The 60,948-nt window shown below is 31.7% G+C and overlaps 5 protein-coding genes, 1 long non-coding RNA gene and 1 other non-coding gene across 7 annotated transcripts; 4 read left to right on the top strand and 3 right to left on the bottom strand.

Annotated features, from left to right (window-relative positions):
- Positions 1-246: 246 nt before the first annotated feature.
- Positions 247-4,629, bottom strand: LOC123909407 (14-3-3-like protein GF14 iota). Its single transcript, XM_045960239.1, has 7 exons — positions 4,303-4,629; positions 3,042-3,348; positions 2,181-2,268; positions 1,976-2,085; positions 1,743-1,891; positions 953-999; positions 247-730 (listed from the first exon to the last, which is right to left on the bottom strand). The coding sequence occupies exons 1-7, from the start codon at positions 4,373-4,375 to the stop codon at positions 725-727; spliced, it is 780 nt and encodes a 259-aa protein (XP_045816195.1). The 5' UTR covers positions 4,376-4,629; the 3' UTR covers positions 247-724.
- A 2,727-nt stretch (positions 4,630-7,356) lies between these two features.
- On the bottom strand, positions 7,357-13,351 carry LOC123908532 (COBW domain-containing protein 1). The gene is made up of 9 exons (XM_045959199.1): positions 12,988-13,351; positions 12,692-12,909; positions 11,727-11,841; positions 11,089-11,178; positions 10,619-10,789; positions 10,411-10,530; positions 10,024-10,134; positions 8,572-8,653; positions 7,357-8,490 (listed from the first exon to the last, which is right to left on the bottom strand). The coding sequence occupies exons 1-9, from the start codon at positions 13,117-13,119 to the stop codon at positions 8,432-8,434; spliced, it is 1,098 nt and encodes a 365-aa protein (XP_045815155.1). The 5' UTR covers positions 13,120-13,351; the 3' UTR covers positions 7,357-8,431.
- A 2,356-nt stretch (positions 13,352-15,707) lies between these two features.
- LOC123909050 (beta-glucosidase 40) lies at positions 15,708-26,391 on the top strand. The gene is made up of 14 exons (XM_045959828.1): positions 15,708-15,842; positions 16,734-16,796; positions 17,648-17,714; positions 18,597-18,655; positions 19,027-19,102; positions 19,278-19,349; positions 21,620-21,707; positions 22,135-22,390; positions 23,069-23,184; positions 24,013-24,236; positions 24,384-24,415; positions 24,522-24,624; positions 25,336-25,444; positions 26,223-26,391. The coding sequence occupies exons 1-14, from the start codon at positions 15,708-15,710 to the stop codon at positions 26,389-26,391; spliced, it is 1,569 nt and encodes a 522-aa protein (XP_045815784.1).
- On the top strand, positions 16,724-16,797 carry TRNAN-GUU. Its single transcript has one exon. It is a non-coding gene; the product is annotated as a tRNA-Asn (tRNA).
- Positions 26,392-32,461: 6,070 nt separating the features above from the next.
- On the top strand, positions 32,462-35,115 carry LOC123908170 (UDP-glucose 6-dehydrogenase 4). The gene is made up of 2 exons (XM_045958718.1): positions 32,462-32,646; positions 33,362-35,115. The coding sequence occupies exon 2, from the start codon at positions 33,376-33,378 to the stop codon at positions 34,819-34,821; it is 1,446 nt and encodes a 481-aa protein (XP_045814674.1). The 5' UTR covers positions 32,462-32,646; positions 33,362-33,375; the 3' UTR covers positions 34,822-35,115.
- A 575-nt stretch (positions 35,116-35,690) lies between these two features.
- Positions 35,691-36,382, bottom strand: LOC123909902. The gene is made up of 2 exons (XR_006810033.1): positions 36,230-36,382; positions 35,691-36,142 (listed from the first exon to the last, which is right to left on the bottom strand). It is a non-coding gene; the product is annotated as an uncharacterized LOC123909902 (long non-coding RNA).
- Positions 36,383-46,555: 10,173 nt separating this feature from the next.
- Positions 46,556-48,706, top strand: LOC123908903 (dentin sialophosphoprotein-like). The gene has a single exon (XM_045959630.1). The coding sequence runs from the start codon at positions 46,963-46,965 to the stop codon at positions 48,535-48,537; it is 1,575 nt and encodes a 524-aa protein (XP_045815586.1). The 5' UTR covers positions 46,556-46,962; the 3' UTR covers positions 48,538-48,706.
- Positions 48,707-60,948: the final 12,242 nt, after the last annotated feature.

Genomic DNA, 60,948 nt, shown 5'->3' with positions numbered 1-60,948 from the left:
TTAAGTGTTACCTAACTACAAATGTAAATAAGATTTTATGTTTATAGTTAACATCCCTATATTCAATGGTCATCTCAAAATTTCCAAAATTAGTGTAATGAAAACATATCTATTACAATAATAGAGTAAATCCTATATGATAAATTTGACTTCGTAATTTAAACATTTATTTCTACTACTGAGTTAAAATAAAAATTTCTTTCTACATTTGAATTGCACTTCCCTTGTACAATTTGCACAACTTAATTACTCTTGAACTATTATATTGTTGTGTTTCCCATACACAACTATAGTATATTTAGATAAACATATGTGTTTTACTTAACCGATTCAGGGATCAAGTTCAAATTACACCATTCAGTAAAACGGCCATGAAAACAAAAACATTTTAAACAGAACCAATTCAGACTTAATGAACACAAAAAAAAAAAAAATGTGCTTATAAAGTAAATGTAAATTGTTGCTTCAATTTCAACTACTTTACTTAAAAACAGATAAGGCATTAGAAATAAAAATGTTTAAAGGAAAAAGAAAACAACACAAAGACAGGCGCAGATCTTCTGGCTTCGGTTGGATAATTAAGAGGGCACAAGAGTTATGAAGTGGCCAAAGCCCACCTTGTCTAGTCCAGATCCTTAGTAAGAAAAGCTTAAAAATGCCCTCATCGCTGAGTATCTTAGATACCTCACTACCGAATCCGGGCCAGAGATCCAAAGAAATCTTATCAATGCTGCAAAAATAAAAATAATAAAATGTCAAATTCTAGGGGTAAACATCAATGGATATTGTGACAGTGACTTCAGAAAATATGTATATAACCTTAAATTCCACTTGCAAGAATTCATTTTCCTACATCGATAAATTTTTACTACTATAGGTCTATAACTAAATTTTGCAGACACTTCCCTGAAACAACAAATGTAAATATAGCCATAACTTATCTTACACATACCTCAGGTTCAGCAGGTTTGGCTTCTTCAGCTTTTACGTTATCCTCACCTGTACAAGAGCATAAACGTTTAGAGCCTTTTTATTAGGTGGTAGTTCCGAGTGTATTATAAACCAAATAACAAGAGCAGTTAACTAGGAGTGATTCACTTTAAGACACCCACTCTAGAAACAATATGACTGTGGTCTTCTGGATACTTTTTTGAACAAGCTTCTGGATACTTTATCCAAGTGCAGGCAATTTCTTACTTTATATTCATCTCACTGTTGTAAGTCGCAGGTCACAGGAAATAGCAGTTTGTTTAAATTCCACTACACTACAGTACTATAGCATTGTTATAGTTTCTATTTGACAGTACTTTGTACAAAATCACATATTGCAAAACAATAGCAGTTTGTTAAAATTCCGCTACACTACAGCATTGTAGTGCCGCTACATCTACTATTTGACCAACATATATGCGGTGATTAGGGGCGAACCGACTTGGGGGACAATGGGTGCATTTGTCCCCACAAGGATTTGGAATGCCAAACTATGCAACAATATCTACCTTTACCAAAAATCTTGGGTAAATAAATGAGTATTGCCCTCACTCTCGCCTTTAACCTATTATATATATGAATATTGTCTCCACAACTTAACTTCTATATGCTAGGTGATATTGCACAAATTGTACATACCAACCACTCCAGTGTATTGAACATCATCATTCAACAACATATAGTTTAATATTCACTGATTTACTCGGGCAAAACGATACATCTTAAATCATGTGTTAGTCGTTATCCCTTACCTCCATCCTCTGGCAAATCAGAGGTCCAGAGAGTCAGGTTGTCTCTCAACAACTGCATGATCAAAGTGCTGTCCTTGTAGGACTCTTCACTCAAGGTATCCAACTCTGCAATCGCCTCATCAAAAGCTTGTTTGGCCAAATGGCAGGCCCTGTAAGTTTATTAATGACATTTAGACAAGAGATAGAAACTAAGCAACAGAACCATGCAGAGTATGAGGGAACTAGTAACTTACCTTTCAGGAGAGTTCATGATCTCATAATAAAAGACAGAGAAGTTGAGTGCGAGTCCAAGACGAATTGGATGTGTTGATGGAAGATCAGTGTTTGCAGTGGCTGAAGCAGCCTAAAAATCAAACGACAGCACAACATACAGATAACATCAGAATATTTTTTATTAATGAACCAATTTAATGCTGAATTACAAGAGATTAAACGCACCTCATATCCTTTCAGTGACTGCTCGGCAGCCTCTTTCCTCTCTTGGTCAGTCTTGAACTCAGCAAGATACCGGAAGTAATCACCTTTCCTGCATCAAAAGAAGCGTAAGGAAATCAGGGATATAGAGAGCAAAAGTATGCGTGAGCCAGTAAGTGATGTCGTATCACATAAGCTTGAGTGGATATGTTAAATATGAAATATTTTATACTATCTCGATATTATCTTCGAGTATCTTAAACTAACATTTAAGTCCATTTTCATATTTTTTAGTTTTTATTTTTATAATAGGCAAATGTTAATAATTAGTTTGTTAGGGAGACAGGGAAATGTTAATAGCAGGGACTGAACCATTTTTCTCATGTGTATAAGTCCTTCGGTGTCTCAACCCAAACCACTAGGCTACTCCTTCAAGGACTTAGTTCTTGTCATAATTATTTGATTATAATAAGGAGTTTAGTAAACAAGGGATAGTGTTTAGTATTTTTGTACGGTATTCATATCATATCGATAATTAATTACAACTCAAAGTCTATTTTTGACTTCCCTCTTTATCTGAAACTCTAAACTTCAACAGAATATAAACACACAACTTTAATGACTTGTTCATAGCAGGACTCTCTGTAGAGGCGAGAATTAATCAGGAATAGGGCACTCAGTAAAAAAATAATTAGTCATACAGATTCTATGTTAGATCTGTAATGGTATCAATTTAAATCCAAAAAGACTTATATTTATATCTACTAAAAGGAAGAAAGCATTCCATAAAAAAATACGGAGATAAAGCTAATGGCCAAAAGGAAAAAAAAATGATTTTAAACAATAAATCAAGTAGCACTGAAGCAGCGTGGCAACATGACTCACATCTTATGGTAGAAAACATTAGCTTCGGCTGAGGTGGAGGAAGGAACCAAATGCTGGTCTATAATAGTCAGAATGTCACCGCAGATTTTGGAGAGTTCCTCCTCAACCTTTTGGCAGTAACTCTTGATCAGTTTAACATTGTGCTCATTACCCTTGGACTCTTCCTTCTGCTCAATTGATGACATAATGCGCCATGAGGCTCTTCGTGCACCAATGACATTTTTATATCCAACCGAGAGGAGGTTCCTCTCTTCCACAGTTAGTTCAACATCAAGTTTTGCCACTTTCTTCATACATTCGACCATTTCTGCATAATGAATACAAATTTTCAGAATGGTTGGCAACATTGTTTGAAAATTATAAACAGTTTCCAACATGTAATTACTCGCAGGCACTGTGCATTACACAACAATTAAGTTCATACAAAATGTACATTCTGATTTGAGTGTAACTCAAACTTACATAACCCCGGTCCTTAATCAGAAAAAAACACTGAACAGAACAAAACTTTTAACAAATTAATCATCGCCAGATTAGGCACAAATTTGAGACTCAAAAGGTGAGTGAAAGAAATAAAAACACAAGTTTATTAATTTATGGTAGAGTGGCCAATTTGGGTCCATAACAGCACTTTGGTAAGTAATTTCTGTTTTCAAGCACAATCCCATTCATATTTTTCTGTTGAGTTTAGCTTCATAACATTTAACAATCCACTTTATAAGGTAAAGTAAATAATCCCAATGTCGAAGATAAATCAAAAGTAAATGTTCCAGTACATACATAAAATTAACTGTTAAATTTCTTATCAACATTTGAGATTACCTATTTTACCAAATTGCTCAATCTAGAAGATCCAATTTTGTTCTCTATCTAAGCATCAAATCGAACAAGTAACACCAAAATCCAACATAATGACACAACAATAAACAATTACATGTTTAATATAATTTAATTAAAAAAAATTCAAATCAATCTATAAGCAAAAAAAAAAAAAAAACCACCCAACTTAAGAAAAAGGGTAACTACAGGAAAATTTATCAAACCTAAAATATATCTGATCCATAAACAATGATAAATACCCAAATCTAAAAATCAAATCTTTTAAATCTCAACACACATTTCAAACTCAACCAAACAAAAATAACAATCCAAATTCCAAATCACAACAGAAAACAGATCTAGAACAATGTCAGCATAAAAAACACAAACCTAATTTAAAAACAACAAAAAAGATAAAAAATAATGAAATTAAAAGCATAACCTTCATATCTTTCAGCCTGTTCAGAAAGCTTGGCCAAGTAAACTTGGGTCTCTCTCTCTTTTTCAGCGGACATTGTTGGTGTTGATGTTGTTGTTTCAGAGAGAGATGAGAGAAAAACTGAAAGAAGAAATGGGATGTGATGATGATGCGAGAGAGATGGAAGAGAAGGGTGAAGTGGTTATATAGTGGTTGGAATATCGAGCTTGTTGCAGGGGTCAAAGGAAGACTGAAATCTCAACCGTTGGATCTAATTGTTTGAAAGAAGAAGCGCGCAAATCGTGATCGGTACCAACAGCGAGTGGGAGAGAGAGAGAAACAAACAACATTGCTTATCTGTAATAGTAATACTTACTTTTATACGACCTACGATGCTGTTTTTTTGTTTTTTTTTTTTAAGTAAATTAGACAAGTGCAAAATAATTTTACACTTTTATTTTTGGACAGAGTTTTTTTTTTAAAACAAATTTTTGAACGGAGTTATTAAATATAATAAAATATTTTATGAAATTAGTAATGAAGATGTATAGATGGATGGTGTTAAATAATTGTTTTTTATTTAGCTTCCTTGTAAAAAAATTAACGGAGATTTATTGACGACATAAAACAATTTTATACGATCATGTTAAGAAGTCTCATATCGATTGAGAGATGACCTGAATAAGTGTTTATATACTAGAGGCAATCCTCGCCTTAAAAGCCGGTTTTGTAGGGTTGAGTTAGGCTCGATACTCATTTCTAATATATGGACTGTATCGTGCAATGGTTTATGCAGAAGAATGTTTATCCAATATGTAAAAATACAACTATTGGGCAAACATTCTTCTGCATCAACCATTGCATGATATAGTCAATGTGATATGTGTGCATACAATTTATTCTTCTGATTCGCTCCCCATCCTTATAGACTTATGATGGAGAGTAATTTGAGCGGATAAATTGTATGCACGTGTATTATATGGACTGTACCATGCAATGACTTATGCAGAAGAATGTTGGTCAAATATGTAAAAATACAACTATTGGGCTAACATTCTTCTACATCAACCATTGCATGATATAGTCAATGTGATATGTGTGCATACAATTTATTCTTCCAATTCGTTTCCCATCCTTATTGATTTATGATGGAGAGTGAATTGAGAGGATAAATTGTATGCACATGTATTATATGGACTGTATCATGCAATGGTTTATGCAGAAGAATGTTTGTCCAATATGTAAGCATACAACTATTGGGCAAACATTCTTCTGCATCAACCATTGCATGATATAGTCAATGTGATATGTGTGCATACAATTTATTCTTCCAATTCGTTCCCCATCCTTACAAACTTATGATGGAGAGCGAATTGAGAGGATAAATTGTATGCACTTGTATTTTATGGACTGTACCATGCAATGGTTTATGCAGAATAATGTTGGTCCAATATGTAAGAATACAACTATTGGGCAAACATTCTTCTGCATCAACCATTGCATAATATAGTCAATGGCCACGATATGATCTGGAGGAAATCTTTCATTGTACCACGATATGATCCATCATGGCCACGTTGAGGCAAAATTACACGTTATCGTGGCTACGATGAATACGATGGGTGCGCAGAAAAATCCCAAATCCAGCTGAAAAACTATAAATAGAGTTCTCCTCCTCCACTATTATTCATTCCAAAATATTGAGAGTTACTCAATATTCAAGCAAGAGTTAGGAGAACTCTAAGGAGGAGGCAAAGAGGGTCAAGGAACTCCAAGGCAATAAGGTTCTTTTCTTTTATTGTCTTTGTAATTTATTTTTCCTAGGTTAGGTCGAGTAGATGATTTCCTTTATGAATGCTTGAGACCAGACCCGGTTTTGGGCCAAGGCAACCAGACCTCCAGCCCATGACCTCCAAAAATATGGGGCCTCAAAAATTTTTTCAAGCCCATAATTTTAATTGTTGCTTTAAGTACTTTTTCGGACATTGAAGATCATGAATTGCCTATTGGCCTAGTGGTCAGCAACTGTCCAAATGTTTGAGAGTTGGAGGAGTTGGTGGGTTCAAATCCCACCCGTGACATTTATTTTATTTTATTTCAGGTCAATTCATAATAAATATATTGACTATTTTTTTTAATGGGAAATCGTTAGTTGTTAATATATTACAATCAGTTGTTCTCTCTTGTAACCAAATAAAAATATTACAACCAGTTTAACTACTCATCCCATATTATAATGACTGTTTTTTAATGTTATTTACGATTTAAATATATAATGTTCTTTTTATAATTTTTTAAATTTTTATTTGGGGTCCATTTTTATTATTAGCTTGAGGCCTCCAAATTGTCGGAGACGGCCCTGCTTGAGACATGTAACCCTGATTCGATAAAGTTTATGCTTAATTGTTATTAAGTTATTTTCTATATTTGTCTTTGATTTAATTATTCATTCTTAATATTGATCACATTAATTGAATGAACCTAGAGGAAATTAGTTGATCCTGTGACAACAGAATTAATAGGCCATACCAAAAAGACATTTCATCCTACCAATATGAGACCGTTAAATTCAGTATCTGACGGTACGGGGGCAGGATTAAGAATCACACGTAGTTAAATTCTGCAATGATATTAGGAAATCGAGTGAGGGTAGAGAACTTGTTAAATTCTGAACTTCAAAAGGTTAGGACGCACTCTTTAGAGGCTGGACCCATTAAAGGTAATGATACGAAATAACGAAGGCTAAACCTATCAACGCTTAATTGGTTCGACCTAAGTCAGATTGCAATAGAAATAAGTATAGTAATACTAGACTTATTTTAATAGAAATTAATTCGGTAGCTTATAACTAGTAATGAGGTATAATATAACGCCACTTACCAAGTAGGAGTAAGGGAGGTATTCGAAACACTTAACCACACACACCCCGTGTGCACACACACACGCTATTTAATTTATTGCTCTTTACTTTTTGGTCCTTTACTTTATTGCTATCTACTTTTATTGAATGCAAAACTCTCTCAAACAAACAAAGTGAATGCAAAGCATATTTACTTTCTAAATGGACAAAAAAAATGGTTTAAAGATGATAAGCAGACAGTCTAAAGACAGTTTACATGGACAACCAATCAAAATTCACAATTTTGACACATCATACCACTATTTGAAAATTGGAAAATACTAATTAGTGCCCTGAGGCCACTGTTTAAAGAAGCAAAAATAGTAATGTAACATTAGAATTTGTGCAGTCAACTCCACAAAAATTTAAAAACTCTACTAAAAATGACATGGCAAAAACATGACTTTTGATTGGTTGAGTGTGTAAAGGTGACTTTACACCGTCTCCCCATTTCATTTGGCTTCACCACTTTTTCACCTTCCTTTCAATATTTGTATCTTGAGAAGCACTTTGTCCCCTCCTCCGATAAACCCTTTGCCATCAAACTGGTATACTTTGCCTCCCTTGCTGCCACAGTGAACGAGAGTTTCTCAACAAACTCTTCTTTGCCTTGAGGTTCCCCTCCAACCTCCTCCGACACAAAAGTCAACATTTCATTCTTGAGTAGGAAGGACCTCATGCACTAGAAAACACTATTTTTACATCCATCATCCTCGCAAGTTCCTGACATTTTCCCATACCTTTTTCACTTAGCCATTGGATTCATCAAGTGGCTGAGATTAGCAAAGAAAACAACACGGAGAGAAATCGCTGCAGAGGACCCCTCCATTTATACGCTGTCCATATGTTGTCAAATTTTTTGTGTCAATATATCATTACTCTTTTCCATACTCTACCTCATTGCATTTTCTCTTACTTTGAATGTAACGGAATAAGATATATTTTTGATTAAAAAAAGTTATCACATTGCCTTTGAGACAGTGTTGTCAACAGCTAAGTTTTTTTTTTACTAAAATAAATTTATTACATTTCAATCGCAATAATTTCACCTATATAAGTAGGTACCGACTTCAAAACGTAGGTACAAACTAGGATGTAGCCTCCCTAGCAAGCAAGAGTATGGGTCGCTACATTTGCTTGTCTCTTAAAAAAGGTTCGAGACTTAACACACTAATATGATTGATCTCAAAATCATCAACTAATCATTAACTACCTAACTATTTAGTCTTTACACAAGGAAACAAATACAACAGCCTAAGAGGTTGCAAGAGCTCTCAAGGAATTAATTAGAACTTCTTCTTTCAAATTATGACCTGTTAATAGAAAATAAACATATTAACAAGATGAAGAATATTTGAATTTATGCTTACAAAAGAGAAAGCTCAGCTAGTTACCTATGAATACTATCTTATTGATCTTGTATTCTTCCTTCTTCCACTTGCGAGCGGGAACAATCTCATATAGTTCCCTCACAGCCTACAAGGTTTTCACCAGAAAATGATTTTAAATTTAAACCCTTACTTTGTCGAATTTTTTTTTAAACCCTTACTACTTTTCAATAAAAAGAAATTATGCATCTATTTCACTATTTTAATGTACTAAAATTGAGTATACCAAATATCAAATGATTTAAAACTAAATAATATTTCATCAAACAACGTTATTTTAATGTACAACATGCATTTCAATCAAAATATATAGAAGTAACAATAAACCACAACATTAGCAAGAGGCAGGTGAATGAGAGAAGAGACTACTACACATAGATGGTCTCGGTTGATTTTACATGAGACTGTTATCCATCTCCCATAATATTTTTTTAGTGTAACGAGCTCTTGGAATTTTGGGTTCGTCAAACACAACCCTACAAAACTGGTTTTCAAATAAGGGATGTCTCCCGCTTATAAACATTTTTTCAAGTAATACTACATCTAGTATGAGACTATCAACACACTTATCTCACGCCAAACTCTGAACATTTGTATGTGACCCGAGAGACCAATTAACAGGTGGCTCAGTGAATATTAGTATATTCTAATACCATCTTAGAATTTAAGTTAAGCCTAATTCAACTATACAAAACCAACTTTTTTTAAATTGAGATATGCCTCCTACTTATAAACATTTTTTCAAACCATAACACATTCAATGTGGACTTTCAAGTTTCAACAGTCAACACAAGCTAATCTTGACCGTTTAGTCTTACATGGATAGTCATTCAATCTTGAACTTCACATGGTTAGATTAGCTTCACTTGCCAACTCATGATCTCACAGTCTCACTTGATATAAAGTAACACAAATGCTACCATGCCAAAAATTTTACGAACATCTCATGCTCAATCAATTAATAGGGATGATGAATTTAGTTCTTACATTGTTTTCTCTTATATAGCATACTGTTCATATTTCTTTAATTAGAGATGAATAGGGACCTTTTTTCCAGCTCAAATATGAATATCCAGAAACTAGCAATAGAGTTGAATTTTTTCTTATACAATGCCAAATTAAAATCAACATACATCAGTACCAGACCAAGAAATGAGTTAATTTCTCTAGAATCTACAATCTAGGGACTGCGTGTAGAAAGAACCATAACTTGTTAGTTGGCAATGTAACAAAGTTTACTTGTCAAGATTGTTAAACTATGAATGTGTTGTCTTATATGTAGTACATTAAATATCTTTTCAAACAGTTAAGAGTGGAGCCAATGCAAATGAACACGTTTTACATGCCTAATCACAGGTGAAGATGGATCATATACCTGCTTTGGTACAGAAGAACATTCTGGTAGCATGCAATTATTTTAGGAAAATTGTAATTATGTTAAGAAGAATTTACATTTACCTGCAAAGTATGCAATTGATCAGAGTTTTGAACACTTAAGACTCCTTTGCAACGGTATACATCCATATCATATTTCTTCTCCCAAAGAATCTCCTCTAGCCATAAACGAGTCTGCCATGGTATAAACATTATATAAATATAAGTCGAGAGCAAAAAGGGTGTATCCGAAAGATTTAATTTTGTAAAAATGAATTCAATAAAAGAACAAAACATTCACTGCTAGACGTTACAAAAACAAACGATAGAATGATAGACTGAGATATATAAGTGAAGAAAAAGCAGATACTTGATTAGAAGCTATACAAAAAAGAGAAACTTCAAGTGATTTATATATAATGTGAATCATGTGATTTATAGTAACATCATGAACCAAATTTGAAAACCTACCTTTTCAAGATCAACTGTTCCTGTCTCACTAATGCATATGGTTCTAACGCCACTATCATGAAGCGTTTTAGTAGACAAGGAACGACTTTCTTCTAACAATGCCTCTAAATGTGTGGCATGCTGAAAAGAGAGGCAGCAAAGGTAAATTGTGGTCATGAAGGTGGGAAGAAAAGACTATGGATGAAGAACAAAAATACATATAACTTACTGCAGTATCGTAAGCATGGCGGTTCAATATCTTAGATAAGTCAACTTGACATCTGACAGAATGAACTATCTCTACGAGTGAGTTAATAGTATGGATTTCCTCCTCAAGTTCTTCTAGAGCTCCAGAGCCTTCTGCAGATACTAAATCAACCTTGTTAAGTATTACAATGTCCTGAAACAAGTAGCAAAATAATTAGCTCTTCGGTATGCAATTCTACTATGTGAAACTCTCATTAAGAAATATTGTTAGTATTATGGTACCTTTAACAGTTGTACTATTCTAGTACTTGACCGAAATAATCAACATATAAGGTCATGTTGGTGAAATATAGTTTTTAGTGTTATATATATCGCAATTTTTTTTCTTATCTTCGATTATACAAAAATATGACAACTATTAAATGAGAAAGGAAAGCAACGCTATCCATAAGAATCAATAATTGAAATCCAGTTAATATACTAAACAATTACCGCAAATGCTATCTGAAAATATGCTTCAGGAAACGAAGATGAGCCACGGTGCTCCTTGAGCTGGAAGCGAAGATTTTTGGCATCTACTACCTACTTGGGCAGAAACGCAATTAGGAAAGATACATGATTCACAAGTCACAAGTCATGCTTTTATGTACTAGGGAAAGAAACTGTTTCTGTCAACATATAAGAAGAAACTAAGCAGCTGTCACAAAATTAACATGATAAGTTAGTTTCAAAACTAAAACAAGTACTATTAAATGTCTCCAACTCCCCTATTTCTTGGACAGGTAGAACGACAATTTTGCTGGTAATAGAAACTAAGTGCATGTTTGGATTGATGGTGAATTTAGCAAAATCGTAGTGGCACTGTGATTTTGTTGAAGCTCTAAAGTGTAGCTTTTACTAACAGCACAGTGGCATTTCGTGATTCAGCCAAACTCATTGCCAATCCAAAGATGCACTAAAAGAATTACATTTGTTTGACAAGGGTTAAAACAACAATAAGCAGAAGTGTTTATGATACAAAAATATTCCACGTAAGTACTTTAAATACTATATATTGAAAATTAAGTAAAACCCATGGCTTAAAAACAAAAACAAAATAGAATGAATTTCATCCATTAAAGATTACTTACAGTGACGATAGAATCAAGCTTCACGTCAGATTCCAACTGTTCATCTAACCAAAGAATAGATGCCAAAGGTGCTGGATTAGCCAAACCAGTAGTTTCCAGCAATATATGGTCTAGCCTACACACACAAAATATGCCTAAAAATGCTTAATTGAGCTAAAATATAACCCACCTTGTTGAACACTATATCAATTCATCACAGAATAAAAGAGGTTTGATGAAAGTGAACCACAACACTATGCAGCAATTGTCATTACGAGTAAGGTGGTTCACTTTTCCATGCCTCAAAATTTGAATACTTTGTTTGTTTTACGACTAAATGAGTATTTTGGTTATCGATATTGTAAAGGTCGAGCAACTTAATCCCCTAAATTTACAAAATAGCAAATTTGTCCCTTAAGTTAAAGAACATCAATCAATTTAGTTCTCCTCCACCAAAATATACCATTAGTAAACATTCATCAAAATCAATGAAAGACCTACAAATTGACTTAAACAGTCTCTTGCTACATCAAGACAAGCATATACGGTCTGTTTGATTGGCAAAAAGGTAAGTACTAGACAAAATACTATAAGACATAACAACACTTGACAAACTTTTTTAAGTTATTGAAAAACTTTTTGTTTGACAATGTTCTGTGGATAAAAAAGTTATTTTGGTATTTTAGACAGCTTGTGTCTGGGTTAAAAAGTTCTCATGAGGAGTGAGGGACAAAATTTTTTGTCCGATCTCCCTAGCCCCCCAGTTTGTCCGGTCTCAATAATAGTTTTAAAATCAAACACAGTACAACACAATTGCAGTTGCCTTGTCCGGTCTATTATTTTATAGTAGATCAAACGCACTAGGAACCTTTCAAATTGTGGTGCTAAACTTGGAAAAATTACTGAAGTGAATGTGAGTATGTGACATTGTTCAATTTCAGGGATTAAGTTTTGGGAGTAAAATGATAATTTAGTCTTAGTTTTACCTTTCTTTTCTCTGTACAAGCTGCTCAAGTGCTTGAACCAAACTATGCTTAACAGTGCAACAAATACAGCCATTAGCAAGCTCAACCCATTCTTCAACAACAGCACCACCTTCCCCTTCATTTATCAATGCTCTTTCTACTCCAATTTCCTCACCAAACTCATTCAATATCACAGCAATCCTCTTCCCATGTTGAGAGTTCAATATATGATTCACCAACTGAAATTCAATGACCCAATAAGAAAACGAAAATTAAAAAAAAGAGAGAGAACTTTAAGGGGAAAAGAAGATTGTTACCGTGGATTTTCCAGCACCAAGATAACCGGTGATGAGAGTGACACCAACAGAAGATTGTTGAGAAATGGATTCATCATCGTGTGATTGAATCTGAACAGCAAGAGGTGGCTCTTCCTCTTCCTCGTGCTCCATTAGAATTTCGATGTGCTGTGACTAATTTGAGGTAACAAAGCAAACGTTGATCGTTGATTTTCAAAGCAAAAATGATGAAGGAAATGGAAACTTTGAATAATACGCTTAATTATCTGTTTGTAGGAACAACAAAAACAACCCTAATCAGTTTTTGATTTTAAGTCATTAATTATTTTTGGTTGAGTAGCCTAATTATTTTTGGTTGACTAAAATGTGAAGTACTCCCTCTATTCATTTGTACAAGTTTATTGAATAATTAATATCAAGGTTATCAAAACCGGACCGGCCGGTCGGACCGTGAACCGGTCATGAAAACGGTTCGGTTTTGAGCAAAAAACGGACAGGAAACCGACCGGCAAAAAAACGCGTGAACCGGGGTCGAACCGACGAACCGGTCAGGCGGTTCAAGCGGTTTTGCAGATTTTTTTTTTTTTTTTAAAAAAAGGACAACACGACGTCGTTTTAACCTTTCTTTTTTAAAAAAAAAATCTGAAACAAAACAACGACGTCGTAGGAATAAGAAATGTTTTTGTTTTTCATCTGTTTTTCATTTGGTTTGAATTATAAATTTTATTTTATTTTGACTTGTGATATTTTATCTTTTTAATGTGTGAAATTATGAAATATTGAGCAGTTACTCATATATTTTTATTTATATATTAATTAAAATATATATATTTAACTAAAAACGGTTCGACCCCGATTAAACCCGGTCCGACCAATTGAACCTTGAACTGGTGAGCTCGCCGATTCGATGATCGGTCCGGTTCTGACAATCTTGATTAATATATTTTATTTATAATACATCTATTCAATGAATATAAAAATGTGAAGGGTCTCTTATAAAAAGAATCGGAGGAGTATGTAGAAGTGAAATTTTTTGAGTGTTCAAACGAGATGACCCGGGTTATGTGCAATCACAAATCAGTAATTGCACGCAGTCAACAACTTTATAGACGTGTGATAGAAAATGAATGATCCTGGTTGATGATAAAGAATTAATATTAAAAAAATACTATAAACTGTCTTTAAATAGGAACATCCGATCTTAATCGGACGGTCCTAATGAGATGATTACAGTCGACTGCATGAAGCACTGACTGCACTTAATCTGAATCGCGTTTAATAATATCTCTTGTAGTTATCGATTGAACTATGGGCTAAAAATTAATTTTTTAATAAAAAAATACATATATTTATTTTGTTTTAATTAAATGATAATAGTAATTTTATAGTTTAATTCATTATAAAAAAATATATAGTTTAATTTGTATTAATTTTATAGAGTACCATTTGATAAAAATCAAATATTTATTTGTGTCATAAAATTAAATTTGAGTGCAATTCAGTAATTAGATTATTTGACCGAATATACGGTTACTATTAAATAATTAGGTTTTGGTAGAAACACTTCAGAAAACTGGTATATAAAGACGAGAGAGTGGAATTTAGATTTTGGGAGGAGAAATTAAGGTAGAATGAGTGAATGAAATGAACGAGATAGTTACGTCGAAACAAATTCAAAAAATTATATTTATGTTTCTCCGGATGAGCGAAGACACTTACATAGGATTTTAAGACACACTAATTATGCAAAATTGCAAACATGAGAATCAAGTTTCACACACACAATTAAGTTGTGCATACACTATAGACTATAGTAAGATTCGCGAGTAAACTATCAAATACCCCTCTGAAATTATAAAATGTCAATCAAATTATCCCATGACGTGGACTCGACTGGTAGTGCTAGTGGACAATTTGATTGACGTTTTATAATTTGAGGGGGGGTATTTGCATATTTCCAAATTTCGGGAGAGTATTTAACGAATTTTAAAATTTCAGAAGAATATTTGACAATTTACTCTACAATTCGCATTCATGAACAATGACACATACACGAGAGTAAGAGTCACACATGTGACACATGAGAGTCTTATAATTTTATGTAGAACATGTTTCTAAAGGAAAAAATTCACATTGATTTCAATAAATTAAAAAAAAAATATTAAAAAAAGAGTGTTCTTAATGCTTCTCTTGAAATTTATATGGGTCCCACAAAATTTATATGAAACTTACTTAATTAAAAATGGTTATTAATGGAGCTGCCAAAACGGACCCTAAACGGGTCGGCCTAGATGAGCTTCGCAAAAACCCATTTTTAAATTCAGGTTTTTCGGACCGGACTAATATTTTAAGGTCTAAACCTTGTATTTATAATTCGGATTTGGCGTGCCAACCCATACAAGCTAGCTTAACTAATGCACTAATTTACTTCACCATACGAGTGACATGGCATCGCCTCCCAATCCAAAAGCTAGCATTGATTTTGCTCTTAATTTTGATGAACCAGACAAATTAACTGACACATATGATGGCATTAAAGTTCAATTTATTTCATTTCACTGATATAAACAATGGATTTTCTTGGTAAGATTGATTTGTATACCGAAAAGGGTAACACAACCAAGAAGTCATTTTGTCAAAGGGAATATAGGTCGGCCATAACCAAATATTTTTACTATATAGAAAGATATAGTGAAGACTGAAAGAGTATTGTTGATTGTTCATTGCATCTTAGAGAAACCATGTCGTTTAAAATATGTATTGTTACAATAATATTGTTTGTGATTATTAAGACTCAAATGTGTCTGTCTGAGATCATCAGCAAGGATAGCTTTCCAAAGGGTTTTATTTTTGGAACTGCTTCTTCAGCTTTTCAGGTTTGTAAATTTTCTTCAAATTTCAATTTTCCTAACTTTATCTTCATTTCTTTTTTTTCTCCCTGTTGAACATGCAAGTGTGTTTATCGATTGAATTCAGGCAGTTTGAGCAATATTTAGTTTATTCCGGTTTAACTTTTGTTTTGATTTAGTTACTGCAAATTAAAAATCTACTGATATGTCCCATAAATTTAGCTCAAAATGGTAGTTACCAGAAATATTATTGGAGTGGTTGGGGTTCGAACCCCGAATTCTACATTTCTCCGCATTTAAATGTGTGAGAGTCTAGCCACTCGGCTACTTGACAAAAAAAAAAAAAACTATTGATCTTAACTCCAAATGTCATCTTATTGGGCAATAAATTGTGAATTTTTTAGTAGCCTAGTGTAGTGTCTAGATATTTCACAAATAAGTAGAATATTCGGAGTTCGAACCCCTGATTTTATTGACCCACAAATGACATTCAGACTAAAAATAACCATTTTAAATTTGCAAAAACTGATTTTAAAAAAAATTACAAGGTCTAAAACACAATAAACAAAGGTAGTAATTTGGAATTTGATTACAAGTAAAGTAAGTTAGATAAAAAAAAATAGCTCTCAAGAATTAAACTTGACTTCTTTCAAACTATTCATCTTAAAACAAATTCATTAAGAATAATGTTAGAAACACGCTCTTTAACATACATTTGAACGCACTTTATTTTATCGGTAGAAATTTATTTTCTTAAACAAGTATTTGGTAAAAATTTATATAGGTCCTTAAAAATATGTGAGCCTCATATAAATTTTAACTAAATAAAAGAGAGTGGTAACAAAATCGATGTGACTCCACAAAATGTAATGCATAATAGCATAATAGTATCAGTTCTAACAGGCGAAGCTGGAATAGCTCAGTTGGTTAGAGCGTGTGGCTGTTAACCACAAGGTCGGAGGTTCAACCCCTCCTTCTAGCGAAAATTTTATTTATTTTCATATTATTTGTTTTTTATCTATGTGGGCTAAACTGCGTGATTCAAAGCCCACAGTGGTATAAATGATGGTTGTATTACTATTCCCACCACTCAGAACATATATTGACTGCTTTTATTTTTTTTATGAAATGGAAAATAAAACAAACAAGAAAAGAAACTAAGTTTGTGGACGAGCAACACCCACAACATCCATCGAAACGAGACTGAGTTAAGTGAGATAACTATTTCAAATCTTCAAAGTGTCATCGCAGGAGGCTCCGGTCTAGCATATATTGAATGCTCGTTAGTCACTTCAATTTCCTTCCACAAAAATCCATTTTTTTATTTATTTGAAAGACCTTTTTAAAAAATATAAATATGTCAATTCATTTATCATTTTTTTTATCCAAATATATGTTAAATTAAAATGGGCATAACACATACATTTTTTTTTAAATAAAAAATAATGCAAAATAAATCACGAGTCGTCCATAAATTTTAACTCAACTAGTAAAAAATGTCAAAATTATTAAGTTATAATATGTCAGGACTGAAATTTGAACAACGATTCACTTCACTTACTTAATAATACGTTAGGACCGAAATTTGAACAATGATTCACTTCACTTATATGTACGAGTTTCTAATAATTATTGTCATTTTATTTTTATTTTTTTAAAAAGTACAAGAATATAAAAGATAAAATAAATCAAGAGTATATTAAAATGTGTATGTAACCGATTTCTCGTTAATTTACTCTCTACTCACAGAAGAGGAAAGTCAAAATATAAAATGTAAAAGTTTTTTTTTTTACTTGTGTGTGGAATAAATAAGAATGTTAATCTGATTGTAGTACGAAGGTGCAGTAAAAGAAGACGGAAGGGGGCTATCTGTGTGGGACACTTTTTCACATACTCCTGGTAAGTTATCTTATTTTGGAGGCTATGTGTGTGAAAATTAATCTAATTTCTTGTCAACCTGCAAAAAGGAACAATCATGGTTGTAAAAAAACCAACTTTAAGTTCTTTTTATTTTTAAGTCTTATTTTTTATAATATGTTCTTTTTATTTTTAGTCAAAGAAAATACCTACTTTACATTTTGATCATTTTTATTTAATTTGTCTCAACAAATTTTGTTAGTAGTATATAATAATCCTTACAAAGATCTAAAATAAAATTACTAGGTTAAATTTTGATGTGTGTTCATGAGTGGTTTGGTCTAAAGCATATACTCCATCCGTCCCAAAATATAGAAAACTGGTCGAATAAAGTTGATGTATTTAAACCAGGCTACAAAATAATACTAAAGTGCATGCAAATTAAACACTAAAGAAATATAAAAAATTCAGCTATTTTAACACACAAAGTTACTTTTGATACAATATTCATATGTTGTGAATGTCTTGAAAGCTCTTTAAAAGTTTGAAAAAGTGTTTGGTTATTGCCTCACGAGCCTTTGCATAGTGCCTCGCCGATGAGGCAGTAGCCAAAATATTTTTGAAACTTTCAAAGAGATTTTAAGATATACATAAAAATTCTTCACCTTATACCTTCAAATTGATGAAGCGTCAATATAACTATCAACCAATTTGTCCCTTTTTCATCTTTGTTCTTGGTGTGGATCTTGAGTTAGAGGATTTTTACAAGTATTAAAAAATTATACTATTAAACAAATAACAACAAATCATATATAATATTATATATGACTCTATCAATAATTATAATTAAAGTCAAACGTTTTTATGATCTGGCGATCACAATTGATTAGCAATGTACAAAATCTTTTTTATATTTTGTGGCAGGCAAAATACAACAGAACAACAATGCTGATGTTGCAGTGGATCAGTATCATCGATATAAGGTAATAATAAGTTTAGGAGAAAAGATATATTTGAACAAGTATAGACAGAAATACGACATCTATAACTTTTTGCCATTTTTAAATATTTTTTTACATGTCTCGGGCTGCGTGCACAGACTCATGAGATATACGTTGTCTATACGTTGTTTAGAAAAAAGTTGTTCGAATAAGCACAAGAATCGCATCTAAGCTAGTTATAACTAGGCAATTTGTATCTTGCTATCTTAAAAATGATAAAATAATCATAAAAAGAAATTCATATTAACATCCCAAATATATCTTGTTTAAATAATACTACTATTTAACCAATTTTTTGGAAGGTATTTTTACTTGTGAATCTTGCATATATTGTTTTTTTTTTTTTTAAGTAGGAAGACATACAACTCATGAAGGATATGGGCATGGATGCTTATAGGTTTTCAATTTCTTGGACTAGGATTTTTCCCAGTAAGATTTCTTTGCAACCATTTTCTTTTTGGATGAGATTTTTAAGGCACCCTAGAAGTCCCAACATTCATGATTTTTCCTCACATTTATTGAAGTCCCAACAACAAACATGATTTTTCTCACATTGAATTATAATAATGAAGAAACACTGTGATCATGGATTATAATGTGTTAGATGGATCTGGGGTAGTCAACCAAGCAGGAATTGATCATTACAATAAACTCATTGATGCTTTACTAGCCAAAGGTAAACCTTAAGTCATTTAATTTGATTAATCTGAATTATGCTTCATGGATACTTAGTTAATTATATATGTTTATGTACATGTGTTAATTACACCTACTTACATATTTGAGGTTAAATTTGTTAAAAGAGAAAAACAAATTTCAATTGCTCATATTCTTATTGAAAAAAATGGTACAGTTGACCTTTAATATACTGTCCGTAAATTTAAATCTCCTCGAGGACAATACTAAAATAGCCATATTGGTGCCATAATCTATTATATTATTCCTCTTTGGGCCATACCAACTGGACAAAATGTATATGACATGTTAATGTAGGATAAAAAAAAATTCTCTACTTTCTTAAAAGAAAAATAAATCACAATATTGAGAGAATGAAATTGAAACAAGATCAAAATATATATGCAAGAGGTCTGCATATCATTATATATATATATATATATATATATATATATATATATATATATATATATAGGGTTTTCTAACTTAGACCCTAGTTAGGTCTAAGTTAGCAAGGTGCACCTTTTGAGTTGGACAAAAATACCCATTTTTTTTTTTTGAAACAATAGAGCAACTGGGGCATGTATGTAATTTGCATCATAAAAATACCTTCTTTTTTTTTTTTTGAAACAATAGAACAACTATTACATTTTTTAAATTTCTTCCAAATTTCGACCTCATTTTACGTGCGAATCGAACGCCGATTTCAAAAACTAATACCGGAAACCTTTGTAAAATTGAAAAACGATCAAAATCCATATAAGGAACGTCGAGTTTCGTTGAGTATTGAGGGAGATCGAACCGGGTCAAAAACCGGGTCGCACGACCCGTTTCTGCATAAAAAGGGTGGGAGGGACGATGAACAGTGCGCGTCGCCCACGCCCACTCTCACCGGCGGCGCGTGGGGGCGCGTGCGGCCTCAGGGAGGCTCTATTTTTTTTTTATTTTTTCATAATACAATAGTAGATAATATTCTGGAAATTTTGGTATATTGTATGAAATTTTTGGAGACCCGAAACTATTTTTAGTTAATTAAATGAGTAAAAAGGTAATTAAAAATATTATAATTCCATAAAAAATTTCCAAAATTTTATGCAAAGTACTATGAATTATTTAGAACCCTCTTGTGTACCTCACTCTCCCTAGTTCAAGTCATGAAATTATTTTCACAAATTCCGCTGATTATTTATAACCATTTAACAAATAATAATAATAATTTCATAGATTTGTACTCTGAAACCAATTGTTTTTTTATTTGTTTCTAATAAAATATTAGATAATATTCTGGAACTTTTGGTATATTTTATGAAATTTTTTGAGACCTGAAACTATTTTTCGTTAATTAAATGAGATAAAACGGTAATTAAAAACTATTGTTTGCTTCTGAAACCATTTAGCTGGAAGAATGGTTTCAGAGAGTTATACTGTGAAACCATTCTAGCAGTAAAATGGTTTCAGAAGCAAACAATTAAAAATCAACTCCCCTGAAACCATTCTATCAGTGAAATGGTTTCAAAGTACAACGCTCTGAAACCATTATACCAGCTAAATGGTTTCAGAATGGTTTCAGAAGCAAACAATTAAGAAATTACTCACTGAAACCATTCTACCAGTAAAATGGTTTCAGAGAGTTATACTGTGAAACCATTCTACCAGCTAAATGGTTTCACAGTATTATATAAAGATAATTAAAGGTAGTGAAAAATTGAGTTTTTTTTTTGTGTCCAAATCAAACGAACCAAGTCTCTATTTGTAGACAAAAAAAAATTATGAATTTTGGTATAAAAATAAAAAAATAAAAAATTAATTTACAACGAAATAATTGAGTTTAAAGTATTAAATGAAAAAAAAAACACGCCAACCACCCAGCAGTTGACACGTGTCCTGCTTTTTTAAAATGAAATTTTCTCTCTCCAGGCGCAGATCTAGTGTGGTGCACGCGCTGGCTTATCATGGAGATGGATGATCTGGACTGTCTGATTGATCCGACAGCCATGATGAGATCATCTCTTGGCCGTCTGATGGAAATCAACGGTCTGTAACGGTGGTCCTGCGGTAGGCGCGCGACACTTGATCAGAGCCAATATGTTTTTTTTTTTTTTTTAAAAAAGAAAGGGTATTTTTATCCAACTCAAAAGGTGCACCTTGCTAATTTAGACCCAACTGGGTCTAAATTAGCAGCCCCCTATATATATATATATATATATATATATATATATATATATATATATGTTTTTGAATTATTTTTAATTCAAATGCCTAATTTTGTAGGAATTGTACCATATGTGACTCTTTACCACTGGGACCTACCTCAAGCCTTGGAAGACAAGTACAATGGATGGCTTAGCCCTTTAATCATGTATGAAACTTTGTTAATATTTTAAACTTCTTAATTACATTCAATTTCACTATATTATTAGTGTCATTATATATGTTCATATATAATATAATACAAGATAAATAATATATTACGGTCTCAGAAGACATGTATTCTATGGATTTGGATTCAGTGCAGTCAGACTGCATGCAGTTAGTGCATCTGAACCGTCCAATGAAGATCGGACGGTCTCAAATTTTATAATTGAATTTTAATTGTTTATAAATAGAATATTCTAGCTTAAATTTTGAATCGTATGAACTTAATCTGACGATCATTATTGGGTCGACTGCACACAACCCCGGTCCATATCCTAGTGGTATGAATTGGGACGCTTAACCAATTACCTAATTACATTTCCCTATCCAAAAAATACACAATATAAATCTTTAGTATTTGTTTGCAACAGAAAAGACTTTGCAGCATATGCTGAGACATGTTTTGAGAAATTTGGAGACAGGGTGAAACATTGGATCACATTCAATGAGCCTCATACATTTGCTATGATGGGGTATGATGTTGGACAACATGCACCTGGAAGATGCTCAATTCTACTTCATAGCTTGTGTAGGAGTGGAAACTCTGCTACTGAACCTTATATTGTGGCTCATAATGTCCTTCTTTCTCACTCAGTAGTGGCAGATATTTATAGGAAAAAATATCAGGTAAAAAGAATTGCAGAGAATATTAATTAATAAATACTTTGGAGAATTAAATGAGGTTAATAGTATATTTGAGGCTAAATTGCATTTTTGACCTTCTAATTTTCACAAATTTGTGATTTTGGTCCTTTAATTTTCATAATAGCATTTTTCGTCCCCTAACTTGCAAGTTTGTGAAAATTAGGAAACTAAAATTACAAGTTTATGAAATTAGACGGTCAAAAATACAATTTAACCTAAATTTAACTATTTATTAAAAGTGCATTAGTCTCATAACTACACCTCAAGGGGTAAAATACTGAAATAGCATTTGATATGTTGGGGGTGCAAGTTTTTTTTTATATTTTTTCAACTTGCAATTTCTCATTTCTTTACATTTAGTGTGTGTTTCAACGTACGCCTTAGAAAAAAAATGCATTAGGAAGAGTCAGATTTATGAATCCCGCAGAGTATTGGGAAATATCATTAGTCTCTTCACAAAATTAAAAAAAAACATGAAAAATATTGAATTAGATAAAAAACACATATTACTACTTTGAAAGAAAAAAAAACACTGCCTTATTCTTTTAGGCATATGCAAGTGAATTTTCAAATTTATGTTCTCTTAATCTTTTTTTTTTCTTCAATATATACAGTGTGTTTTTTTCACCTTAAATGTATATATTTTTTTCATAGCCACAGAAAATACAAGGTGGATTTGTGGGCATATCTTTAGATGTAATTTGGTTTGAGTCAGCAACAAATTTCAAAGAAGACATTGAAGCAACTCAGAGAGCCTTAGATTTTACCCTTGGCTGGTAATATATCTTGCAAAACCCAATGTTTTGAAAACCGGACCGGACCGGCCGGTCCGACCGGTTCGACCACGAACCGGTGCCCTCGGCGGTCCGGTCGACTAGCAAGAACCGCTAGTCAGTGGAACCGGTCAAAAACCGGTGTGAACCGGTATGAACCGGTGTGAACCGGTGAACCGGTGAACCGGTGAACCGGCCGGTTTTTCTCTCACTTAAAAAAAAAAAAAAAACTGATTTTTTAATTAAAAAAAACGATGGATTGAAATTGAAAGGTTAAAAAATCAAAAATCTTTCCTTTCCAACCATAGACTCAAACACGTGAAAAAATTATATGAACGGTTCAATATAAACGGTTCAATAACGGTTGAACCGATCCGACCGGTTGACCCTTGAACCAGTTGTCACAACGGTTCGACCTCCGGTCCGGTTCTTAAAACATTGGCAAAACCTTATGTTAAAATTAAGAGTATTCTAAAAGAAAGAAATAATTTGTGTATATTTGCTTTTGTTGACACTTGAAATTATAGCTTTTTTTTTTATAAGATGAAATAATAGGCCTTTAAATATGCCAAAAAAAAAAATTAGGCTTACCGCATATTTGATCTCTTACATTTATTTTAGATTTTAATTTAGTCTCTTACGTTAAATTTTGAGTTAATTTTGTCTAACTTGACTAAAATGACTAACTTGAAACTTTTTAAACGTAGGCTAAATTAATATTTAAAATAAATTTAAGGAATCAAATATGCAATTAAACCAAAAATCTATATATTATAATTAACTAGCTATATATATTGATAAACCAATTAAAGTTGTTAACTTCCTTCACAGGTTTCTTGACCCATTGATTTTTGGAGATTATCCAAAATCAATGAAAACTAGAGTAGGGAGAAGGCTGCCAAAATTTACCAATTCTCAAGCTAGTCTTGTTAAGGGTTCATTTGATTTTGTTGGCATCAACCATTACACTACATTTTATGCAATGCACAATGGTTCTAAATCACTTCGAGCGGCACTTCATGACTACATTTCGGACGCCGGTGCTCTTACCATTCGTAAGTTAAAAAATATACTAACAACTAACATTTATCTAAAACGTTGAAATTTATACGTCACTTGATCTCTTTAATTATTCTTGGCTATTTATAATTTGTTTAATGATTGCACCAAATTGATTTTTTATTTTTTTTTACTCCTTCCAGCTTTCAATGGTACTGAGATTATTGGAGAAAAGGTAAGTTCTGTTAGAATGAAAAATTGTTTGTTTTTTTAACTTGAGATCAAGTACTTAATTTGTACTCATATGAGTATAAAAATTAAATTCAAATTATGATTTGTAGGCAAATTCTTTATGGTTGTATATAGTACCACAAGGAATGAGAAGCTTAATGAATTACATCAATCACAAGTATGGGAATCCTCTGGTTATTATAACTGAAAATGGTAATCTTGAAATTTAGACAAATTTGAGTTTTACGGTAATTATTTGCCTCTAGTTCAAAACTTTATTTATTTTATTTTTTTTATCAAGAATTTAATGACTTATCTCTTTAGATAAATAAGTGAAAAATCTCAAATTTCGAACTCTGGCTCTCATCATATATGATGTTCTACCAAATTAAACTATGACTCAAAAATTTAAATGTTCGCATATTATATAAATTAATGTTCAAAAGTATATATATATATATATATATATATATATATATATATATATATATATATATATATATATATATATATATATATATATATATATATATATATATAGTGAAGTTTCACCATGGTAAGTTTTTTAACAAATTAGGATTTTCTTTTCTTTCTTTTCCACACATGTAATTCTTTATAGAGTTTACCAAAATTTGGCAATGAAAATTTCATTACTATAGGTTTGGTATATATCTACCCAAAAAAGAGGTTTGGTATGTAAAAGCCTAATTAATGTCATCAATTTATTTTATTTATTTTTAAAATGTGTGTTTTCCATCACTTATGCACCCCAAAACTATAGTACTATAATTTGGAATTTAATTGGAAAGCATTATTTGTCTTCTCTTGGTGGGTAACAGTCACTATCATCTGTAATACTACGCATTGAACATATTGAATAAATTTGTCGGCTACATCTCACATAGTCTTTCTCACTGGTCATAGGGATGGATGATCCAAATGATCCCTCTATCTCTATCAAGGATGCTTTGAATGATGAGAAGAGGATTAGATACCACAATGACTATTTAAGCAACTTACTAGCTTCAATCAAGTATGTACCAATGAAATTCCATACTTAATTTAATACGAGTATACTGCATTCCACTCATAATTGTTTTTTTTTGTTAATAAGTATTTTAGAGCATTAGTTAAGAAATTTGTAGAAAAATAAAAGAAGAGAATTGTCTTAAAAAAAACCAAAATTTAATATTTTATGGTGTTGAATGCGCAATTTTTTTTTTTAAATTATATATTTAATTTCTTATTTTGTGTCTTTGGGATACTTATTTACATTTGCCTTGTTTAATATTTCAACAAACAATACAATATTATTAAAAGACATGCAATACTTTAATTTAATTCCTTGTTTTAATATTTCAACAAACAATACATTATTTCATTTGTCATGTTCGAGCCCCGCTAGTGTGCTCTTAGAGGGAGTAAATATAATTACATTCATAAGTGTTTTAAGAGTTTTAAGATTTTCTCTATCTTGGACTATGTCACCATCCCCTCATTCTAAATTTTTTTATAAAAAAAAGAAATTCTAATATACCGAACTACCACAATAAAACCATTTTATTTGAAACAAGTAATTAATTATTTAACAATGGTGATTAGTATAACTAATATTTTTAAAGATACAATAATTATTTTTTAATGGTGATTCATTATTTCAAAAAAGATTATATTAATTCATTATTCTAAAAGACAGCACAAAAGGAAGTAAGTTTTTATATAAATATATTAATTTACCTATTTGTTGACCTTGAATTACTCTGATTAATTAGTTATTAGCTAATGAATTATATTATGTTTGGTGATTGTAGGGAAGATGGATGCAATGTAAAAGGCTATTTTGTGTGGTCACTGCTCGATAACTGGGAGTGGCAAGCTGGATACACTTCTAGATTTGGTCTATATTTCATTGACTACAATGATAAACTAAAGAGATACCCAAAAAATTCTGTTGAATGGTTCAAGAAGTTCTTGAACTAAACTCAACAGCAAATAATTATTTATAAGTAATAAGAATGGGACATGACATTTTATTTCCAAAGAAAGTAATGAATTCTATGTAATTACAGTATAAAAAACGCAACTGTTATCTCTCAATGCATTTGCTTCGGTTTATGAAAATAAATTTATAACTTGACGTTTTTATTTTTATACTATTGTTTTTAAATATTTTCCAATTATTTCATTGTATTAAAAAAATAATAAAGATATGACTTAAGGCCGGATAGCCTGCTTTTCCTATAGGGTCGAACTCGATAGTATCTTTAGACTCCATTTTTATATATAACTTAGTCTTGTCCGATAAAGCACATGGTCCGTTAAGAAAAAACTATTTAGAGTCGGGTAGTCTGTTTTAACAGCTATGGTGTTAACATAGGCTGAGTTTTGTTTAATTTTTTCTTTTGTTTGCTTATACTCTCTTTGCTCAAAAAAAAAAAAAAAAACTCGGTCAATGACATGTCGGTGTTAAGATTGGTAGTGGAATTTTGAGATGAGCAATTGATATTTTTGACTTATTTTCTTATATGAATTGCAGTTTTTCAGATGGAGCATAGGGATACCTAAAAAGGGTTAACAGTTTGAGGATTTGTCATCAAGTTCAAATGTATGGTACTGAATGCACCAATGGTCAATTTTGATATGGAGTTACAATTACAACAAAATTAACTAGAGTTTTCAAACCAACTTAATTTGTTTAATTTAGTTTGTTGGGTTGAGTACAATTTATAAAGACCTTTAATCATGAGGGTTGCTTCATAATGTGAATGCCACGGATTTTGATAAATAAATTATTCTAAGTTTTGCCTTTTACTTCTAGTGGAAATTTTCTGGTGAGTCATGTAATTTAGAAAAACCAAAAAATGGTCATAAAACGGTAAAAGTTGGTTGGCATTCCAAAGAAAAAGGTGTCTATGGTTGAGCTTTGCTAAGAGTGATACATTAACATCACCAACTTCACATGAATTGTTAGCATTACGTTAATCTAGCCCGCAGTTTCGGAAGATACGACTAAAATATTTGAGTTTGATGTTGATGTTGGAAGCCACGTTTTTTCTTAAACAGTGATGTGTAAAAAAATGGTAGAACTGTAGAAGCATCATGTTATTATTAAAATAAGGCAAATACACTCATCGTTAGTTGGTAAGTGGTGATTGACACTGAATTTGGTATAGAGAACTACAGTTCGATTGCCCGCAACTGCGTTCGGAGGGAGTTGAAATCAGGGGCGGACCCAGACACAAATAATCGGTGAGGCTAAAAAAATTAATTACTATTGAAAATTTTTCTAAAAGAACATGTTTATCTAAAAAAAAGAACAACAACAAATCAACAAACGTGAAAATTAATTACTAAGGAAAGAACTATGACGGTTAAATCATGCATATAACTTCTTTTTTTTTTTACTGCAAAAAGACAAGATTTGAACCCAGGACCTTATACTCGCAACTCATTGAACAATCATGTATATCTATTATTTGATGTTTCACAAAATTCTACCTTGAACCAAAATATATAGAACTCAAAATTATACTAACTTATGGTTTATTTTGATAAGCTAGTTCAATTAGCTTATAACTTATTGGTTTTTATTTCACTTTTATCCATATTATCTTACTTCACAAAAAATTAAATATTAATCAAACATATTTTTTTCTTATGTTATTTCATATTTATATGTTAATTCAATTGGTAATTTTACCCAATACTACAAACTCAATTAATTAGCCACTTTTTTTTTGCGAAACAAAGTCAAAGATGATTATTATAAAATTAAACGATATAACTTAAAATAAGATTTTACGTATAATGAAAAACTTGAAATCATCAATAATAAACTATAAACTAATATTTGTATTAATACTTAAAATAATATGTGTACGAGATACTCGCGATTATCAATAATAAACCCTAAACTAATATTTATATTAATATTTGTACAAATATGTATAAAAAATGACTTGAAGAGGTCCGCCCCTGGTTGAAACCACTTGGCCACTATTTGGTAAGTCCAATAAACTAGCTTATAACTTATTGTACTAGTTTATAAGCTTGCTTGATAAAAATGTGAAGTATTTGGTAACGAGCTTCTCTAACTAGCTTATAGTGTTTTTGAGATGCTATTTTAAGTAGCGTATGAGCTTATAGCTTATAGCTTTTTACATTTTATTCCATATTTACCCTTATTTGTTTTATTTTTTATTTTATTTTTAATTATAATAAATACCTACTAACACTTACAAAAAAAGGCTTAACTACACATTTGGTCCCTTAAGTTTATTTTAAGTTTCAATTTGGTCCCTTACGTTTAAAAAGTATCAATTTGGTCCCTTATGTTTATTTTAGGTTTCAAGTTAGTCATTTTCGCCAATTTTGTCACATGTGGCAGCCAATTTGCATATGTGGACAGACACGTGACACTTGAACACACTGACACGTGTACTGTTCAAACGGTATTAGTGAATAAAATATTTGATCTGTGTATGAATCTTCATACTATTATATAGTGTCATACTAAAATCATCAACTACGTAACGATATATATTATTAAAAAGTGAGTGAGAGGTAGATATATATTTGCATCATTAATCAAAAAGAGTCTTCTAACACAATCAAGATGTGTAATTGTAAACACACAAGATATATTTTAAATAGTATAATATATAATTTATGATATATATATTAGTCTAAAAGATATCTTTAAAGAGTTAATGACATGATGAATAGCTTAAGAGTGCAGTTTAGTATGAAAGAAGCAAAGGCCAATTCACATGTTATGTATTCCACGGAATGAGTTGGTCACTTGGTGGACGGCAACTTTACTTCAAGAGAACATATGCATGTTAATTATATTAACTTACATTTGGGCGGTAAGACTACAATTTCGTCGTGGTTTAGACGGTTTAAAATATAGTTGTTTCAGTAGTGATTGACACTGAACATGGTATGTAGAATAGATTACCGTTCAAATTAGATTAGACAATCCAATGGATCGGATACTGATGGTGAAAAAAAAAAACAATTTCATCATCAGTTTAAAATTATTCAATTTTTAAAATAACTCTAGTTATATTTGATTGTATAAACTATTGGAAAATGCTAAATAGTGTTACGGACACTAGTTAATCATATGAAAATAAAAATCTTGAAATATGTGCATTAGTCATTCATTTTTTTGTTTGATTATGTACTGACGCTGACTGAATCCAATCCATAAGCTCAAAAACAAGATGCTTTAAAATTGTAGAAAGTTACGTTTCCAACAATAATTTACTTTTTAATTTATTTTATTTGGTATGTTTAACAAGTGTTCTAACGATATTGTTTAACATGACCCTAAACTATTTTCTTTTTCTACTCGCTCTTTCTATCTCTTTATTTTATTTTTTTCTATTCTCTTAATTAACACAATATTTTGAATTTTTCTTTTAAGTGAAGTGTAAAGAAATTATATGATGGATTTGACATCTAAACTATATTGGCATTCCAAAATCGTCACATGTCATTTGTGAAAAGATAAAGAAAAGATTAAATATATTTACGGTCACTATGAAAATTGTACATATCAATTTTAGTTCGTATGAAAGTATATTTACGGTCACTATGAAAATTTTACATATTCACCATATACACTTTTAATATATTTTTATTAGGTTATCATGATCTTGGTAAAGTTTCTAATGCCGTTAGTGATAATTAATTTGTGTTGGAAAACTTGCGGGGCACATAAGGTTAGTTATCTCATCTCAATCGAATTTTCTTCATACGCATGAGTCAGTAATCGAACCACTGACCACATACTTAAGGGGATCAAGACCCTTATCACTTGAATCAATTCATTATTGGTTACACTTTTAATAGGCTTAATTGCAAATTTAATCTCTTATTTTTATTTTAGGTTTTAAGTTGGTCTCTTATATTTTCCGCAGTTCAATTAGTTAGTCCCTTGTCTTTTAAAAAAATTTATGATTTGTGGGTTTTTTTTTTAATTATACTTTTGGTCCCTTATCTTTATTTTAGGTTTTAAGTTGGTCCTTTATCTTTTAAAAATTTCAATTAGTTGGTCTCTTAGCTTTTTGATTTATGTTGGTGTTGAGTTGTGATGGTTTGTATGATGATTAATGATGAGATAGACTAACTAATTGAACGACATAAATGATAAGAGACCAAGTTAAAATTATTATTTTTTAACCAAGATCAAGTTAAATTTTTTAAAAGATAAGAAACCAACTTTAAATCTAAAATAAAGATAAGAAAAAAAAACATAATTAAGCATAATTTTTTTTTTTTGACAGAATTAAGCCTAATTTTTATCGTTAGTTAAACACTCATTTAAATAATGAAAGTCCATATGACACTATCACACAAACTTTTTTTGCTGACACGAATGACATAAGGGAATATATTACTCCCCCGATCCTATATATAAGGAATACATTGAAAAAAACATACAGATTAAGAAGGTTTATAAAAAAAAGTGGGTTTATTTTTTTTATTAAAAATTCTAAAATGTTATGAGTTATTCCAAAACTAACCTTGAGAATATGTCTATGTAATTAATGCATAACATTGAAATATATTGCATTTTATACAATTTAAGAAGGGTATAAAAGAGATTATCTATTTAATAAAGAATAAATTAAAATAGTGTTTATTATAAAAAAAAACAATTTTTTTTTCCAAAATATTCTTATATATAAAACCGGAGAAAGTATAAAAACAGGAAAACTTAAGTGCTCTGAGTCCAAGATACTAATGGTTAAGGAAACAATTTTTTTTTAAAAAAAATCAATTTTACCTAAATTTTTTGCTTTTGTTTTCATTTTTCCTTTCTTAATCATTACACGGAACACTAGTTAGCATTGCTCTATAAAAAAAAAAATAGTTATTTAGTTGACAAAGGTTAACTTAAAAGAAAGGAAAGAAAAATACATATATAAAGAGAAAAGAAAAAACGTGTTGTGCACCCAAGGGTTGATACAAGTAATGCTTTTGTCACGGAAACTATGGTCTATAGGTTGGGCCAGATCCACCTTAGTCACTACTTAGCCATTTGATTTTGACTACAAGAATTTATTTTAACTTTAAATTATTCTAACTTGAATTTAGAATTTTATGTTTTGAATTCAGATTAATTTTTAGACAAAAATATGAATTCAATTTTATACGAATATATTTAATCAGATATAATTTTCTTTCAACTTATTTTTAATTAAAATTAATTTTAATTAAATTTACGTTTGAAATGCATGTTATAGTATTTCCTTTGTCCAAAATACGAATATAAGTTATCAATCATTAGTTGATTCAGTGTTAATTGGCGCTGAACTTGGTAGGAAAGTCACGATTCGAATCCTCAGCATTTAAGATTGGGCTGAAATCAATTGATGTCAAAACTTACCCTCCAACCAGATTAGACGGTTTAATGACAGGATATTAGTGGTGAAAAGAAATACAAGTCTAAGTTTGATCATATGTATTATTCATATATAAAGATAAATGTTATTATATAAGATGTTATGTGATTTATCATTCGAAAAATTTAGAGTTTGATTTCTAATAAAAACAATTATTGATTATATTTTACTTATTTCGTTACCAAAATCCCAATTACTAGAGTCCCATTTTTCAAAAACCAAAAATTAATAAAAAAAAATATTATTCGATTTATCTCAACAAATATTTTCAAAGTATCCATTTTTGTAATTATTAATATATTGTTAAATATAATTATTTAACTTTTCTTTTAAAAAATAATATTAATAGTCAAAATTATATATTACTCTTCCGGTCCTTAATATAAGAAGAGATTCACTTTTTATACATTACAAAAATTAATGTATCTAGACTATATTATAAACTACATACATTCATTTTTAATGTATTTAAAAAGTCAACTTTTTCTTATAATGGGAGTAAGATATATAAAAGTCAAACAGTCCTTACCAAAAAATAAAAGTCAAACAGTAACAAATATTTTAGAATAAAAGAGTAAACAAAAATAGATAATTTTATTTTTAATAATATATTTGGTCAGAAATTTGAATAAAAAATTCCTAATGATGTTGCTGATGCAAAATGACACACACACACACTCTCTCTTTCATACAACACAACACAAAACTCAGTCCTATAAATTGTGACGCGTCTTCTTTCATTCCCATTCTCATCTCTGAATTCTTCTTCTCCTCAGATCTCTCTTTTCCTTCTTTCGATCTCAACCTTTCTTTAACTAAGGTAACAGTTAATCATTTCTTCATAAATTTTCATTTCTAGTTAACAAGTAGCTTTTTTTCTTCTTACCCATTTCGTTTTTACTCTTTCTCTTTCGATTTCACATTCTGGGTATTTTTGTTTCACTCTTAAATTTAATGCTCACATTCTTTCATTATAATGTTCTTTTCGTTGTTTTGCTGTTTTTTTTTTTGTGTGATCCGGTTGAAATGTTTTTTTTTTTTTGTTATTTGAATTATTGTTGGATCTATTGTTTTGGCTTTTTTCGTTTGATTTGTCGTTAGATCTGGTTATTGATTATACAATGTGGTGATTTGGATTTTTCATAATTTGTCACTTTTTGTGTGTGTTTGTGTCTGCATGTTTGTAGATACAGGGAATGATGATTGAGCTCAATAATTTTAATTTTTTTTGATAAAAATTTAGCTCAACATTTTAATAAATATTTATTTAATCACTTTGTATTTTCTTCCCTGGATATTCTATAGATCTGTGAGTTATTTTTCATGAAAATTATAGATCTTGATTTTAAATTTTGATGTGATTGTACTCATGATTTGTGGAAATACTTTGGTTTATGATTTTATGCAATGTTATTATATATGTGTCTATTATATGAATTTATAAGTTTTTCAGCTTATGATTTTATAATATGGTTGAAAATATTTGTGTGTTGATTTTGAGTTTGTATTGTTTGTGTTGTATTATGTTATAATAGGTTGCTGAGAAAAAATGGTGAAGATTTGTTGCATTGGAGCTGGCTATGTTGGTGGTCCAACAATGGCTGTGATTGCTTTGAAGTGTCCTGAGATTGAGGTAGCTGTGGTGGATATCGCTGCGCCGAGAATCAATGCTTGGAACAGTGATCACCTACCTATATATGAGCCTGGTCTTGAAGATGTGGTGAAGGAGTGCAGAGGAAGGAATCTTTTCTTCAGTACTGATGTTGAGAAACATGTTGCTGAGGCCAATATCGTCTTTGTCTCGGTCAACACTCCTACAAAGACGCAAGGTCTTGGAGCTGGCAAAGCAGCTGATCTCACTTATTGGGAGAGTGCTGCAAGGATGATTGCTGATGTTTCAAAGTCGGACAAGATTGTTGTTGAAAAGTCGACTGTTCCGGTTAAAACAGCTGAGGCAATCGAGAGGATTTTGACTCACAATAGGAAAGGCATTAATTTCACTATTTTGTCTAACCCTGAGTTTCTTGCTGAGGGTACAGCTATCAAAGATCTGTTCAATCCCGACCGTGTCCTTATCGGAGGCAGGGAAACCCCGGAAGGGCAAAAGGCTATTCATGCTTTGAGAGATGTTTATGCTCATTGGGTCCCGTTGGATCGAATCCTTTGCACCAATTTGTGGTCTGCTGAACTCTCAAAGCTTGCAGCCAATGCTTTCTTGGCTCAGAGGATCTCCTCTGTGAACGCCATGTCTGCATTATGTGAGGCAACTGGTGCTGATGTCTCCCAGGTTTCTCACTCAATCGGAACTGACTCGAGAATTGGACCAAAATTCTTGAATGCTAGTGTTGGTTTTGGTGGATCCTGCTTTCAGAAGGATATTCTGAACTTGGTCTATATCTGCGAGTGCAACGGCCTTCCCGAGGTGGCTAACTACTGGAAACAGGTCATTAAGGTGAATGACTACCAGAAATCTCGGTTCGTGAACCGAGTTGTCTCTTCAATGTTCAACACAGTCTCAGGGAAGAAAATTGCTGTTTTGGGATTTGCTTTCAAGAAAGACACCGGTGACACTAGGGAGACTCCTGCGATCGATGTGTGCAAGGGTTTATTAGGAGACAAGGCTAAGTTGAGCATTTATGATCCTCAAGTTTCTGAAGAGCAAATCTTGAAGGATTTGGCAATGAAGAAATTCGATTGGGATCATCCTGCTCATCTTCAACCAACAAGCCCAACAACTTCCAACAAGCAAGTGTCTGTGGTTTGGGACGCGTACGAGGCGATTAAGGATGCACATGGTGTGTGCATTATGACTGAGTGGGACGAGTTCAAGAATCTTGATTACAAAAAAGTTTTTGACAACATGCAGAAACCGGCATTTATCTTTGATGGAAGAAATGTCGTGGATGTGAAAAAGCTGAGGGAAATTGGTTTCATCGTTTATTCCATCGGAAAACCACTAGATGCTTGGCTCAAGGACATGCCTGCAGTGGCTTAAAGAAGAGAAAATTTACAAACTTGTGCTGCCTTTAGGGATGAATTTGTTGGTCATTTTCAGAATGAGGATGCATTGCTCCATCTGCTATATTTTTATCATGCTATTATTCTTATAGTTTAGATATATTTCTGTTGTTGTTTTTTCATCTATGTTACTTTGATGATTTCATATGAGATTTTGGTGGCAAGTTATAATAGCTTAATTGCCCAAATATCCTTATTTGTTTTACATGGTTTAATGCAATAAATTGGTGGTGAAGGGAATTTTATACAATGAATATCATTTCTTTTGTCATTTTTTAGAGGATGCAATATTTATTTATTTATTCTCTTTCACTATCTTCATAGTTTCTGTTTGTCTATTTAACAATTACTCTCAAAACAGTTATTCAGATACTCCTGCTTTGAAAGAGCGTATAAATAAATCAGTTATCAAATATCAATTTATGCAAATAAATTATCTAACCGAGGTAGCAAATTCTTGGCATTAATTTTTTATTAAGAACATTCTTCTTGTTGGTGTGGTTTTCCATTAATTTTTGAACCATCTTGGATGATAGAGAAAATAATATATTTTAGTGAAACTTCTTACTATTTCTTCAAATGTTCCATTTCTTTTACACTAAACAATAGCTTCATCATTTTAGTGTGTGTTTGGTTTGGCGGTGAAGAGAATTGAGTTTGACAGAATTGAGTTTGAGAGAATTGATTTTGGTTAAAAGTGAGTTGAACATAATTGATTTATGTTTGGATACGTTAAGGTAAAAGTGATTCTTAACATTTTATGTTGTTTGGATAATTTGAATCAAAATTACTTTTAAATGTGTAAATTACCAAAAGACCTATCATATATATAAATCATAAGTGATCTATAAAAAATAATAGAATTATCAAATAAAACCTCCGACCCAATATTCCCAAGAGCACATCTGCATAGAGAAAAAAAACTCCAATCCAATTTTCCCAATAAAAGGAAACCCAATAGTAATAAAAATAAAAAAGCCCAACACTTAGACGAAAAACCTAAAAATTACTTCAATTATTTTCACCATTTATCTAGAACTTTCAAACGCAACAAAGACAATTCTTCTCCTTCCCTCAACTATTCTTCACCAATCTGTCTTTCAAATTAACAATTTTTCTCATTAATTGTCCATTTTCATTCTCACAGTTCTTCAATTTCACAATCCCAAATTTATGCTCGACTTTGCTCATTCTCAATAGAAACATCATCACCATTTCTACTTTTGGTGGGAGACGGATCGGTGTTGCTGTCAATTTCGTAGAGGAAAGACAACATGCAGTAGCTAGGTGTGACAAATCTGGATAATGAAGTGTTGATTAATGAGTTTTGGTAAGGGCAATGAAGGAATAACGAAAATTAAAGGTAGAATTGATTTTGAGCCCACCGTAAAAGCTAGGATTTCCAGCTTCTGTTAGAATCGAGTTTACAGGTCAAAATCACGTTGTCGAAGAGAAACCAAACATATTGGCAAAAGAAGAGAATCACGTTTGGGGTCCAAAACGTGAGTTTGAGGTGTGCAAACGCGCAACCAAACATACACTTAATATAACAGAATATTGTAGGGCATTCCCCAACAACTTAAAGAGCCAATTCTAGAGAAAATATCTACCAAATCATGATTTGCATTATACAAAACCTTGATATCTGCAAAGTTTTCTTTGTTACTATCCGGATAGTAGAGCTGTTAAAATGAGCTAATTCGTATGGATCGGTCTGTCAAATTCAAAAAATCGTCGGGGGCTTCAAAGTCCTTGCAGATTGTTTTAGCTTCAAATTCCTTGCAGATTGTTTTAGCGCTTTTTAGTGGGGTCCTTAAAAATCCAATTGAAATATGGGTATACTTATGTCATGGATAGCCCTTAGCCCGCATAAATAAATAAAAAAAAGTTAAATTGGACTTTTGGTCTCTTAACACATTTAACGGATTCATTTTGGTCTCATAATCATTTATTGTTTTATTTCAGTCCTCTAACTATACTCTCTGCCAAATAAATCTCTTTCCATTAAATTTTATCAAAATTTGTTAATCTACATCGCTTTCTTTACCAATTGCAAATCCAATAATTCATCACAAAAACTCATTCAATTCAATCCAAGAAATTAGACTCAAGTGGTTAATGAGCTCTCCCTAAGAAGAATCGTTTGGGAGAACCCAAATTCAATTCTCGGTGGGAACAATTCTTGGCGAGACTTTACTTAACTCGCGGCCGAACTTTGAATTACCGGGAGACCCTTCCCCTATGAACCAGAGGGTTAACAAAAAAAAAACTTCTTCCATTCCATTCCATTCCATTCACTTTCTTCAATTTCTCTTCTTTACCCATTCATTAAAAATTGATTCCACCAATATAAAATCCTCAAAACCACTACGCTTCTTATTTGAAAACCCACTCTTGATTTGAATGTCCATATCTAAAAGTAATGTTGGTAACAATGGAATCGAAGTCAAATAATTAAATGAGTATAATGATAAAAAAAATATTGGGTTGTGTTAGCGGAGTTTCTATAATTCCATGTTCAATTCTAGTTTCACAACCTAGAGTATCAAACCTACTTATAGATAACAAGATTGCCTTAAGTTCGGGAACATTCACATCATGTAAAAGACATTCATGGTTGTCAAACATCATAAGACGAACTGAACTGAACTCATACCTTGAACCTTGCAAGCTTTCTCATCTCCAAGGTGAACTTAGCCACCTTCAACTAGCTCTAAAGTCTTAAAGTAACCGTTCTTTGGACACATGTGAAAGGAGCATCCAAAGTCCATGACTCAGATCTTTTCAGGTTCCAAATTTGTCACAACTAGTGCTCCCGCACTTTCATAACATTCATCTTTGCTTACAACAATATGAACGGATGAACTACCATCCTCCCTGCTTCGAGGACAATCCTTCTCGAAGTGACCAGGGACGTGACAAATAATACACTTGAAATTTGATTTGTCACCCCCTTTGGTTTGGACTTTGACCTAGACTTCTTGCCTTTGACATTACCCCTATTTTCACTCTCCCCCCCCCCCCCCCCCCAACATTCAAGTCCTTTTCACTATCATCAACCTTCATATATTTGAACTTTGTTAATTCATTGGTTCTCAAAGCCGCTTGGACTTCCTCCAAGGTGATAATGCCTACTTTTCCATAGATAATGGTATCCTTGAAGTTCTCAAATGAACTAAGTAAAGCACATAGTAGGAGTAAGACTTTATCCTAATCTTTTAGGTCCACTTCAATGTTCACCAAATCATTAATGATTTTGTTAAACTCTGTCAGGTTCTCCATTATAGATTTTGACTCCACTATTCTAAAAGAGTACTAGAGTTGTTGTTTTAGAATCTTCCTATGAGCCAACGATTTAGTCAAGTATAATAACTCAAGTTTGGTCCATATAGACACAACAATAGTCTCCATTTCTACTTCTCTTACTCCTTATCCCCAAGACATAAGATAATGACATTGATTGTCTTATCATTCATCTCTGTCTTCTCTACAGGTGTAACTTGTAAGGTGCGCTGGCATCTGTGCATCTTCATTCAACGCTTCAACACACTTTCTTTGGATTAGAAAATTTCCCTCATCTTTACCTTCCACAACCTGAAGTTGTCACCATCTGTAAACTTCTCAATATGCCACTTGGATAATTTTGACTTAATATTTGTCAATCCCACTATTTTAGAATAGAAAAAAACCAATTATTTCTTAAAAACAAGTTGCTTATTAATAATTTTGAGTCATACACAACAATTAATAAATAAATTTTTAGCAGAATTGGTAAAATAACTCTCATCTTGAAATTAGCTAGTTTGTTCTCAAAAAGTCGCTTACGCAATTTAGTAAAAACGGGGTGATCGACGTCACAATGAATCATCCCAAATTCTTGCAAGACTTCGTCAAATCTTCCAAGCCATTCCCGAGGTAATTGTTTGAAGTCATATAAAGACTTATGCAATTTGCATATGAGATTTCTACATGTAATTCTGCTCCTCCAAGCCACCATGCAAGAATGCATTCTTGATATCCAATTGAGATAAAGGCCAATGTTTGATTGCAGTCATGGAAAAATAAAGACGAACAAATGCCATCTTTGCAACTAGAGAAAAAGTATCACTATTATCTTGACCTCGAACTTAGTGTATCCCTTTGCCACTAGGCGAACTTTCGATCGATCTATTTGACCATCGGGGCCCATCTTGACATATGGCTTTTCTTGCTAACATTTCATCAATTATGGTATGCCTCCACCCTGAATGAGATAATGCTTCCTAAATAGTGTTATGAATAGAAACAAATGAAAGTGCAAAAATAAAAACACAATATGTGGGAGATAAAATATGGTAAGAAAGGAAATTATAAATAGGATGAGGATTATGGGTTAACTGATTACCTTTGCGGATGACAATGGGTAAATCAGGAGCCAGATCAGGGATGGGGACACTTGGTGCAGGAGTTAAATCATGTGGTTTAACCCTTCTCTTATATGTTATGCCATATCGGTTGAAAGTTGGTGGAATCTCGACGGATGATGATATGTCTAGAACTTCTGGAGACACGAATGACAGAGGAGTGGACTCAACATATTCAAAATAGGAAATAGGTAGAACCTGATCTAAGTCAGGTGTATGATCCTCCGAGTAGCAAAGTATGACATGTCCTCAAAGAATATAACATATGTAGAGGTGTAGAAATGATGTGTAAAAGGAGAGCAACACTGATATTTCTTTTGGACACGAGAATAACCAAGGAAGACACATTTGATAACACGAGCACACAACTTATTACGACCTAAAGACAAAACAAGTACAACTGAAAACGCGACGAGAAACAACATATAACGGGGTCTATATGGTACAAAAGAGAATGAGGAAATTGATCATTCAAAACAGAGGATGACATCCAATCTATTAAATAACCGACAGTAAGAACAATGTCACCCCAAAACTTAAATGGGACATTGACATTTAATAAAATGGAATGTGTAGTGTCAACAATGTGTCTAAAAAAAACGTGTCTATGTTTTCTTTCGGATACACCATTTTGTGGAGGTGTATGAGGACAACTGGATTGATGTATGATGCCTTTAAAGTGTGCATAAACGAATTAAAACAATAAAATAACCTTTTATGTGTATAATTAAGTACTTTATATGTTATATTTTCACACAATGTGTGTATAAATTTATTTTTATGTTATCTTTATGATTGTCACAACTTACAAAACTCACAATAATGCCTTAATTTTTTATTTGTTGTATGATTAAACTTCTTTTCACAACTATAGTTTGATTGAACGTAATATAAATTTGATAATTTTTTAATGTTAATGGATACCTGCGAGAACTGTGGGGATCTGCGGGGATGAGGATGAATGAAGAATACTCTCCGAAGCGGGGAATAATGACACATATATGGATATCATTTTAAATGGTAAAGTAATAACAGCTTATTCCCCATCATGTTGACATCCCTACACGGAACAAACGTCGCCGCAAGTAGAGTAGAGTAAGGCGGCGCGTGGCCCGCATGCCCCAAAAAAGAGATTTAGATGTGTCGGATCTTCTGGCGGCGAGGTTTTAGACGGATTCAGATCACGAAGGTAGGACACATATGTTTCCATTAGTCACAACAGTAGGACAAAACAATGACACACATCTAGGGTGTAAGCGGATTAGAAAAAACCGATTAAACAGACGATCCAAACCAATTCAAACAAAAAAATTTGTTTTTTATGGTTCGAATTAAAAACCAAATTGAACTAACTAAAAATCGACATGGTTTGGTTCGGTTCTTGGATTCAGTTTTTAGAAACCAAAGAACCGAACCAATGATTATATTATTAACCATTTATTGAGTTTAACCCATCAAGTAAGCACACACCTAAAATCGACCCAACCATTTCGTTTCCATTTCTTTTTGTTAATTTTACTTGTCTTCCATTTCGAATTGAAAATAAATTCATTATTCTATATTCTTACTATGTATATATTTCAATTTATTAAGGATGGTGCATTGACAATTCAAGTGGGTAAAATATTGAAATTTTTAGTTGTACTTTGTTCTTTGATGTTGAATTTATGAACCTAATTTCCAGGGCCGGCCCAAGCCCAAAGCCAACAAAAGTAGGGCTTTAGGCCCCAAAATTATTGGGCAATTTGGGTCTAGAAATTAGGCCCCATATTTTGTATATATATGTTACTCCGTCTCTAAATAATTGTCGCAATTTGACTTTGTGCACTATTCATGCAAGCTACTTTGACCATATTTTTTTACTAATGTATAAAGATAAATATTAGCATATGAGATCTTGTTAGATTTGTCTCGATGAGTACTATCAAAATATCAATTTTTCATAATTTTTAGTAATACACAACTAAAGATATTAATGATCAAAATTGTGCATCGGCAAGTGTGCAGTTGTAAAATATGACAATTATTTTGGGACGGAGGGAGTACGTTATAAAGCATTGTAAACAATTGTAGTGCAGCCGAGCGGCAATATTTTCCCAATTGCATCAACATATCATGCGTTCAGTTCATACTCATGGCAATTTTTTACTACTTTATTATTATGAACTATTTTTGAAGGATTTGCTACTTTATCATTACCATTATAATATGCACCCAAATGTAATAAAATGTATCTCTCCTTAGCTTTTCTTCACCAGATTTATCAAAACAGTTCATAAAAGGTAAATAGGTTGATTTGAAATACCGTAGTTTTTTCCTGATGTTTCAACTTTATCTTCAAAAAATGGCATGAGACACTAGAATTATTGGAGGGCATGCATTTTTTATTTGATTAATTTAATCTCCTCTTTAAAATAACAAAAGAGAGTGCAGAAGCTTGCAGTTCGTCAAAAATGGTGAAAATGTTTTTCGAACTATTTACCAGCTCTCTTTTATAAAATATAATCATTAATTTATTTTTTTATAAAATATTATTATTAATTTAAAAAAAGGCCTCATATAATAATTTGCTTTAGGCATCAGAATATGTTGGGCCGGCCCTGCTAATTTCATATATGGTTGTATTTTGTATTTGATACTAAATTCAACCTATGAATTGTATTTTGTATTTGACATCTATAGAAAAAAATGTTGCAAACTGATTAAAGTATCCGACCAAGACCGGTCCCGAGTTTTTAGAGGCCACATGCAAATTTTAAAAGTGGTCTCTTATAATAAAAAATAAATACGATTTAAAAAAATACATGCAAAAATAGTATAAATGCGTTGAACATTTCCAGTTACTTTGATTTACGTTGTCAGTTTGATCATTGTTTTTACCACTTACACCCCTAATTGTAGCTGTAGTTTAGAAAGGAAATAAAAAAGTGAACGTATATAAGAAAAAAAGTACGGTGCATAAAGCAACTCCCGTAAAGCATAGGTCTGAATGGGTAGTTGTTTGCAACATGACATACGACGGTCCAATTGGGGTTGTAGTTTTAGCAACTGGTTGTTTTTTTGCTTTTTTTTTAGATTGGGCCGAGCCTTTATATTTTGCAGGAATATATATTACGTTTTACATCCCCAATTTTACTAATACTACTACTATAAAAAAATTTGAGGCCTTCAAATTTTTGAGGCCCGCTGCCACGGGCCTTGTTGCAGTTGCTTCTGGGCCGGGCCTGTATCTGACCAAACCGATTAGTTTGGTTCATATTCATTTTTGAAAAACACCAAAACCGAACCAATGTAAAGTTCATTGGGTCGAATACAGAATTCACAAAAACTGATCAAAACCGGTCTAATTACATCCCTACATCCAGACGCCTAGGAAGAAAGATAGCGAAAATACGGTTTTAACCTGCTCTAGATACCAACTTGAAACAGAAGATGTGTGTGTTTTTTTTTAAAAAAACAGGGGAATATACAAGATATATATACTGCATGAAAAAAAAAGAGTACAAATACATGAGTCACCAAATAGGTAATAAGAATCAAGTTATAAAACAATAATATCCTGCAGATACTAGTCAAAATGTAGAATATCTCAATAATAATCATTTTAAAATTATGAAGCACGTACACACATCAAATTAAGCGTACTCTGGTGTCAGACATGTGTCCATACTCCATATCCAACATTGACACATATATAGTTATGTTGTATCATGTTATTTTTTCAATCTATTATTTAATGTCAACATGTCAACATTCGTGTTATGTGTTCCGTGTATGTTTTCAAAGTTTTAAAATCTCAATCATATTTTTTCCAACAGTAGGGATTAGTAGTGACTTTAGTAACTTTTAGGTTATTGGAGATTCTCTATGTCCAAATTCCCTTATGTTGGATCTCAGCCATCCATTTTATTTAGGTTATTGGACATTTTTTTTTGAATGGTGGAGGATTAAACTGCACCCCCTACCGTCCAATTTGGACATGAGAAGATCTGCTCCCCTTTTAAGCAATTTGAGCTACAAGATTTTGTCTTTGCTGTTTTCTTGATAACCAAATGATTTTTCTACTTTTTTATTAAATCAAAATGTCCTTTTATGTACAATAAAAATGTCTTTCCTCTTTGCTTTAAGCACAATCACTTCAACACATTAGTTCATGACAATGGGCATGCTAATCAGATATATTAGTGATTAAAAACTAAAATACTGTGGGCGAGAAAACAGGATATATAATATTCCAGTTTTGGATTCTATTATAATTTTCATTGTTTACCATTTATTTATCATTAAGATAAAGATGTCAAAAATCAGCCCAAACTTCACCGGTTAAGATTATCGAAATTTTGTAATTATTACACGTATAGAAATCTTGAATATGTACCAAAAAAAAATTTGGAAAAAAAATATTGGATAATTATAATTTATAAACTTGCATGTACGCACATTTCAAGAATATATTTGTACAAGCCACTAGATTTCGTCCAATGGTGAGCGATTTAAGTAGTATGCATAATGTCATAGATTTGATCACATTGTAAAATAAAACAATATTTGTACATCTTTTCGGTTGTTAGTAGTTGAGTTGGTAGTAACTATATTAGAAATATTATTTGAGAGGTGAATATTCGAATACAAATTTATTAGTATATTAATCGTTATGTTAGTTTTATTTTGACTAAATTATTTTTTTGTCTCATAAGTTTCATGAACTATCAAGTCAACACCTATTTGACAAATCACTTAAGTGAATCAACGGCCACGTCAGTTTTTTTTTCAATCTAATAAACAAAAAAATTAAATAAAAAGGAATAGTCATTGCCACCTATAATAAACATTGGGGCCCAAAAGTTTATTTCATTTTTTGTTTTGTTTTTACAACTGAACTATGTTCCACCAACTCATTGTCTCATTTTAACAATCGGCTCAATTAATTCAATCAGTTGAGTTACTAATCTCAGCTCAGTCTAATCACTAAATTATTTAATCAAAATAAAACCTACTCCCTCAGTTTCAAAATATAAATAAAAATGAGTCAAATAAATTTGATGTACTTGATTTAAAATTTGGACTAAATATATTCATTTTTGTTGACTAATTTTACTTATATTTTAAGAGAAAATGAATATATATATCTTCGATTCATCAAAGTTATCAAATAGACTACCTGAGGGTGTATAATCAATTCATTAAGATGTGATTTGCCTAATATGTTGATACTCCCAGTCCCAGTTACTTTTCAAACGTTGTTTTAAATTACTGTACACTTTTTTTATGATTTACTTTGACCATAAATTTTTGTTAATATATAGAACTTCATTTTTTTTTCATTCATATAAAACTACATATTAGTAAATAAGATATTGCTCAATTTATTTCGAAGAATATTTTTAAAATATAAAATTTTCACAATTTTTTATAGTATAAAATTAAATATATTAGTGATCAAAGTTATGCATTGGCATACCGACAGTGGTCAAAAATGACATTTAAAGAGGAACAGAGAGAATATTTAATAAGCTAATTTCTATTATAAAAACAAAAAAAATAATATATTCTTTTAACATGAAGATTTTTTTTTGGTTACATGAGAGAGAAAAAATATTTAACATGATGTCAAAATATATACGGGATATTATTTTTGGTTACCAAAATATATATGGGAATGGGATATACAAATACAAAAAATATACAAGTTAAAAAAATATATAAAAATATGGAATTTCTTATCAACAAAAAATATATAAATTAAAAGGAAAATATTCTAATTTTGGCACACAATCACACGATCTTATAATTGGAGTTATAATGATAAGAATAAAAGATTGTAGGAGACATTTGATATGTCGGTGATCAATAATTAATTAAATTTAAATGAGCAATATTTCTTTTTATTACGTTTGATGTGTGAGTTTATCCTCTATGAAGGCTAAGGGGAGTTAGGGCAGTGGTGTAGGGAATTTCAAAATTTAGAGAGTTAAATTAGGATTTATTTGGGTTAAGTATAATAGATTAGTAAAAATTAATAGTAGAAGAGTTTGGTTCTCTATAAATTCTAACTTAATTTGTAGGAATGTCAAAATTATTAGGTCGGATATCGTGATTAAACTTTAAATCCTACTCTCTTGCATGAATTTCCAATAGTTTATTACGTTAAAAAAAAAAGAAGAAAAGAATGGTTTGGTCTAATTATACTACCAAAATAAAGAAGAATGGTTCTACAAAAAAAAAAAAAAAAAACTAAGAAGAATGGTTTAATTTGGTCTGTGGGATGTGGCAAAGATTCCCTCCCTAGAGTTGAAAAAGTCACCTCATCCTTTAAATTAAAAGATATTCTTTAATATGAAAACATACCAAATAAAACTATATCGATTTTTTCTTTTAATACTATATTAAGAAAAGTCATATCCAAAAAAATATATTAGGGATTTTTTTTACTTGTAATAAAATATGAAAGGGATTAGGAAAGAAATTCGTGGGGTAAGTAATTCCTTCTAAGTTATAGTATTTTTTTTGGGTTATTTTATATTTGATTATAAGTTTTTTGTCTCACCGTCTTAACCTAAAATGAGTAACAACAAAATTAAATTGAATCGACATTGTTTCACTTTTTCACAATATAATCATATATTTTCGATTTACAACTTCATCTAAGACAAAAAAAAAAATACATAATCTTTCCATATAAAAAAAAATCACATACCTCCCTAACATTTTGGACATGTCGTCTATTTTATTTGTAGATATCCATTAAGTTACAAATTTTGCGCCTGTAACAGATTTTATTTTCAGATATTCAAGGATTCTTTTCATTCTCTAACTCCAAGAAATCAAACATGATCAAGATGACCATAAAAAATAAGGAGAAATTATTATGATCACAAAACAAAAAAACAAAGTATTAAAATCACAACAAGGTAACAATAAATAAAAACCAATAAATAGAATTAAATATATATCGTTTTCAACAATAATTATGTAGGAGGTTGCAATTGTAGGAGAAGGAGCTGAAGCTCAAAAACAATAACATTAACGGTTGGAGATTCTGACCTTTCACTTGTGTTGTGTAACCTTATAAACAAAGACAATTTAAGGCTTTGTTTGGATGTTTCAGTTTTTGGTTTGCCAAATCTGGTACTTCATAATCCTTGAGATCCTCAAAACAAATCTCTAATCCTAGCCGTCCAAATTATTCGTTAACCCTTTCTCTCTTTTTTTTTTCTTTCCTTTTTTACCCTTTCTCTGTTTTATTTTCCTTTTTATATTTATTTTATTAAATTTTGTAACAATACCCTTTTTTCCATGCATGGAATTCTCCTCTAACTACAACACCACCAACAAAACAGAACCAAAAAAAATCAACCCAATTCATCAAAATTTGATTTTTCCATTAAATTCGCTTTCTTTGGAAACTGAAGAATTGAAGGGTTCTTCTTTTTTTGTTCCTTTTTTTGTGGGTCTAATATTTTGTACTTCACAAGAACTGTCACATCTTAACCCTTTTTGATTCTCTTCTGATTATCATCATCAAAGCAAAGAACCTTCTTGATCTGTTTTTTTCTTAACTTGATCTCAATTTCTCTCTCTTTTTCATCATCATGGAATGTGCTTAGTCTTTTCAAGAAATTTTGAGGTAAGTGTCATAGTTTGTTTCTTCACTGATCTTTGTTTTGTTGGTTCTTAAATTTTAAGAATTTTTGGATTGATTTAGATTCATAATAATGGAAGAGAAGAAGTTTGTTTGTAAGTATTGTAGCAAAAGGTATCCTTGTGGAAAATCTTTAGGTGGTCACATTAGGACTCATATGATGAGTGAAAATTCACTTCAAGCAAAAGAAGAAAAAAGAATCAATGCTAATGCTAATGTTAATGCTATGTTTAAGTTTGATGATGGAAGAAAGAGAAAGAGATTAGATTTAGGGTCTAGTGGAAGTGGTAGTGGTAGTGGTGGTGGTGGTGGTGGTGATGATGGTAACCTTATTTATGGTCTTAGAGAGAATCCCAAGAAAACATCAAGGTTTGTTCATTCCAATGTTGCTACTATTCAAATGGAGAAATTCTGCAAAGAATGTGGAAAAGGTTTTCCATCACTGAAAGCTTTGTGTGGTCACATGGCTTGTCACTCTGAGAAAGACAAAGGAACCAATAGGATTGAAAGTGTGTCTGGTGTCACTGAGAAGCATAAATTGGTTATGGATAGTCAATCAGATACCGAGGCTTCGGTTCCGACCGATACACGGAGATCCAAGAGAATGAAGTTCAAGAATCTTAACGGTGGTGACAACAGCCATCCACCTTCTTCCTCTTCGCTTCATTGGGGAAACTGTTCTTCTTCTGTTTCCGAGGTTGAGCAGGAACAAGAAGATGTTGCTAGGTGTTTGATGATGTTGTCTAGAGATGCTACTTACAAGGGTACTCGTTTTGCTATGGTGACAGAGTCTTCTGATAACAACTCGGTTGTTCTTGAAGCAAAATCGAAATCGCCTTCAGTTGATACCAAGTTTGCTGCTATGAAGAACATTGTTGGTGGTACTAAAAACAATGGTTTTGAGTTCCCGGAGAAGAAGCTGAACAAGGATGCGAAGATGAAATCGGTCGAAATTGGTTATGTTTCTGATAATTCTGATTCTGGGTATTTCACATATGGTCCTAGAAAAGTAGAATCAGATGATTCTAGTGACGCATTTTTCATGAATAATGATGTTAAGTCTTCGAAAGCTGTACTTATCTCTGGGTTTGAAGATCATGATTTTGATTCAAGGAAGAAGATAATGAGCAGCGAAAAAAGAAACAGAAACAATAATGAATTCAAGAAACTAGCTTTGGATGATTCAAGAAAGAGACAAAATTTTGTTGAAAGTTCTAGCAAGAAAAAAGCAAAAAATGGTACTTATAACAATGATGAAAACTATGAAAGTTTGAAAATTGAAAGAGAGAGTTTTTCTGAAGATTCGGCTTATGAAAGTGATGAAAACAGCACTGATAGTGATTCATATCCTGCTCCACCAAAGACACAAAGCAATAGGAACATAAATGCAAAGACTAAGAAGTTAACAAGCAAAGGAAAGAAGAAAATGAAGTCAAAGAAAAGCAAAGAACATGAGTGTCCAATTTGCAACAAGATTTTTAGGTCAGGACAAGCTTTAGGGGGCCACAAAAGGTCCCATTTTGTTGGAGGGAATATTGATGAAAACACTTTTGTGATAAGACCAGCTAATAGTGGTGCTGTTCAAGCTGCTCCTGCTGCTAATCCTTGCTTAATTGATCTTAATCTACCCGCTCCAGATGATGAATAAAGATTTTGCATCATTTTGAAGTATTTGTTTTGTTGAGGTTAGTTGAATTATGGAATTATGAAAAATGTTGTCTTTATCCCATATGATGAAATCAATGACAATGTACAGACAAATGGGTAATTGGTTGATGCTTTTTTTTTGGTTTCTTAAGACTTTTTTAGATTCATTATTTGATAAGAGTAAGTTGTTTTTTTTCATGTTTTTGTAGCATGATGACAATTTACTTGCTTTTTAATTAAATTCTTTTTTCCTTCTTATAAGTATAAAATCAACTAGTCTTTGATTTATATTGATATGCTGCTGCATATGTTGGATTCATCCATCACTTGCTTCAATGAAATTTTGTTTTTTAATGTTGGTGTATTCCAATTCTTATTTTTCTTCTTGATAGATAACTAGATCAAGATGTAAATGCAATGTATCAATGAATGATGCAAAGTTCATGTCAATTGGTGCTTATTTGGTATGTCATAGAATTTGCCAAATTGCGATGTCAGTGTAAATTTGTTTGATCTATCGTAATACTAAACATAAACTTGATTTCCGGTTCAGTGTTTGACTTTTTCAAATCTCGTATTTTCTTTTGCAATACCAAAGATTGAGAACATCATCTCTACAATCACAATTTAATACATTAGTCAATATGGTTTTTTATTTTTTATGAAATTGGTGAATATAGTACTAATTATTTATGAAAATCATGTACTAGTTACATCATAGTATAGTAGTATTTCAAATTCAACCACCGGGGTCCAATTCCAAGTTCCTCTGTTTGCAATTTATCATTTGTCTTTTGGGAAGCATGATAATGAAACAAGTATTTACTGGCTTCTCTTTTTCTCTCTCCAAATGTGGTAAAAAATTGCTTATTGCTTTCAGTTACGTGTTGTTCTTAGAATGCTATGAAAATGGTTATAAAAATAGACATTGGAGGTGGAAGATAGATGTGTTCCAAAAGGTATAAATAAAGGTCACAATATTCTTATAGATGAATAAACAATTTTTCTATTTTAAACTTGACGACAGATTAAAAAAAAGAAAAGAAAAAAAACTCCTGCATCCCGTCCTAAGATATTTAATTTCCTGGAAATTTGAAGTTTTCTTTTAAATTGTGGATATTAGATATTTTGTAGATTTTATGTACTTTTAGTTGCAATTTACTCAGATTTGTCTGGAGTGTGTTTAGTTTTCGGCGTTTTCTATTGTTACGAAGTTCTGGTGTGCAATGGTATTTTTGGTGGGAGATATTTCTATTCTGTTTCACTTTAGTTTAATGTTCCGCTCTGGTTTTAAATGGTGTTGTTTGGTGTTGTGGGATTAGTTTTTGTTGGCTTTATTTTGTTGTGTTTTAATGTTGGTGATAGACACTCAAACTATTGAAAGGGGTGGGTGGTTGTTTGTTTGTTGGTGATAAATTACTTGCATTTTTTTGTTTGATTTGACAATCCCTTATACTTCTTGTTTAGAGAATTTGTCCATTAATAAAATTTAGATGATTAAGAAAAATTGACATATAAAGTCGATATAATAAAATTTTAAAAACTCATGAGTATTTTTAAAATACAAACATTAATGTAGAAATTTGGTTATATCTTTGCCCCGCGTCTGTTGCAAATTTTATGTGATTTTTTAGGTAGGATTTTAGGTGTTTATATATGCATAAATAAATTTTCTTGTTATTACTTGTTGCCGTTTGTTATAGGACACCAAAGTTACGTGATGTTTCAATATATTGACGGTCGACTCATTCATTAGTCACTTTTAATTGATGCTCATACACATTTACGCATCATCTTATGATTGGTGTTTGTTTGTTATGCAAATCTTAAAGTCCGGTGCTTACGAGGGGTAACTTCCTCCGTTCCAAAATATAAGAAAAAGTGGTCAACAAAAATGAATGTATTTAGTCTAAATCTTTAACCAAATACATCAAGCTTTTTTGACTCATTTTTACTAATATTTTGGGATGGAGGGAGTAGGACATGATATCTCTATTAGGCATTGGCAGAGCCACGTTGGGCTCAAGGGTGCAATGTAGCATGGGTACTCCTAAAATGGTGAAGTACCCGTACCGGGTACGTATCAGTACCGGATACTCCATGGTACTCGTATGGTACGCACCGATTCCGTACCCATTTTTATTTGAGTGATTTATGATGATGAATACGAAAAATCATATTGGCTGTTGAAAAATCTCTTAAAATATTATAATTTTTTATTATATTTCAATTATCTCTCATTTTTTATGAAAATAGTTGAGACGGTAGAAAAAAAAATTAAATCTTCAAAGCATGATTGATAATAATTCACTTAAAAATAATTTTTTTAATATTTTATACTAACGTACCCGTACCTTAAATTTTCTAAAAATATCGTACCACGTACCAGTACCGGTACCGGATACCGGTACCGTACCCGTACCTAGGCAACATAGGTGCAACTCCACCCCCTTCAAATTTAAAAATTACATTTAAAAATTATACTTTATTTCTATTTGAACCTCTTAAAATTTAACGCTGCACCTTGCTCCCTTGTTATTTATTGTGGCACGTTTTTTCTCTTACTGTTTTTTTCCCCAAAAGAAGAAAAATATATTTTTTGGGTTTAATTTCGTTTTTTTGGTTTTGATCCCTCTCTGCAATTTTATTTTTGATTTGGTCCCTCTAAGTGGATGACTAGGCATCATATTATTGACACATCATCCTCGTTTGCCACGTCAGCCTCTGTTTGCCACGTCATCATTTTTAAAACGACATTTAACGTTAAAGACTAAAACCAAAATGATTTACACATTCGGGAACTCTTTTAAAACAAAAAAAGATACAGGTACGAAAACCAAAAACTTGCGAACTTACGAGCACGAATTCATCATTTAAACCTTATTTGTTTTTGACACTTTTAATCTCTATTGCAACTGCAAAGACAACTTTGCTAGTAATCACAATTGTCAAAACAAAACTTATAAAAAAAAATTGACGATGGATTCTATGCAAATAATTTACTTTAATTAATTTAGTTTTTTACGTTGAAAAAGTTAGTAGTTGTTTACGTTGAAAAATACATTACTAGTTAGTTACTAGTATGTTTAGTATAAAGTCATGATTATATAAAACTCACATTTTCTAAATAATTATGGTCTATTTTTACTTCTTGTGTGTTGCTTTCGTTTACATTTTATATAAAACTTAATGTGATTTTTTCTTCTTCTTTATATTTAGTTCCCCTTGTTATTTATGCTAGCTTTGCCACTAAATTCAGTAATAGCTATTAGCTATGCATAAAATTTTGCAAGCCCTTTTGTAAAAAAATAAAATAAAATTTGCACCCCTGAAATAGAGTTATGAATATGCCATTGCTTATTGGCTCAGTGTTTGACTCTGGCCGCTTTATCGATATATAGAGAAATATTTGTTGTGAGGGTTCACAAATTTTCGACTCATTTAGTAAAAAATTACGAGTTAAACGGGTTTACCACTGTTGTCCACATGATTTGAATTAGAAAATATAGCTTAACAAATAATTTTCGATAATTAATGAAAAATTGGTGGGTTGAGGTTGTTGTAAGGTTGCTCACGAAATAAGGTAGCAATGCTTATAAATTGTTCCACGTATTATATACTAACATATATATAGATCTTAATAGTAGCATGATAATTGCGTTGAAAAAAAAAACAGTGGCATGATAATTCGTACACTTTTTTCTTTCTTCATGCCAAATTCCATATCTATTTTATTCTTTTCATTTTTTTGGTAGATTCTTTTCATTTTTTTTTACTGTAAATCCCATATATTTTGTTGTCTGTATATTAATTATTTTAGTCATTGAGATTTATGAGAGCCGAGAGGACCACATCTAATTTTATTAGCTCATTGTCACGTGTGGGCTCAATCAGGAAGAATCCACAAATGCACAAGAATCAAAAACATATATCAAGAGAATTATGTGCTCAAATGGAATGTGGAATCATTGCAAGGGAAATAACTGAAATGGTTTTTTGAGATATAAATTTAGGGAGAAAACTCTCCTCAAATATAGGGTTATATGAAGAATACTAAAGTTCTTGTTTTTTATTCATTATGCTTATGGCTCTATATATATAGAGCTACATAAAAACAAAACTAATCCTATAATAAATTCTAAACAAATCTTAAATATTCTAAATAGAAATATAAATCATAAAACCCTAATATTATATTATTTCAAATATAAATCTAAACTATATTTAAATATAAAATCTTCCAAAAAAGATATTTAGGCATTATTCCCAACACTCCTCCTTGACTGAATATCTTTTTGTTGTATCCAATCTGAGATTTGCGCTGAAGTTTTATTTTTTGTTTCTCAAGTCTCCTCTTTGATCAAATATTTTTGTGTTGTATCCGACCTAGGATTTAAGTTGAAAAAAAAAACCTTTTTGAACACTCCTCCTCGACTGAATATCTTTGTGTTGTATCCAGCGTGAAATTCATGTTGACTTTTGTTGTTGTTGTTCATCCACATTCTTTGTTGCTGTTTTTGTTTAACACTCCTCCCTGACTGAATATCTTTGTGTTGTATCCAGCCCGAGATTCATGTTGATTTTTGTTTTTGTTGTTGTTGTTGTCTACATCTTCATATGAGACTTGAGCTTTTTTCATGTATTTGTTATGGTTATGGGTTATATAATACATGAAACTATCTCGCATAAAACATATGAAAGATGCAGGTTATGGTTATGGTTTTTCTACAACTTCATATGAGACTTGAGCTTTTTTCATGTATTTGTTATGGTTATGGGTTATATAATACATGAAACCATCTCGCATATAACGTATGAAAGGTGTAGGTTATGGTTATGGTTATGGTTTTTGGCTATGGATTGTTTTTCTCTTCTTTTTCACATCTTCATAATAAAGATGCAATCAAGGTTATGGGTTGTTGATTTCATGGTTTCTTCTTTTTCTTCATCTTCATCATCTTCTTCCATCTTCACAGATCTGAACCTTAGCGCTCTGATGCCACTGAAATGGTTTTTTGTGTTTTTGTATTGCGGAATTTGGTGAGATATAAATTTAGGGAGAAAACTCTCCTCAAATATAGGGTTATATGAAGAATACTAAAGTTCTTGTTTTTTATTCATTATGCTTATGGCTCTATATATATATAGAGCTACATAAAAACAAATCATATATTTTTAAAACAAAACTAATCCTATAATAAATTCTAAACAAATCTTAAATATTCTAAATAGAAATATAAATCATAAAACCCTAATATTATATTATTTCAAATATAAATCTAAACTATATTTAAATATAAAATCTTCCAAAAAAAGATATTTAGGCATTATTCCCAACAATAACAACATAAATAGTGCTTTAGTTTGTGCAAATAAGATTTGGGATGCGTTTGATTTGTTAAAGAATAAGGGATTGAACAATTTTTATTTTACTTTGTTTGATTTGAAACTGATTATGGAACTGGACAAATTAGGTAGTAAGAGACATGACAAAAACAAGAATTGTTGTCTCTCACTGAATTACAGGATAACCTTTTGTCCACGGTATAGTTTTGAATCACAGGACAAAAACAAGAATTGTTGTCTCTCATTTGATTTTCGAATATAAAAATATTATCGTCCTATCTCTTTCCGGTACAGTTTTGTCCTATTTTGTATTATCTTGTTCTGTCATGTATTGTTTTGTCCAGTCTTTGCTGTTTTACTAATCAAACACACCCCAAAAACCCTCAAAAACTTGTCAAAACCGTTAGTAAATACTAAAAACGGCCAATTTACTGGCGGCCTCATCTGTCAATAAATAAGTCGTTGGTAAATTTAGTAACGGTCTGAATCGCCACTAAGTGAAAGCTACACACGTTGACCCATTTTTCAGCAGCCCAGACCGCTAGTAACGTAACTCATAGTATTTTAAAAAAGGTTAAATAAGTAAATGGTCTCTATAGTTTTCTAGAATTTTATTTTTCGTCCCTAAATTTTTTTTCGCAATTTTTGGTCCTTGAAGTATTTCCTGTCATGATTTTTGGTCCTTACTTTTCATTCAACTTGTGCATATCATTCGAAATTTTAAAATATTTTCTACGGTTATGTTTAGTACATTATATGAATCTCTCTTGCAAAAGGTTAAATTTTTTAACATGAGATGAATTAAATATGAATTTTTTAGTGTCTTAGCACATAAAAATTTATAAATAATTCATCTTATGTTAAACAATTCTAAATTTTTTATTGGAGATATTCTTATAATATTATAAACATGAATACAAAAAACCATTCAAAAATGTGAAATTACACAAGAGTTTGATTAAAAGTATGGACCAAAAGCTGTGATAGATAATTTTTCAAGGATCAAAAAGTGCGAAAAAAACTTTAGAAACTAAAACGAAATTCTGAAAAACTATAGGGACCATTTAATTAATAAAAACAATATCTCAGTAACCAGATTCATTCTTCATGCAAAGAAGATCTAGCAATTTCTTCTTCTTCCTTTTCTTCCAAACCAAAGCAATTTTACAATTTCATCTGCATCCTCTTTGAACTTCTTCTTTTACCAAACAAAAACACTTTCGGTATTTGATTTTGATTTTAATCAAAGTTGTTTTTGGGCTTGTTAGAAGGAGGTGTTTATGGGTTTGATTTAGAAGTTTAAGAAAGAAAGAAGAAAGAAATAACAAGGAGAAGCAAATTGTGAGTGAATAAAATTATGGGTTTGATTTAGAATAGGTGAAGAAAATTGTGAGTAGAATGTGAAAAAATAGGTCTTCTGATTGAATTGTCACCTTTTGAAACAAAAAAAAAAAAAAGAAAAAACCCAAATTGCCACCTTTTAAAATATATTTTCCAAAATGCCACACTTTTAAAATCTCATATAATTGTGCCACAAGATATGGCGGTACTCTATAATACTTTTTACTTTTTATTTTTTTTCCTACGGTGTCGGAATTCCATAAACAAACCCATAAATTACTCACGGTTTAGGGCGCCACTAAGTTATATATCCGTTTTAATTTTTAATTTTTTTTAATTTTGTGAAGGTTTTTCTCACTTATTGACGGCCAATAACTTATTGAATGCTAAAACCGTCAATTAGTGTAAAATAAATCCGTTAAAAAATTCATGTATTCTTATAATGAACTCATTATAAAAATCTCTCATGTCTTCTAGCCGATGCCTCTTTCCTATTAGAGATCGCAAATAACCGAGAATTTTTTTCCTTCAATGGTATCTCACCCAGCCATTTATCATGCCAAAATCTTCTATCTTCTCCATTCCCAACTTTCATAACCACATGTTGTGTAAACTAAATTGTGTTCAAGTTCGTACCCATAGAGGAAATAGTTTTCCACCAAGATGAGGCATACCAAGGGATGGTCTCCGCCCCTAAATAAACACTTTTCTGTGACAATATTTTAATAGGGTAGATGGGTCGGATTGGATTGGATTTGACCAAAACTCAAATCACATAAGGTATTTTGGATCGAGTCCAGTAAAATTACCACACATTTTAGCATTGGGTTGGGTAAACCCACTTATATTCGGGTTGGGTTGGGTGGGTGGTTGATTATCCAATTTAATTATTTTTTTATAATATTAAATGACTAAATGATGAATCATATTATTTTTTATAGGCTTAATACACTTTTAGTCCCTTATCTTTATTTTAGGTTTTAAGTTTGTCCTTTAACTTTTAAAAGTTTTAAGTTGGTCCCTCCCTTCAAATTTTTCACTATTACCGTTAAATTTGGACACATGTCATCTTTCCAAGTGTGGTTTCCATTTGCCACGTGTCTAAATTTAACAGTAATGGTGAAAAATTTGACGGGAGGGACCAACATAAAACCTGCAGAAAAGATAAGGGACCAAAAGTGAAATTAAACATTTTTTATAAAAATAACACAACCTTTTTTTTTGTTACATAACACAATCTTTTTATTTTCTTAAAAAATAGTGTAACCTATTTTTACTATTTCTTCGATAAAATGATAATATTATCATATTTTTTCTTAAAAATAACCTATTTTCAAAGTATTATTAACCTTGTGGTCGTGGGTTCGAGCCCCACTATGGACGCCAAATGTTCTTATCTTTGTTGTTTTATGAAATATGTGTATTTGTTGAATAAAAAAAAATGTATATCTTCCTGATGTTATGATGTCTTATATATAGGCATGTCATATGAATAGTAGAATAAATAATGAGGGAGTAGTTGAGAGAATAGTACGGAGGAACTAGTGGAAGATGTCCCATGTGTTCATATTTTTTTGGGCATATCTCCCCTTAGGCGTGACCGAGCGAGTCCCGCCCTTATCTTATAAGATAGGTTGATCAAGTCATTAAAAGGGGTAAATCGATGTTTGGGTCCAATTCTTCTTATGGGTTAAGCCTACTTCTAAAATCTTGGATCTCGTCCAATCCACAAAGAATGATATTTTTTTGACCACTATTTTTAGATGATGAAAGGAAGTCGAATAGAAAAGACTCGAAGTAGAAGACTAGAGAAAGCGTTGAGACTGTGAAGTACGGAAGAATAATGCATTTGCCGCTTGAAATATATACACATACAACTTGTTTTTGGAAATTGGAGTATTGAACATTGGTTTTTCTCTTTTTAGTATTTATATGAAAAATATTTCAAAAAGATTATAGCAATATCGTATTAGTGGGTTAGTGGATTCTTATGGTATGAGTTTGGTTTTTTTCGAAACTCAAATTTTTTTATGAATTTTTCATTTTGAAATTCATACCCACCTAATAACCCGAACCAACCCATTTTTTTGGATTGAATTTAATCGGATCGACCAGATTTATCCAACCCATAAAAGTTTCCATTAACCGACATCCTACGCTTAGGGTGTTTTTCATTTTTTCATTCTGTAACCCTAACTGAAAGCAAATGCTCTCCATTCTTTTCCTCTTCATACGCTGCCGTTTTCCCCGACATCCAGCGTGAGTATATATCTGAAGATTATGTTGTATGCAATGCAATATATCTGAAGGTAACATTCCCCATCACTTGAGTTGGTACGGTGGTATTGACTTGAGACCTGAGAATGTGCTCCTTCTTATGGTCTCAAGTTCAATTCTCTCTGGTGCCAATTTGGATAACCTAATTTAGCATCTTCAAAAAAAAATGTTGTATACAATGCCATTTGTCTTGATAAGCATCTCTATTATTTTACTTATTCACATTATAAATTAGATGCACAAAAATGTATTCTTCTTTGTAAAATATTATGTTGTATTCTCTACCTGGCTACCATTTGTCATGATCAGCCTATTTTTGTTCTTGTACATTGTATATAGACCAGTATATATCTGAAGGTAACATTCCCCCACCATATACAAGACTATTTATTTTAAAATGGAAGATAACAATTAACAAGAATATACACATTTTATTTAGATACTAAACCCAAATATTTGACCTTCAGCTTAGGCTTTAATCTCTCCCTAACCAGAAGGAGATTTTAATTTCTAAAATAGCCTATTGACCGCATTCTGGCAAGTTGATCAGTCTTTCGTCGAGTAATAATTCACACTTTAGGTGTCTAGAATGAGTTCGTATCCACAGGGATCGTGCCAAGTCAATCGATATTTTTTAGGAATTTTAGATAGCTTTGTATTCGCTTTGGTTTTAAAAAGGTTTTGAGACAGATTCAAATGATAAAAGATAAAAGAGTTAGGTTTAGAGAAAATAGGTTAAGTACTTTCTATTCACTCCTCTACTCAAGCTTGGTAAGTTGGTGTTATAATTCTTATTATTCCTTTTGCCGGCGGATTAATTTCTATTTGATAATATGTGCTCACGCATTCTAATATTATCCTATTGCAAGTAAAGACACTATTGTTAATCTTAGTAAGAGAATCCTTGCTAATGTCACGTTTTACCAGTTTTAACAAGTTCTCAACGTCTATCTTACTCTAATTAAACAACCGACAACCGTAAACATGCAGAATTTAACATATGTGCAACTCTTAATCCTAATAACCCCTAGCCTTGAGTACTTGTACCACCATTCCTAGTTCCGACTAGTTATAATTACCTTTACATGTGTCAGGATTAGTCATGCTGTCACGATATCAGCTAATCCGCTAAGTTCATTCAACAATATGGTCGGTATTATGAATAAAGCGCGTAAAACAAGATAATAATGATTAACAAACTGAATAGTAATTAAAATAAACTTTGACTAAACCAAATTACATAGTCTCAAGCATTAATAGAGGAGTTCATCTACTCGACCTAACTTTTTTTTTGAATAAGCTAAATTAGCCCACCCAAATTGGCACCAAAGAGAATCGAACCTCAGACCTCAAGAGGAGCACACTCTTAGGTCCCAAGCCAATACCAATGCACCAACCCAAGTAGGTTCTACTCGACCTAACTTAAAGGTACTTAGCTACTAAAAGGCATATTAAACAATAAAGAAAATATGCATAATGAATAACCTCGTAGCCTTGCAGAGGAAGTTTCCTCTCCCTTGGATGAGGAAGACTTGCCTTCCCTTGAGAGTTGCTAAGCCCTCCCTGCTTCTCCTACTTGTGCTCCTTAGAGTCTTTTACTTCTCTGAAGTTCTGAATGAATAATTATGGAGGAGGAGAGCTCTATTTATAGTTTTTCAAGCTAAACAGGCTTTTCCATTCTAGATCATTGCAGCCCATCGCGCCATGATGGCTTCAGTAAATTGCCATCGTGGTATGATGTGGTCATCGTGGTGCGATACATCATTAATATAATACTCGAAGTCATGATTCGTTTTTCTTCAGTATATAGATGAAACGGTAATCACCATTAAAAACTCACACACACACACACAGACACACATAAGTGGAGGAATTGAGAATTGAACCTCAATCACGACGTTCGGCCTAATAATTTCGACATTTTTGCTAGTTCATCTACTATTTGTAGACATTGTTTGGTATTTTTTTATTTTATTTTCGACGCATGTATTACAAAAGATTTATATTATGCATATATTTTCCTTCATAATTTTCAATATAGAAAGTATAAAGTTATTCGATTTTTATTGGTATCTAAAAGTTTAGGTGAGCTTACCTAGAGTTAAAGAAGACATCAAACATCAACAATATGAGTTGAACCGAGGTGTGTGAATTAACTCCTTATAAATTAACTTAACCAATCTCTGTGGACAATCTAGCTAGCATTATTTGATGCCGTTGATTTGTTAATAAGCTATTTTCAATTAACTGTCATAAGTTCTTCAAACTAATGAAAATAACTTGTAATTTAATTTATACGAAAATAATTTTAAGTCTTTATTGGCTTAAATGCAGTTTTGCCCCCTGTTTTGATTAAATAGGAATTTTACCCCCCCCTGTTTTAAAACGCGGACTTTTACCCCCCCTGTTTTATAATTTTTTGGATTTTGCCCCCCCTAAAATTCTGCTTTCAAGTCACAACTTCAAAGCTTCGCACACAACCCAATTTGGATCAATAATTCTCCAAACGGATATCGAAATGACCGTAATCGAGTTATCTTTCCACAGAATCAAACCCCACTAAATTTGGAGTTACAATGAGAGATTAATTACTGTTTTAGTGAAGGTATGTCCCCCAAAATTCTGCACAAAATCTGCTTTCGAGTCACAACTTCAAAGCTTCACGCACAACTCAATTTGGATCAATAATTCACCAAATGGATACCGAAATGACCATAATCGAGTTAGCTTTCCACAGGATTAAACCCCAGTAAATTTGGAGTTACAAAGAGAGATTAATTACAGTTTTAGTGAAGGTTTGTCCAATTACTAATTTTGCAGAAATCTACTTATAACCTTTAAATTCAACATCGTCTACCAAACACATCGTAACTCCAAATTTGACGAAATTTAAATGACAACAAGTTTAATTTCGTTAGCTTTCCGGAAATGTAAATACTATTGAAAAATGAGCTACAGGGTGAGAGACATGACAAAAAAACCAGTAGTAGTTCCATACATTAATTGATTTGGACAGACCTTCACTAAAACGATAATTAATCTCTCTCTGTAACTACAAATTTTGTGGAGTTTGATTCTGTGGAAAACTAACTCGATTTCGGTCATCTCGGTACTAGTTTGGTGAATTATGGATCCAAATGGAATTCTGTGCGAAGTTTTGAAGTTGTGACTCGAAAGCAGATTTTGTGCAGAATATTTGGGGGACATACCTTCACTAAAACGGTAATTAATCTCTCTTTGTAACTCCAAATTTAGTGGGGTTTGATTCTGTGGAAAGATAACTCAATTACGGTCATTTTGATATCCGTTTTGTGAATTATTTATTCAAATTGAGTTGTGTGCAAAGCTTTGAAGTTGTGACTCGAAAGCAGATTTTGTGTAGAATTTTGGGGGACATACCTTCACTAAAACGGTAATTAATCTCTCTTTGTAACTCCAAATTTAGTGG

The sequence above is a fragment of the Trifolium pratense genome, linkage group LG2, assembly GCF_020283565.1.
Source record: "Trifolium pratense cultivar HEN17-A07 linkage group LG2, ARS_RC_1.1, whole genome shotgun sequence".
Lineage (NCBI taxonomy): Eukaryota > Viridiplantae > Streptophyta > Magnoliopsida > Fabales > Fabaceae > Trifolium > Trifolium pratense.
Note: the sequence above shows the minus strand (reverse complement) of the source record. Positions and strands in the feature narration are given on the sequence as shown.

What these genes read in the sequence shown, in the direction of transcription:
- LOC123908532 (XM_045959199.1), bottom strand. Translation starts at nt 13,119, where the DNA reads ATGGAGCACGAGGAAGAGGAAGAGCCACCTCTTGCTGTTCAGATTCAA. An exon ending in GCCATGCTTACGATACTGCA is followed by an intron (nt 10,531 to 10,618) that starts GTAAGTTATATG and finishes CTCTCTTTTCAG; the next exon opens with CATGCCACACATTTAGAGGC. An exon ending in ATCAATTGCATACTTTGCAG is followed by an intron (nt 8,654 to 10,023) that starts GTAAATGTAAAT and finishes AAAACCTTGTAG; the next exon opens with GCTGTGAGGGAACTATATGA.
- LOC123908903 (XM_045959630.1), top strand. Translation starts at nt 46,963, where the DNA reads ATGGAAGAGAAGAAGTTTGTTTGTAAGTATTGTAGCAAAAGGTATCCT.
- LOC123909407 (XM_045960239.1), bottom strand. Translation starts at nt 4,375, where the DNA reads ATGTCCGCTGAAAAAGAGAGAGAGACCCAAGTTTACTTGGCCAAGCTT. An exon ending in ATCATGAACTCTCCTGAAAG is followed by an intron (nt 1,892 to 1,975) that starts GTAAGTTACTAG and finishes ATAAACTTACAG; the next exon opens with GGCCTGCCATTTGGCCAAAC. An exon ending in TGATTTGCCAGAGGATGGAG is followed by an intron (nt 1,000 to 1,742) that starts GTAAGGGATAAC and finishes GCTCTTGTACAG; the next exon opens with GTGAGGATAACGTAAAAGCT.
- LOC123908170 (XM_045958718.1), top strand. Translation starts at nt 33,376, where the DNA reads ATGGTGAAGATTTGTTGCATTGGAGCTGGCTATGTTGGTGGTCCAACA.
- LOC123909050 (XM_045959828.1), top strand. Translation starts at nt 15,708, where the DNA reads ATGTCGTTTAAAATATGTATTGTTACAATAATATTGTTTGTGATTATT. An exon ending in GGTTATTATAACTGAAAATG is followed by an intron (nt 24,625 to 25,335) that starts GTAATCTTGAAA and finishes CACTGGTCATAG; the next exon opens with GGATGGATGATCCAAATGAT. An exon ending in AACTTACTAGCTTCAATCAA is followed by an intron (nt 25,445 to 26,222) that starts GTATGTACCAAT and finishes TGGTGATTGTAG; the next exon opens with GGAAGATGGATGCAATGTAA.